Source organism: Benincasa hispida, chromosome 1, assembly GCF_009727055.1.
Source record: "Benincasa hispida cultivar B227 chromosome 1, ASM972705v1, whole genome shotgun sequence".
Classification (NCBI taxonomy): Eukaryota; Viridiplantae; Streptophyta; class Magnoliopsida; order Cucurbitales; family Cucurbitaceae; genus Benincasa; species Benincasa hispida.
In genome coordinates, this window is record NC_052349.1 from 26,967,728 (window position 1) to 27,039,816 (window position 72,089).

Genomic DNA, 72,089 nt, shown 5'->3' on the forward strand with positions numbered 1-72,089 from the left:
TTTTCTTGCCTCCCTTGCAGTCTTTAAATCAAAATTTAGCTTCTTTAGTGCCTACAGTGCTTTGTGCACCAATTCAAGCGGTAAGTGGCATGCCTTCCCAAACACCAGCACATACGGGGACATGCTTATAGGTGTTTTATAGGCAGTCCTGTATGCCCACAAGGCATCGTCCAGCTTCATGGCCTAATCTTTGCAGGAAGGATTCACCACCTTCTCTAGGATCAGTTTGATTTCCCTATTGGACACCTCGGCTTGGCCGTTTGTCTGTGGATAGTATGTGGTGGCGACCTTATGGTGAATATTGTACTTGAGTAGCAATTTGTCTATGACTTCATTGACAAGTGGGAGTCTTCATCACTTATTATGGCACGTGGGGTGCCAAAACAAGTGAAGATATTTTTTCGCAAGAATTTGGAGACTATTGTCGCATCGCTTATGACACATGATACCGCTTCTACCCATTTGGAGACATAATCGACAATCAACAGAATGTACTTGTGACCATTTAATGGTGGAAATGGTCCCATGAAATCTATGCCCCATACGTCGAATAGCTCCAATTCTAAAATAATATTCATTTGCATTGCATTCTTCCATGAAATGTTTCTCGTGCATTGGCATCTGTCGCATCTCATAGAATAATCTCTTGCATCCTTAAATAGAATCGGCCAAAAATACTCGCTTTGTAACACCTTTACTGCTATGCATTGACCTCCAAAATGTTCACCATACGGTGAGTCATGGCATTGGACTAGTATGCGCTGGTGAACAGTCTCTGGTACACATAGACGCAAGATCTGGCCTGACTCCCTCTTGTAAAGATTTGAAACGTCCCAATAATAGGATTTATATTCGTGTATGCGCCTCTTTTGGTGGGTTGTGTAATTCTCCAAAAATTGTTCACAAACCAGATAATTGACCACATCTGCGTACCATGGTAATTCTTCAATTTTTAATAGCTGCTCATCTGGGAAAGATGCGTTCACCTCCGATTGGTTGCGGTCGACTTTCGGATTTTCTAACCTCGACTTTCGGTTCTCCGTCCCCTTGCGATCAAAGATTTCCATGTTGAACTCTTGGAGGAGGAGAACCCATTGAATTAACCTCGACTTTGCATCTTTCTTGGTCATTAAATATTTGATTTTCGAGTGGTCGGTGTGAACAATCACTTTGGATCCCAGCAAGTAAGCTCTAAATTTTCCAGCACAAAGATCACCACAAGAAGTTCTTTTTCAGTGGTAGTGTAATTCGCTTGGGCAGGGTTCAAAATTCTACTCGCATATGCGATGGGTTGTAGCATTGTTTTTTTCTTTTGTGCTAGCACCGCCCCCATCGCATAACCGCTAACATTGCACATTAGCTCAAATGGCTTTGTCCAATCAGGTGCGATCAACCCAGGTGCGATCTTCAGTATCTTGAATGCATTAAGGCACTGTTCATCAAAGTCAAACGTTCTATTAGCCTCTAGCAATGCATTCAATGGTTGAGCAATCTTTGAAAAGTCCTTCACAAAACGACGGTAAAATCTTGCATGTCCTAGGAAACTCCTGACAGCCTTCACATTTGCTAGTGGTGGAAGCTTTTCAATGGCCTCAATCTTTGCCTTATCCACCTCTAGCCCTTCCTTGGAAACTTTATGCCCGAGCACAATACCTTCATTCACCATGAAGTGGCACTTCTCCCAATTCAGCATAATATTTGTCTCTTCACATCTCCTTAGTATCTTCTCCAAATTGTTCGAACAGACTTCATATGTTTGCCCGTAGACCGAGAAGTCGTCCATAAAAATTTCCACTAAATCTTCAAGATACTCAGAGAAGATGGCCATCATGCACATCTGGAACGTGCTCGACGCATTGCATAATCTGAACCGCATGCGGCGAAAAGCAAACGTTCCGTAGGGGCAAGTGAATGTGGTTTTCTCTTGGTCTTCAGGAGCAATCATTATTTGGTTGTAGCCCGCATACCCGTCCAGAAAATAGAAGTAATCATTTCCTGCTAGGCAATCTAGCATCAATAAAAGGCAAGGGGAAATGATCCTTCTTCGTCGCCGCATTGAGTTTGTAGTAGTCCATGCAGATCCGCCAGCCAGTGACGGTCCTCATTGATATTAATTCATTATTTGCATTTGGGACCACAATCATTCCTCCCTTCTTGGGCACACATTGCACGGGGCTGACCCACGTGCTATTGGCAATTGGATATATAATGCCTGCGTCCAACCATTTGATTATCTCCTTTTTCACAACCTCCTTCATCGTAGGGTTTAGTCTGCGTTGAGGTTCGATAGACCCTTTTTAGTTTTCTTCGAGACGTATCATGTGCATGCAATATGCGTGGCTGATTCTTCTTATGTCTTCTAGCGCCCACCCTATTGCTTTTATGTACTTCTTCAAGATGCTAAGCAGCACATTTTCTTGTTCTTCTTGTAGCACAAAGGAAATTATCACTGGCAGAGTTTCATTTTGCCTCAAGAAAACATACTTCAGATGGCTTGGGAGAGTTTTTAATTCCACGGTAGGTGGTTGTTCCAAGGATGGTTTTTGTGCTTTGCTCTCTTTATTCAACGCCAATTTTTCCTCTTTGTTTGTCGTTTCCATGATCGCATTGTAGGTTTCTACGGATGCGGTCGCATCCTCTCTTTCATCTTCTTCTTCGGACTTCTCTTCTTCATTACAACTGGGCTCATTGTCAGAATCGGATAAGTCTTCATCTTCCGGATACTTCATGGCTTTAATAATGTCAAACCTAAGCTTCTTTCCATTTACACTCAACGTGATCTCTCCCTTGTACACATCAATTTGAGCGCGACCAGTGGATAAAAATGATCGTCCCAATATGATGGATACATTCTTTTCCGCTTCGTACTTGAGAATGATGAAGTCTACCGGTAAAATGAATTTGTCAATTGAGACCAAGAAATCCTTCAATTTTCCCTCTGGGTGAACCAGGGACCTGTCCGCCAGCTAGAGAGTCACCGTCGTGGGCGCCAGCTGCCCATATTCAACTGTTTGAAAATTGAAAGGGCCATTAAGTTTATACTGGCCTCAAGATCGCAAAGCGCTTGACCTATATATATCCCGCCAATCGAGCAGGGTATCGTGAAACTTTCAGGATCGTGCATTTTTGGTGGAATTATGGTGTTTCACTTTTGCGTTAACGCCACCGTTGCGAACTTTCCTGTGCGCCTTTTCTTCGTCACCACGTCCTTAAAAAACTTAGCGTACTTTGGCATTTGTTCAATCACTTTAGTGAAAGGGATGTTGATGTGCAACTGTTTTAACATGTCCATGAAGCGGTGGTACTGCACTTCATCATTTTGCTTCTTCTTAAGTCTTTGCAGGAATGGTGGTAGTTGTACCTTCACAGTTCCCTATTCCATAGGTTTAAAAGTGGATGCAACTTATGGTTCCATCGTCTCATTTTCTTCTGGTTCATCCTGTGTCAACGGGGTATTGGATTCCATCGCAACTAGAGTAGTCCTACTTTGCTCTGTCTTTTCTTCCGCTATTGTCTTCCCACTTCACAAAGTCACAACTTGACATTGCTTCTTTCCTGTGTTCCCCAGGTTGCAACGGAGCTCAGTTGAACTCGACAACGCCCCTTGCGGTCTACTTTTCAATTCGCCCACAATCTGTCCTATTTGGATTTCGAGATTGCAGATTGAAGTCGCCTGATTCTGGAGCACTGTCTCGTTCTTTTCTATGCACTACTTTAATAAAATCTCCAGGAAGAAGATGGCGGCACTTGTGAGCTGCTAGCTTGATTTTGCGATTGACCGTTTGTTCACGGGAAAAATCCTGGCGTCTCTTCTTTTTTCGCTATGGGTTGATAACTCTGTTGATTATTTTTCCACACGAAATTGGGGTAGTTTCTCAACCCGGGGTTGTAAGTGTTAGAGAAAGGATTGTTCTTTACAAATTATACAGATTGCGGGTTCCTTGTACATTCTTCCATCGGATGAGAATCTCCACAAGAAGTATAACTTGTGCTCGTCTGATCAATTGCGTTGACCTTCCCTTTTTGCGTTCCCGGGCTATTGATTGTGATGCCCTATATCAGATTCATCATCGCAGTCATTTCATTTTGTAAGGATGTGATGGCCCCATTGTTTGTGTCACCTTCTCGAATTTTTAGTCGTTAATCGCTTTCACACCAATCTTCGTGATTCTTCGAAATGCGATCAAGGATATTTTTAGCCTCGTCATACATTTTGTCAAGCAGACCTCCAGCTGCTACTGCATTGGCAATCGTCTGCGATGCAGGGTTCAAATCGTGATAAAATATCTCCATCTGCAGACAGTTAAGTAAGCCATTGTGCGGACAATCTCGCACCAGTGTTTTAAACCTCGCCCAGGCATCACTCAGCGATTCGTCAGTTTCCTGTTCAAAATTTGTAATCAACTTCCTTCTTCTTGCGTTTTTACTAAGGGGGAAGTATTTCTTCATGAACTTCTCTAATACTTGTTTACAAAACGTTATCTCCCCAAGTTCGAGAGAATAGGCCCATTTCCTTGCTTGGTCGTATAGTGAAAATGGGAATAATGTTAGTCGAACTTCTTCAGCTGAGATGTTTGGGAATACAAAAGTATTGCAGATTTCGATCAAACTCCAGAGATAGGCGTGCAGATCCTCGCCACGCCTTCCACCAAACTGTCCTGCCATTTGAAACATCTGCAACATAATCGGCTTTATCTCAAACCTTGATTCGTCCACAGCTGGCCTCATGATTCCTGGGGAGAAATCATAGAGGTTGGGCGACGTATAGTCCTGGATAGATCTATTGTGGTCGTTCGCCAGGAGAATGGGGTTTGCCATTATATTGTTCGCATTTGTTGCTCTGTCTTCCGATTGTTCCGCCATATTGGGATTTCTCTCTTGTTGTTTTCGGTGGTTGTCTCGCTATCTTCTTCGTCACATTCTTTCAATCTTTGGGTCGTAGTTGGGCTCAGGAATCTGTCCTTCACTCATACGACACCCATTTCTTCCCTTACCAAAGGAATGGTAGTGCACATAGGTCAAAAGCTGCAAAGAAAATCAAAAAGTTACTATTTGCACAATATATACTGCCATAGTCCCCGGCAACGACGTAAAAAAATTGATGCGTTGTAAATGTGATGAAATAATGATGTATAATTGCAATGATGATTTATGCGTTGCACATGCAAGTTTTCCTAGTAAAACCCAAGTATAAATCTCACTAGGTTTCTTGGTAAGTCTATGGTCAAACATAGGACTACTGAGTTACTATGCGACAGTAAATTTTGATTCCTTTATGGTGGAAAAATCAAATAAGTTGGTTGGTATTTAGTTTAAGTATATGTCCTATGCAACGGATTTGAGTAAAGAGTTGATGAAATCGAAAGTTACAATGAGTATGCGATGAATGGGTTGAGAAGGGATTTAGCTAACACTTCCTAAGATTGCGTTCAGGTTATACGATCATGCTACACACATACAACAATATGTCATCTCTCAATGCAAATGCCATAGTTCCTATTTCTATGACGCATGCGATGTATGCGATAATTTCTATAGGACTTATGTCTAAGCCTCTATTCTTGTCTATGCGATGATGGATGATGCACACATACACAAGGTGACCGCATACTATCATATCCTATTTCTAGGGTACATGCGATGCGTAATAGCAAACAGAACTTATGTCTAAGTTTCTATCTCTTGCTTGCAGTTCTAATCTGACTCTCTCAAGCCTAGATTCTAACCTGACTCTCTAAAGTCTAGGTTCTTTCTTTAGACTACCCTCTCAAGTATCTCTAAAGGGTGAATGATGCATACATAAGACAAGATGATTGCATAAAGTGAAGAACTTAGGTCATGCTAGCTAAATACTTCTCAACCCATTCGAAAAATAAGCTACTCATGCAAAATGTGAAGAGATTGAACAGATGTTGAGATGAGAATTCCATTTTATAAATAAAGTCATAATACAAAACAACAATGGAAAGTAGGGATAAGAAGCCCAGTAGCAATGTCTTGCTTCCCATGGCTTTTACATGTCTTTTTACTCCAACTCTGCCCAGAAGAATATCCTTGCTTTCGCAAGTGTCGGCCCTCTCTCCGTTTATAGCACTTCCCGACAGTCTTTCGAGCTATCCAGGAATGATCTCTTGGCGTCTTCTTCTCTTCGCTCGCCTCCACCTTCTAAGTATAAGAATAACTACAGATTAACGGCTATCTATTTTGTGTATGATCTATCTTCTATATATGGCGAACTCCTCTAACGATGGTGGCCTTCGGTATTTATAGAGCTAGAGGTAAAGAAGCTTTTCTTTCTAATGATTGCAATGATGGGAGGTCATTAAATCTTCTGTCCGATGTGCCGATTAATGGTCACCGAAAGTTGAATGTACTTACTACAGTGTGTTGTTAACGGCTTGTCAACTAAATTCGGATTCGGCCGTTGTCAGTTTTCCGTCCCATCATGATTTGTTAAGCTTTCACCTTGATGCGCCTTCTTTATGCACCACCTTCTTAAGCAACTTCTCACGAGCCCATACAATCGCAAGACTTTGCGATCGCAATCTTGCAATGCGCACGGATGCCGAATTTCTTGGATCGCAATTTTACTTACGCCAACGCATTTTTCCTACACAAAATAAGTAAATTAGCTGCTTTTATGCGATGGCCGCATGCGATCACAATATTCTCCGTTTAACGCTTTTGGACATGATTTTGTATATTTTTACCGTCGCATTCCCTCATTGTTTTACTTATTTGTGCTGTAATAACGTGCATTTCTACTCGTTATCAATTTTTTATTAGAGTATCATGCCTCTTTAGATATTTTAAACATCTTAGTATTCAAAATAGCTTTAGCCTCAATTGGTTTAAACACGTATAAGTTGTTTTCTAGTTTTGTAGAACATATTTGAATACCTCTTGAACTAATGAACACTTCATTAATTTCAAAAAAAAAAAATTATGCATTTTTTTGACAAATAAGAGATAGATATTAAATTTATCCACATAGTTGGAACATAACATACATTTTCTAGTAATATGAATTTATCTCAAAAAACAATTTCATGTCTTCCACTGTTTTAGTTACGACAACATCTTCTGTTCCAACTTTGAAAGTTGTCTCGCCCTTTTCAAGTTGTCTCTAAGAACTAGTTTCCTGAGCGAAAGTGCAAATATGATTAGCAGCCCCTGAATCTAATATCCAGGTTAATTTATCATTTCCCACGAAACAATGTTTCAACAACAAGTAAATCATATTTACCTTGTTTCACTTTCTCAACTTTCTTATCTATGATAGCAATGTTTACTTCCTCCATCATATCCAAAACATGTTCTCTAACAGCGGTTACTTCCTTTATGTGGTGGTTGTAAACCTCTTTGAGAGTATCGTGCTTGACAGATGAGGACGGTTGTCCAAATATTGCTTGCAACGGATCCATGATCTTCTTAGTAGTGGCCATGCTCTCATGTTTCTTAGTCAAAGAACCTGATATACTTGCTAAGATATAGGCTCGGGCCCTTTTATTTTCCCTAAATCATCTATCATAAACATCTCGAACATTTCGATTTGCTAAAGAGCTGGGAGTCGGGGGACATTCCCTTTTTAAAACGATCATCGATTACTAGTATTGTGTTTATATTCGATTTTCATGTTGAATAATTAATACCGTTAAATTAATTGAAAACAAGTAGTTGTATAATAAATTCTATTTGTGAAAAGCTCCTAAATCCAATCCATTTTAGCAAAATTAATAATGTACCCATATTCGTTAGTAATTGCTACAATACTTCAGTGAGTTAGAATAACCGCTACCGAGGGGTAGTTAATTACTTCTTCACAAAACTAAGACATTCTTGACTAAATACTAATACCAAAATAACTCTTATTTCCTATAGCATTTAGTTATCGCTTTTTGGTCAAGAACTTACTAACACTTAGTAACTCTTGTAAGTATAACCCTCCATTTTCAGATCTCGGAGAAGGTATCAACAAGCTACCAAGGGGCAGACAATGTTGAAGACGGAAATAAGAATAATGAGTTATTGTAGTCTTTTACTTAGAATAAGGAGGATTGAAATGCATAATATGCATCAGTCTTACTAAGAATTCATGCTTGAAATAATTCTTACGCTAAAGTACGCTAAGACTGGCCGCTAACCGCATTTCATGAGTTTTATTACGCCAAAGTGTTTATTTTGCAGTTAATCGCAGGATCTATCACATGCACTGATCTTCCACCCGATGAACAAATAGTTGATCGCATGCCTTGGGATCTTTGAGCCACCTGTGCCAGCGAATCTTCTGTCAAATCCTCAGTGGGAGTCCCAAAATTGTCAGCACATGGCTCTATAAATAGAGCCTTGGCACCTATGAAAAAGACATAGCAGAAAGAATTAGAGTTTTTTATAAGAGCTTCCATACCCAAACTTCAACCCGATTTCTAATCAGAGCTTCACCGGAGTACGATTATGAGAGGGCCTTTTCCACTTCACACGATCATCTTATCACCAGTAGGCTTGACACTCATCTGTTGGAAGCAAGAAATTGCTGACAACTACCCTTATCCCTTCACTTCTCTACTTTATTGTATTACGTTTTGTTTTAAGATATTAATCATTTTGTAAACAACAACTCCATTTCTATCTATATATTACCATGTCTATTTCCATCATTTTCTTTATCTCTATTTACACTTTTTCTTTCATCATGAGTAGTTAATCTTCACAAGGTAAGGGGGAAGTTTAATGTTATGAACTAAGTTGAACCGTTAAGGGTTAAATTTGTTTGCTTAATGTATGAGTATTTAAATACTTGATCATTCATTATGTCAAGTAGCTATGACTAACTGCTCGAAAGGGTGAGTAGTTATGGATCTTATTAAGCAAAGTAAGAAGTGAGTCTAGAGATAGAAATAACCTTACACTCAAAACAACATCATTCATGCTTTATAGAAATATGATCAGTATGGCTCGCCACCGAGAGGTGTGCGATGAATGGATGTTGCGAGCCAGGATTAACCTTAAAAGTTGAGCTTAGGGATGCTACATTACCCCCCCCAAAACCCTGCCTTCTCCATACATTTTTTTACACGTCAAAGTTGTTGATTGTCTAAAGTTTCTCATAATCAATCTTGAAATATTCTCTGCTTGTTTATATTATTTTATCCTATAGTTTAACTAATTGCATGATATTTGACTCATTTCCAATTATTTTAGTCCTTGACCCATTCACACACTGTAAACATTTATAGTGAAAATCCTTAAGTTCGACCTCAAATCACTCTGAGAAACTTTCAATTTGTTATACTTGGTGAACTATAAGAAAACTTTTGATAAGCACATGATTAATTGCATCTAGACGAATAAATAGATTAACACATAGACACTTTAGTGTAGTTTATGTCCACCACATTTAGCAATCAAAAAGTTTTTGGTGACACTGTTGGGGATTTGACAACTAATTGTGTTTTTTTTTGTGTTTTTGCAGGCACCCTTTTGACTTTTGGAGTATTTCTTGCTTAAGCGACAAGCGGAAAATAGTATATGAGTACAGGTGGTGAAGCTAAATTCAATATTAACCTGAAATTGAAAGAACTTTTTGTCGCAGAGCAAGGAAAAACAGAAACCAAAGAAAACAGAATATGGCCAATAATAATAATCAGAATAACCAGGCTAGGGTAAATGGCATGTTTGAACAAGGTCAGCAAGACCCCATCTTTCTGATCGTAGACGCAACATTCCTATGAAAAACTATTCAACCTCGAATCTCTATGATTTCTCTCCTGGTATTATGCGGCTAACTCTCAAAGAGAATGCAAGGTTTGAGATTAAGCCAGTGATGCTACAAAAAATTCAAATCGCAGGGCGGTTTGGAGGAATGCAGTGTGAAGATTCTCATGCCCACTTGACAAGCTTTATGGAAATGTGCAATACATTCTCTATCCTAGTCGTCACACCGGTGGGAATCAGGCTTTCTCTCTTCCCTTATACTCTTCGTGACGAGGCCAAGAAATGGGCCTATTCCTTAGCGCCAAATGAAATTGTATCTTGGGACAAGTTAGTGGAACGGTTCATGAAAAAGTTCTTCCCCCAAGTTGTTAACGCAAGGAGACGATGGGAGATCATAAATTTTGATCAAGGAGACTCGAAAATGTCGAGTGCCACTTGGGTCTGGTTTAGGCGTCTTGTATGTAATTTCCTGCACATTGGCATCCTCTACTGCGTTTTGATGGAAACTTTTTACAATGGGTTGAATAGAACATCACAACTGATAGCTGACAATTCTACAGTAGGCGGTCTGATGGACAAGACTTATACTGAGGCCAAGGTGATCTTGGACTAGTTTTCCAGAAATACAGACGACTGAGTGGATGACAGTTATGCAAGTAAAATTGCAGACAGAAGAAAGATGGAAAGAGCAATAGTACAGGCAGATATGGTAAGCTCACTAATCAACCAAATGGCCGCTGTTACTTCTCTTCTAGAAACTATGGCAATTAATCAAGGTGCATTGAATAAGAATGTTGTTTAGTTGAACACCATGATGCAAGTTGCGACAGTAAGTTGTATACAATGTGGAGAGCCTCATTCAGTTGAAGTTTGTCTGCATGACCCTCGGATGGTTTTCTGTATCCACAATAACCTGTTTAGTAACACTTGCAATCCGAGTTGGAAGAATCACCTTAATTTCTCTTGGGGAGGAAGTCAGGAATAGTCGGGGCAGAAGAATGTACATCAACAGCAGTAAGCACATAGAGGGAACCCACTTGGATTCAATTAACACTCACACGGCCACTCACAAAACCAGAACTGACCACACTATAACCACAACCATGCATCTAGTTCGAATGCATCGTCATCATTGGAAATGCTTCTCAAAGAATAAATTCAAAAAAATGATGCGTTAATCTAGTCGAAGCTTCTTCAATACAGAATCTAGAGATATAGGTGAGGCAGATTGCCAATGATTTGAAAAACAGGCAATTAGGCTCTCTGTCTAGCAACATCCAAGCTCCAAAAGGAAACGGCAAAAAGCAGTGTCAAGCAGTAACACAGCAAAGTAGGAGAACAATGAGTAAGCTGCCTGCTGAGACTAAAGAAACCAAACCAATGAAGCCGATGAAACCACAGACTTTAAGTGATTAAGTAACTACAACTCCAATAACTACTCCAACTAAGTCTTATAACCCTAAACTTACAACAAACTTTCTTAGTGCAGCTTTTCAACCCTCCAATGAATATTTAAAACTTTGAACTCTGATAATATAGAAGCCACAAAAACAACAAGTCTAGAATTATCGTTGCAAGCTCTTAATGCGGCGAACGAGAAAAACAAAGCAAGAGAAATTTTGCAAGTGCCACCTTTTTTTCCCAATAACATGAAGAAGAGATGATAACCAGCAATTTAAGAGATTTTGGATGTGTTAAAACAGCTATATATCAACATTCCGCTAATTGAAGCTCTTGAACATATGTCAAGCTACATGAAGTTTCTAAAGGACATTTTGTCCAAAAACTGAAAGTTAGGCGAATTTGAAATTGTCGCGCTCACTCAATAGCGCATTATTAAAAAATAACATTCCCTTCAAGATGAAAGACCCATGAAGATTCACTTTATCGTGCTCTATTGGAGGGAAAGAAGTTCGTTATACGCTATGCGATCTAGGAGCCAGCATCAACCTGATGTTGTTATCCATTTTTAAAAAGCTAGCCATTGTTGAGGTGAGGCCTACTACCGTGACCTTGCAATTAACTGATCGGTCCATAACATACCCATAAGGGAAGATAGAAGATGTCTTGGTGCAAGTTGATAAATTCATCTTCCCCGTGGATTTTATTATTCGGGATTATGAAGTTGAGGTGGAAATATCAATCATCCTTGAGTGCCCATTTCTGTCAACAAGGCGAGCGTTGATCAATGTGCAAATAGGAGAATTGACCACTAGAGTAGATGATCGGCAAGTTAAGTTTAATATGTTTAACACATTGAAATTCCCTTATGAGTTAGAGACCTGTTTGCGCATCGACGATCTCGGTCTAACTGCTTGGAGTTGCATGAGAAAGAGTTATGAGAAAAGGAAAGTGAGTTGACTGTGGAAGAAGTCCATGCGGTGACTAGGATTGAACCTGTTTTTTAGTCTTTAAATTTAAGTGAAAGGGAGGCAGCAAAGATAAAATCATCATTATAAGAGCCTTCTGTCCTAGAGTTGAAGCTTTACTGGTGCATCTCAAATATGCATACCTGGGCGATAATGACACTCTGCTAGTCATTATCTCTACCGCATTGAGCACGGATGAAGTTTATTCAGACAAATGTTGTTGAATGAAAATGAATTGATAACTCTAAATCCAATAAACTATGAACCCTTGGCTATTTCCATGAATACTTGGACTTTATGTGGAGACATAAACTGGATCAAGTTCGAGTATAATAGCCTAAACAATCTATATTACTTGGATTAGGTTGGGTACCTATTTCTAGAGATAATATTGAATAGGCCCGCTTTATGATTGTTACAAATGTTGTAAAGTATCATAAAACGATGTGATCAGTTCATTCATGTAGAGACATGTAAGCAAGGGTGTTCTACACGATAAGATTGTGTAAGACTGACCATGAAATAATCACTGTTATGTATTAACACTGTTTACTGTTAACACTGATTAATTTCACTTCTTGATGACCTAGATAACTTGATATGAATCCTGAGTTGTCTATGAACTCCTGTTTATTTGGGCTTGTCCCTTGATCTGCATAGGTGAGGGTAAGCTCACCAGCATTGCTCAATATGCCTCCCAATTCAGGGATAAGACTAGATAGATAGCTAAAAACATAGAATTTGTAAGATGAAATTCACTCCTACCCATTTGAGGTATAATAGAAAGGTTGTTCCCTTAAGGGTTGATCCTTGTTCTTGAACAAAGGGCCACATCCTCTCGTTGATCTGAGAGGGAATGGATTTAGTGATTAAGATCCTAAATCAATTGTTCATTAGAGGGGCAGTGGTACTTAAGGAGAAAAGATGTAACTCAGGGGTGAAACGGTAATTGACCTAGCTGAGGTTACGAACAACCTATGAAGGATCAATTTATTAATGACGATTATATCAAATGGACACAAAATATATCTACAATGAGAGGAGTGCAACTACAGGCTATAGTGGGCAGTCTTGTTAGTTAACGAATGTTGATTAACTAGGCTAAAGAATTTGAAACCCATAATCTATAGGTCCATCGGGTCTTCTTGCTAGCTCACTACGGATAAAATTGGAGAACTAGGTGAAGTAGAATTTGAAATGCTCAAATTTGTTTTTTAGGAAAAATAGTATTTTATATGAGATATAATTTACAATTAAATAATTTATTAATTATTTTTGGAGAATATATTTTATATTAAATAAAATATTAGCATGAAAGTGTTTTAAAAATTGATTAATGTGATTAATCAAAGCTAGGTGTCAAAGATAATTTAATATGTGATATTAAATTTGTTTATTTTATTTAATTAAAATTGTTTTAATTAAATAATTTCTAAAATATGAAATTAGTATTTCATATTTTGTCAAAAATTTGTTTTATTATAAATTTATTTTAATAAAAAAATTAGTTAGTGGAAAAATCCAACGGTTGAACTTTTCCACTAACTAAATGGATTATGAAGTGTTTCATGCTAAGCTTGACACCTAATTTTAACATGCTAATGGAGTTTGAGGTGGAGGCCATGCAAGAAGAGTTTTTGCATGTGTTTTAGTTATAAATAGTTATTGATTTTCAGTTGCTAAAAATTTATGCTTCTTTGACTTCCACAAACTCTCTTTGACTCTCCAAATTAATTAGTGAAATTCCCCATCTTTCACTAAAGATTCGGTCCCACAGCCGTGTTTTTCAACCGGAGAATAGTGAGGTTTTACCGTTGGTGGTGTCGATTGCTCACGGAGACGAAGATACTTAATCCTTGCTTATTTAATGTAATTAGAGCATTAATGATCCATTGCTTCCATTGTGCATGCTTCTATTTTGAACCCTTCTGGTTGGACCATATAAATACTCTCTTTAAGATTACCATTTAGAAAGGCAGTCTTGACATTCATTTGCCAAATTTCATAATTATAAAAAAAGTGGCAATGGACAAGAGTATCCTTATTGATTTAATCATAGCAATAGGTGAGAAGTTTTCTTCATAGTCCACCTCCTCAGTCTGGATATAACCTTTTACTACTAACCAGGCTTTATAGGTTTGTACCTTTCCCGTATGGTCTCTTTTACGCTTGTAGATCCCCTTACAACCGATAATTCTTACCTTATCAGGTTTATCTACAAGTTCCCAGACTGAATTAAAGTACATAGACTCTATTTCAAGGTCCATGGCTTTGATCCATTTATCTCGATCAACATCATCCATTGCTTGTTTATATGTTGATAGATCCTCTAAGCCATCATCAAGTATGATGACTTTGGTTTCAATTAAACCCATATGCGGTCAGGTTGTCTCAAAGCCCTCCCACTACGTCGAGGCTCTCTCAAATCTTGAGTAGGATGTGATGAACCAAATGCCCTTTATCTATCAACTACTCTTGTTGATGAGTGAACCTGATCAACAATTTTTGTTGATCCGTTTGTAGCATCTTTCGAAATCTCTTCCAATACCAGTTTACAACGGGGTTTATGATCTCGTATGTGGTCTTCCTTTAGGAATGTGGAATTTATCGATACAATTACCTTATCATCTTGAGGATTATAAAACTAACCACCTCTCGTTCCTTTAGGGTAACCCACAAACAAGCACAATTTTGAACGATGTTAAAATTTCTTAGGATTTTGCACCAACACGTGTGTCGGGCAAACCTAGATCCGAAAATGATGTATACTAGCTTTACGCCCTGTCCATAATTCATAAGGTGTTTCTGAAACACTCTCAAAGAGAACGTTATTCAAAATGTAAGTTGCAGTCTCTACTGTATACCCCCAGAACGAGTTAGGCAACTGAGCATAACTCATCATGGATCGAACCATGTCTAATAAGGTTTTGTTTCTCCGTTCAGATACACCATTCTACTAAGGCATTCCCGAAGAGTTGTGACTGAATTTCGTGTTCTATCATATAGTCCTGGAATTTCAAGTCCAAATACTCCCCACCTCGATCTGATCGAAGTGTTTTAATAGATTTACCTAATTGGTTCTCAACCTCGATCTTAAATTCCTTGAACTTTTGAAGAGCTTCAGACTTATAATGAATTAGGTAAATGTAACCGTACCTTGAACAATCATCAATAAAGCTAATGAAATATTCATAACCTTCTTATGCTTTAACATTCATCGATCCACAAAGGTTCGAATGCACGAGCTCTAAGGTTTCTTTGGCTCGAAGACCTTTTTCAAAAAAAGATCTTTTTGTCATTTTTCCTTCAGGACATGACTCACACGGCAAAAAAGAGTTACTCTATTTGGCAATAAATAGTAAATCTAATTTACTCTGTTTTTCTTTTTCAACTTTCTGTGCAGTTGGAGCCTTTCCCTTCCCAATTTTCTCTTTTTCTTTTGAATACCTTTATTCTTGGAGAAAGAAGAGCCAGATTTACTCCTAGAAGACAATTCTTTCTGGGTTTCCTCTTTAAGGTGGAAGTAACATTTGCTTCTACCTCTGAAGCTTTATTTTTCAATAAAGATTCGTAAATCTAGAGTTCGTTGACAGATGTGGACGGTTTTCTAAATAGGCCCTGTAAAGAGTCCATGATCTTCTTTGCAGTAGCTAATTTCTCATGTTTCTAGACAGTATATCAGATATACTAGCTAAAATATAAACTTGATCCTTCTCGTTAGCTTTAACCCATCTATCATACGAATCCCGAACTGTTTGGTTTGCGTTAGGACTAGGGGATTGAGGACACTCCTCCATTAAAACGAATCGAAGATCATCTATTATTGGTATCGTGTTGATATTCAATTTCCAAGTTCCGTAATTATCACCATTAAGTTTTTCTGAAGCTAGCAATTGTATAATAGATGTTGTCATTACTGAAATGTAAACAAATTATTAGTGAGTTGATTAACTTTAATTTTTTTAAACCAATTTATTAAGCAAATAATAATGTACCCATACTCATTATTCTTTTGCTACGATACTTCAGTGAGTCAGAATAGCCCACTATAGCCTGTAATTGCACTCCCCTCATTGTAGATATATTTTGTGTCCATTTGATATAACTGTCATCAATAAGTTCATTCTTCACAGTTTCTTCATAACCTTAGTTAAGTCAATTGTCGTTTTACCCCTAAGTTACATCTGTTCTTCTTAAGTACCACTGTCCCTCTAATGAACAATCGATTTAGGATCTTAATCACTAAATCCATTCCCTCTCAGGCCAACGAGAGGATGGGGCCCCTTGTTCAAGACTCGGGATCAGCCTTTAAGGGAATAACCTTTCTACTATCCCTAAAATTGGTAGGAGTAGTTATGACTAACTGCATGAGAAGGTGAGTAGTTGATCTCATTAACCAAAGTAAGAAGTGATCTAGAGATAGAAATAACCTTACGCTCAAAACAACATCATTCGCGCGTCATAGAAATAAGATAAGTGTGGCTACCCATTGAGAGGTGTGTGATGAATGGATGTTGTAAGCTAGGATTAACCTTAAAAGTTGAGCTTAGGGATGCAGCATTAATACCCCCCAAACCCTGTCTTCTCCATACATTTCTTTACACGTCAAAGTTGTTGATTGTTTAAGTTTTTCATAGTCAATCTTGAAGTATTATTTGCATGTTTATATTCTTTTATCCTATAGTTTAACTAATCGCATGATATTTGACTCACTTCCAATTATTTTAGTCCTTGTCGCATTCATACACTGCAAATATTTATAGTGCAAATCCCTGAGTTTGACGTCGGATCACTCAGAGAAACTTATAGTTTGTTATAGTTGGCGAACCATAAGAAAACTTATGATAAGCACATGATCAACTGCATCTAGACGAACAAACAGATTAATGCATAGATGCTTTAGTGTAGTTTATGTCCATCGCATTTAGCAATCAATATTGTTTGTAATTCAGTTGGGTCAAAATTACCATTTTACCCCTGAAATCACATCTTGCTCCTTAAGTCTCCGTTGATCAACTTAGTTTGTGGTCCAACCATTAAACCTAGTCCCTCTTAGGCCAAAGAGAGGGTGGGGCCCCTTGTTTAAGACTAGGAGTCAAAACTTAAGAGAACAACCTATCTACTATCCCTAGAAGTGGATAGGAGTGAATTCCGTCTTACAGGACTATGTCTCCAGCTATCTACCTAGTCTTACCCCTAAAATGGGAGGCATATTGAGTCGGCGATGTTGAGTTACTCTCACCCATGCAGATTAAAGGATAATCTTGAATAAACAAGAGTCCATAGTTAGCTCAGGATTGAGATCAAGTTACTAGGTTATCGAATTGAAATAGTCAGTCTTACGGTGTTATAAAGTAAAAGTGACTATTCCATGGTTCGGTCTTATGGAAACATCTTTTGCATATGATTCCCTCACTCGCATGTCTTCACATAAACGATTCAGGATCACATCATTTGTAACACTTTACAGCTATTATAACAATTACAAAGCAGGTTGCATTCATAGTATCCCCAGGATAAGGTACCCAGCCTAATCACTTTACTATAGATCATTTTGGCTATTACTTGAACTTGATCTACTTTTATGTCTCCACATAAAGTTCAAGTATTCATGCCATAACCAAGGGTTCTTAGTTTATTGGATTTAAGTTAAAGGTGCAATTCACATACTCAATAACAATTTTATTGAAAACCCCCAATAACATCTTTATTGCAAAATAGAATATGTTTAATGTTTACAAACCATGAGTTTCAGGACATACAACCCAACACAAATTTTATACTAAATAGAGTTCCACATAAGAAAACTAGTAAGTCATCTTATGAAGTATGGAATGGAAAGTTACCCTCATATAAAATGTTGAAAGTATGGGCGTGTTTGGCAAAGGTACAAATTCCTTTACCAAAAAGGACCAAGCTTGGACCTAAGATAATTGATTGTGTCTTATTGACTATGCAATGCATAGTGCTGCTTATAGATTTATGGTAACTAATTCAGAGATTTTTTATATTAATAATAATACCATAATGAAATCTATTGAAGCTTAATTCTTTAGGGATATATTTCCTTTAAAGGAAGAAGGACATGAAATTATTGGTGCCAAGAGGCTAGCTCTTCAAAAAGTCAAGACGATCAGAATACTGAGTCTAGACTTAGAAGAAGCAAAAGAGCTAAGAAAGCTACTACTTTTGGACTTGATTTCATAACTTATATGATAGAAAGTGAGCCTCAGACTTTTCAAGAAGTAGTATCATCTTCTGATTCACCTTATTGGTAGCTAAAAAGCTTTCGCCAAAAAGAAGGGCTAGATTTTTTTATACCTATTTCCATGATGAGATTACATCTATAAGGATATTAATTACAACTGTAGCTTTACAAAATTTAGAAATACACCAAATGGATGTAAAAATTGAATTTTAAATGGAACGACATGAAGGGTAGGGGTGTTTAAATAACCCGACAACCCGAACAACCTAGACTACCCAACCCAAAATGTAAGGGTTGGGTTGGGTTAGTTTTGTTCTTGAGTTGAGTTAGGTTAAGCTTTTTCTATTTTTGTTGAGTTGGGTTGTTGGGTTGAGTCGTGGGTTGACTAAAAAAAATTGGGTTTGACCCAATGATTGTGTTGACATTCAACAAGCAGAAGCAATTAGAATCTTAAGCACTCTAACTACATTAATTTTAGATTACAAGCATTCAAGTTCACAAAAATTCCAGAATTTAGGGTTTCAATGTATACCTTTGTAGAACCTACAAACTGCTCATATTTTCGGCTGAAATCGCCTCTCCAACGAGTTTTAGACCACCAAAAGTGTCTTTCCTACTATCCTCTGGCCTTAGATTGGATTGTGGGATCCAAAATGAGGTTGAATTAAAGGGATTTTGAAGAGTTTTTCAGGTTTTTGTGTTTTGGAGGTGAAGAACTTTTTCTTCATTAAAATGTTCAATGGCATGATCAAATTTCTCATCCAAATTTTATCTTTTATTCAAGACCAATCATGCAAAAACTTTTACTATGAGATTGACACCAAAACACAATTATTTAGTGGAAAAATATGTGTTATTAATTGGATAAATCCACTAAAGGATTTATTCCAATTTTAAATGATTTTCTAAAAAGTCATTTTTCTTTTCAAAAAATAATCTGTTTTAAAAATTAATTCTTTTAATTAATTTAAATCAACTTCTTTAATATTTAGTTTTAAATATAATTAATTTTAAATTAAATTAAATTTAAATAATTAATTAATCAAATTAATTTAATATCAACTATTGAATTAATATAACACCTATTCCAAACATGAATCCCTATTCATATAATTAATATTTAAATCATATTTAAATATTTTCCAATTCTCCAAATTTATTTAATTTGATAATTAAACATAATTCGAATTTGAACGTTTCAAATTCTCTCATCACACTATTTTAAGGTTTAGTACGTTTATGAGCTAGCAAGAGGACTTAATAGATCTACAAATTATGAGCTTCAACGATTCGAGATTAATTGGCTAAACATTTTTAACCGAATTAATCAACTTTCGTTAACTACCAGGTTGCTCCACCAAAGGCCAGTAGTTGCACTCTCCTCCCTATAGATATATTTTTGTCCACTTGATTTAACCATGATCAGTAATTCAATCCTTCACAGGTTGTTCGTTGGTCAAAATTACCGTTTTACCCTTGTAATACATCTTGCTCTTTAAGTCTCTACTGATCCATTAATGAACAATTGGTTTATGGTCCTACCAATAAATTGAGTTTCTCTCAGTCATAGAGAGGGTGGGGCCCTTTATTCAAGACTGGGAGCAGTACTTAAAGGAACAACCTATCTACTATCCTTGAAAATTGGTAGGAGTGAATTCCATCTTGAAGAACTATGTCCCCAGCTATCTTATTCGATCTTATCCCTAAAGTTGGAGGCTTATTGAGCGGTGATGTTGAGCCGCTCTCACCCATGTAGATTAAAGGATAATTTTGAATAAACAGGAGTTCATAGTTAGCTCAGAATTGAGATCAAGTCACCTTAAGTCATCGAGTTGAAATAGTCAGTTTTTGTTAGGGTGTATGCCCTAAAGCCTCGTAATTTTATGTTAGTTGAAACAATGGTTGATTAATTTTATATTACTTGTGCAATAATCTATTAACCTAAGATCCAAGGTTATTTAATGTAACTTAAATATGTATATGGAGACATACAAGTGGATCATGTTTAAGTGATAACCTAAATGGTCTATAGTATATGGATAAGGTTGGGTGCCTTATCCTAGTAACACTACTGATACGACCCGCTTTGTAGTTGTTATGATTGTCGTAAAGTACTACAAATGATTTGATCTCGATCATTCTTGTAGAGATATGTGAGCGGGGGTATCTTATACAAAAGAGTTTGTATAAAGACTGAACCAAGAAATGTTAAGTCTCTCTTTATAATGTCATTGCTAGAAGAGACTTACATGTCACCAGGATGATCATAGGTAACTTGTCATTAATCCTGCGTGAGTTATGAACTCCTGCCTATGAGAGTAATCCTTTTATTTGTATGGGTGAGAGTGGCCAGATTCGCCGATTCAATAAGCCTACCATTTTGGGGATTCGTCTGATTGGGGAGCTGGGTACACGACTACACAAAAAGGTACTCATTCTTTCCCTATAGTTTGGGTGAAAAGATAAATTGTTCCCTTAAAAGCTAATTCCGGAGTTTGAACAATGAGGCACCTCACCTTGTCCTGACCATAGAGAGGTTTGGTCATAGTTGGACTATGACTAGTTATTCATTAGAGAGATCAGTGATACTTAAGGAATTAGATGTAGCTATAAGGGTAAAATGGTAATTTGACTTATCTTACTTACGAGTGATTTGTGAAGGGTCAATGTTGATTGGTTATATCCAATGGACAAGTGCGAAGATTTCAACTATCGGTCTTTAGTGGAGTGACCGACAGTTAATAAATGTTGATTAATTTGATATGAATATAATTCATATTAAATTTAAATATAATTTTATGAGATAAATAAATATTTGAATATGATATAAATATTAATTATATGAATATGATTCAAATATTAATTATATGAATATGATTCATATAAAAATTATATGTTATAATTTAATGTGAATATGATTCATATTAAATTTATATAGTTTTATGAGAGTGATAACATCGAAAATGTGCTATTTTTCTCTTCTTAATTCTAGGTCGTTACTATGTTTAATATATTTATTTGATGATTTTGTAGGTATTAAGCATCTTGGAGGTAGAATTAGTCGTTATGAGCTATTTGAGGTTAATTTGGAGTAATTAGGAGCTGATTTGAGCAATCGAGCTTCAAAGGGACGTAAACAGACGAAAACACCCCTAGACGGAGCATTGCAACGCTTAAACGAGCGTTGTGCAATGCTATAAGGCAGTAGCTACCTATTTTGGGCAAAACAGGGTAGCATTGCAATGCTACGAACATCATGACAGACGTGCGCGCAAGGCAGGGCAGTTAAGCATTGCGATGCTGTGACCAACTCCTATATATATGTCCCTTCGCTTTAAGTCGAAATGATTCGCCCACCTTCAGCCTTCAGCCGAGTTTCCATTCTCTCTTCCACTTTATTTTTTAGGTATTTCTTTATTAATTTATCGAGTAGATGCCAGATTGTAGCTTCTCGATCTCCATGGGAAGATAAGATTGTGGTTTCTTAGCCTAGGGATTCGGAGGAACTCAATGTAATTTTTTGAGATTTTGATTTGTTGATGTATACGAACTTGTCTATGGGTTTTAATCCGAATTTACATTTATGAATTACATTATTTTAATTTTTGATTGACGCCCAATGATTTTGTTGTGTAATTCAAATGCTTTGTGATTAACTTATAATATATGACACATAATTATAAGTTAATCTCAATGGAAGCAATAGGTTCGTTAGACAAAAAGGACATCTCCTATCAACCTAGAGAAAAATTATATTGATTGTTTAATTCGACGTTGGAAGTTAAACACTCATCTTAGCGTAATCCCTAGAACTTAATGCAATTTGTTAATTTGTATAGAGCGGATTCGTTTTTTGTGCAATTTGATTAATTAGATAATTAGGACCATTGGTTGGGATTCCAATCAATTAGGCTAAGCATAAACAAGAAGTTTAAGTCATAATTGGTTCAATGATCTAAATTACATTGGGTGAATCTATTTCTCTAAGCTAAGACATCTCGATTAATTTCGCTTCTATCTTTACTTTTCTTGCACTTTATTTTATGCAATTTCGTTTATCAATCCACACCAAACCCCCCACATTTATCTCTTTAACTGAACACAAGCTTTAATGAACTAATCTTTCGTGCTTCCCTTAGGTTCGACTTCGGACTTGCCATTTGTACTGCCAGTTAGTATAAGTAGTTCATTCGATGATTTATAAATATTATTTGTGTAGCGAGGGTTTACGGGCGACGATAAACTCGACCCTACCAAATTGGCACCATTGCTAGGGAAGCCAATTAGTTTTTCTTAGTTAGTTTTTAGTTAAAGTTTCTTTTGCTTTGATTTTTTTTTTTTTTTTTTTTGTGTCAGTGAAGCATGACAGGATTTCCAATCAATCTTGGACGTCCGAAGGTCAAGTTGCAAATTTTGATGACAAGGTAAGTGACCTTCGCCACGAGCTTGTCGAGTTAACTTCCTTGGTTGGCCACTTGGTGAAAAGGTGATCGCAGCAAGTAGAGGTGTGCGAGAGTTTCCTACTTAAGGGTCATCCCATGCAAGCATGCTCGAGGTTGCAATGGATGCCAGAACCATGTGGATTCACCATGGTTCTTAGGACTACGAGCCTCACTATTCTTGGTAGGGGAAGTCCTTTGACCATGGATACTCAGGATGGCAATAGAGCTTTGGCGACCAAGATTTCACAGCACCACACCAGTCAACTCATGCTCAGTCTTTAGAGGTTTTGGTTATGAAGTTTGCTGATAGAGCTTTTAAGTTTGAGCAAGACAACCTCCATAGGCAACAAGAGTTCAAGTGCATCCAACGGGAGAGTCTTTGCCCCGAGGCAGAGGTTAGAACTGACTTGCAAAGCCTGGGTGACCCTGTTACTCGACTTGCAACTTTAGTTGGGAGACCGGACGAGTCGTTGCCAGACCATTCCTTTGATTTTCCAGAGGCCCAAATGCATAAGGTAGTTCATGTCGACACAGTGGAGAAGCAGGAACCACTTCCTAAAGATTCGTGTCCAAGTATGACTATGGAGTTTTCAATTTATGAACTTGCTAATAGGACTCTTCAGTCTCAGCAAGATCTTCAAGCTCAGCAGCAAGGATTGATCACCCATGTTGCCCAGCTAACTGAGGCCATGTGGAGACTGAAGAGCGCACCAGAGCAGTCCATCATCTGTACCTCGGAGGTCGAGTTCCTTGCGGAGTGCTACTACTCTAGTGATGATGAGGACGTCACTCCATGCTTGCTAGTTTGTGAGGTTAAGAAGAATGTTGAGCCGAAATCTGACGACATCCAGGTGATAGAGTTAGAGGTCGAAAGACTTCGCTCTATTCTGACTCCTGGTATTTCGTATATATTCGAGTTTTGTTCCCCTAGTCCTCACGAGTCTGTTAAGTCTTTTATTTATTTCGACTCTTTTGGGTCATTTGAGTCATTTGATTCTTTTTTTTTTTTTTTACTTTTTTTGCCATATTCTAAAAAACCCAAATTCGACTTGTCTGGTTCTTATAGCCTTATCGGGCTATATTGACTCATCCAAGAAAGAACAAAAGAAATACGAGAATTTCTATGTACCTTGACAAGGGACGGGTCACGTCGAGCGATCAACGTTAAAAATTTATCCTTCCTAGAGGGAGTCAGGTGATAAAATTTACTACTTTCTAGTTTAACTTCTTGTTTTTCTTTTGTAGGATCTTTCCCTCTGCCCTAAAGAAAAAGAAGATCAATTTAACGCAACCCTCTTACCACTATCCAGTGTGCGGAAACGTCATCAAGGGAGGTTTTCTGTTCCCTTGACTATTTTATTTTATTGGGCTTAGATTAGAGATACATTGAGGACAATGTATTTTCTTAAGTTGGGGGTGGAGTATGTTGTGATTGTTAGGGTCCTTGAGCGTTGTGCTCGGACGATGTTTGTGTGCTAAATTTTCTTGCTTGCTCTCTTTCTTTGTTTGTTATGATGAGTAGTTGATGATGCACCCTTTTTGTGATTAGGTTTTCATGAAACTATGTTTAAAGAATATGATCATGATTTTTAGCCCGTTTTAGGAAAAAAAATCTTATCTCTCATGCATCTTTAAGTCCCTTGTCCAACAAAATTAGGACTTGCATGCTTAGAGTTGTATTATTGGGTTTATATTTTTGTTTCACCCCAAAAGGCTTAGGTGATATATGTTAAGTGACTAAAAGCTCAACCTAGTAATGCATACCTAAGTTTTTTCCAAACTCTTGTTTTTTATTGTAAAAGCCAAGTGTAGAGTATGTGCAAAGTAAGTTTGTAAAAAGCAGAGTGTATTGTAAAGTAAAAGCAAGGTTGTATGATATTTTTGAAGGGGATTACTCCTCTTTCTTAGGGTTATGATTAACCTGGGACGGCTATAACACCCGTAGTTTCCCTCTGAGCTAAAGTACCCCGAGGAATGAGTAAGCTTCGACACTTTGTTAAGAGACATTGTTCGTAGTTGGATGACTTGCATGATACTCGTATGGGCAAGCCAAAATGAAGGTGATGTGTCTAGATAAGGTTTCCTTTTTTGTATAAGAAAAATAAATAAATATTAAATAAACAAAATAAAATAAAATAAAAGTTTGGTTTCCTTAAGTGAGTTATTACAAATTTGAGTCTAGGAAGCTTGGCTCTTGAACTTTCGAGCCAGTGTAGGGGAAAAACGAATTGAGGGCCTTATAAAATTGTTCTAGGTTTTGCGAGCTTAATTAGTAGGGCTTTTGACTCACTCATGCATGAATAGTTTAGAATCATTTTTAAAATGTGCTTCATTGATAGATTGTAATGGGATTTCATTTTTTATTGCAAATCTCATCATTATAGAATATTGAGACTAGAGTAACGACCTTTATGATGGAGCAAGCATAATTTTCTGTGTGAATGTGTGATTCTACCTTGCTCGAGGACAATCAAGAATTAAGTTGGAGGTATTTGATAGCACTGAAAATGTCATTTTCCTCTTCTTAATTCTATTACTATGTTTAATGTGTTTATTTGATGATTTTGTAGGTATTGAGCATCTTGGAGGCAGAATCGGTCGATAAGAGCTATTCGAGGTTAATTTGGAGCAATTAGGAGCTAATTTGAGCAATCGGGCTTCACAAAGGGATGTAAACGAATGAAAACACCCCTGGACAAAGCATTGCTATTGGTTGGAAAAGAGGAGAGGAAAAATGCACGTCTTATGCTATGCGTTAATCTCCATGCATCGATTGATCATGCGTTGGACTGGAAAATATGCAATATACGTTAAGCTCGTATGACCATGCATTCCTATCACAAGTTTTCTTGATTTCTCGCCAAGTATAAAAAGAACGCAAGTTTCTTGGGATGATCCGAGGTTAAACACAGGGACTTGTAACTCAATAATGTTTGTGAAGCAATGCGTTTGAGGCAATGAATAAAAATAAAAAGACAGAAGTTAATGGATTATGCGCTACTCCTACTCCTAACTAAACAGATTGAGCAATAGAAGTTTAACTGAGAGAATTGGAAACGCATAATAATGTTCATTATATTAGGTCGCTTAAGTAATCCCAGCTCGCCACACTAACGCATCGCACATCTTTCGATGGCCAAGTGCATGCCTATATCTCTATAATGCATGGTTGCATCGAGCATAAGATCGTGCCTATCTCTAGGAACAAAGCTTACTTTGCTTTAGTGTGTTTCAATACTTACCCTCTCAGGTAGTTAGTTACCGCTAATCAACTCATAGACAAGCATTACGACAGCTCATAGACAAGCGTTGCTACAGCCTCACACCAAGCCAAGAGGATTAACTCACTATACTACGTACACCTCTCGGTGGACTGCTACATGTGTCATATCTCTAAGCTGCACAACTGAGTATGCAACTGTTTTCGATACTTAATTAAATGATGAATGTAGATGATGAAGATAGTGTTGAAGGAACTAAGATATGCATTGATTACAAACTGTATTAATGTCTTAAGCCAAAATGTAATACAATACACAGATAAAAGGAGAGGTGGAAGGCTAGATGAAAACAATCTCTTGCTTTTCATCCGAAATGCATCAAGGTTGCTAGGGGCACCATGGATGGATGGTGGAGAAATCTCTCTCGAGATCTATCTCCGACGAAACTCTGGTTGTCACTCGGAGTGGGCTGCAAAGGTGAAGAATCCTCAAAAAGTGTCTTACTCATGCACATCTGTGATCATAAGAATCTACCTTAAGGCAGAAGCTCGGATGATTTGAAGTGAAGATCCATGGTGCTATTTATACAGCTCAAACGCCAACAGCATTGATGATTGCATTCTGACTCACTACTACCTTTGTCGTGGTATGGGCAATGTCAACATCACCTTATCTTATTGATACTCCCAAGGTATGCGTTCAAGCTTGTTTCTCCTAAAGTGTCAACACATTCCACCCACTTGGCAATCAATCTTCCATTACAATTATCACTCTGTGGAACCAACATTCCATGCAGCGAACTAGTCTTTATGAACCTTTGCATGTGGCTACACTTGCGGCGGTCTGAGATCGACGCATGCGGTCAATTCCTGCAATATTTGCGAAAATAGACACTTTGATATGGAATAACGCATGATATAGGGTTAGTGAGGATTTTTTTGAGCTGGTCGACGCAAACTCACTTTTCCATATGAATTCTTGATATTATTGACACATATTCTCCTTATTAGCTCTCATAATTCTAAGTAAAAGGCTACAATAGTTTGTATTTCTACAAACTATTAGTTGTGCAATGCTATAAGGCAGTAGCTATCTGTTTTAGACAAAACAGGGTAGCATTGCAATGCTATGAACATCATGACGAACGTATGCGCAAGGCAGGGCAGTGTTGCAACGTTGCTTGCAGCATTGCGACACTGTGACCAACTCCTATATATATGTCTTTTCGCTTTAGGTCAGAATGATTCGCCTACCTTCGGCCTCCAGCCGAGTTTCCCCTCTCTTCTCTCATCCACTTTATATTTTTGGTGTTTCTTTAGTTATTTGAGAGAACAATAAACTATTGTTTATGTTATATGTGATATAATATTAACTATAGGTTTTATGTTATATGTAATATAACATATATTTTAAATATATATTAAAGTGGTTAATATATATATTAAATTTAAATTTAGAATTTGAATGTAATTATTTCAAATTTAATAAAGGGGAGGACTCCCTCACCCCTTAATCTCTCCTTCTCTCACGTAACAAATGTGGAGAGAGAAAGTTCTCTCCCTCTCACTCTCTCTTTGGTTCTTCTCCTTCCCTCTGTTTTGTTTACAGAGAAAAAATTTTCTCTTAATTCTTTTCTCCTTCCTTCCTGCCAAACTTATGTGCAAGCCCATAACTCTACACGGTTCCCGTCCCTGAGAATAATAGGGAAGACCCCGTGGTGTTGTCTGGTTGCGGTGTTCGTGGGATTGGGAGAAGACGCAAATTGGAAAGGAACACAAAGTATTGGTCTTCAATGGGTAAATGATTTCTTAATCCCTTCCTTTCTAATTTACACTATAGAAAGCATGTTTAGGTTTATATTTTTCCATGGTTTCCGTCACTCTGAATTTTTTGCATTTCGTAAAACAAAATTTAGAGATTAATGCGTCCAATTGCTTCCATTGAGGGGAATTCCAATCCCTTCAGTTTTAACAATGAACGACGTCATAAAGAAAAGTGACTATTTCATGGACCAGTCTTATGCAAACATCTTTTGCATAGGATGCCCCACTTGCATGTCTCAACATGAACGATTTCGGGATCACATCGTTTATATCAAATATAAAGTGGGTCGCATTCACAGTGTTCCCAGGATAAGGTACCCAACCTTGTCCTTATACTTATAGACTATTTTGGTTATATACTCATTGATCCTCTTTTATGTCTCTACATAAAGTTTAAGTATTCATGCTATAGCCAGGAGTTCGTTATTTTATTGGATTTAGGCTTTACAAGTGTAAGTTACATATGCAGTAAAAACTTTATTGAATAAACCTCAATAACAACTTTATTGCAATTGGAATATGTTTAAAGATTACAAACTGCGAGTTTGAGAATATATAACCCAATACCCACCCAACTCAAATTTTATAATATATATATATATTTCTCTTTTTTTAAGTTTGATTACTTTGTATTGATTAATTTGTGAATTTTTAATATTTTTCTTTTAAAATTGTTACGATATTTGTATTTATCAAAAGTTTGCAATAAATATCATAGATATTTGGTATTTAGCATTTGAATTTTATGATATTTTAGTTATTAATCATGTGTTGTATATAAATTTATATATTTTCAATTAATTCAGGTTGGTTGGATTGGCAACTCAAAGGACCCAAATAAAGTCTCACTCGACAACCTAACCCAACCGGTTGGGTTAGGTTGGGTTAGAGACTTTATTTGGGTCCTTTGAGTTGCCAATCCAACCAACCTGAATTTTCGGGTTGGTTCAAAAAATACCCTCAATCCAATCTAAACTAGCCCATGTACACCCCTAATGAAGGATTTGTTGTTAAAGGAATTGAAGATAAAGTTTGTAGATTTGTCAAGTCTCTGTATAGGTTGAAACAAGCACCCAAACAATGGAATGAAAATTTTGATCACACTATGTTATCAAATGGATTTAAGATAAATGAGTATGAAATGTGCCTATGTTAAAACAATAGATCTAGAGTATATCATTGTTTGCTTGTATGTGGATTATATGTTGATAATACACACAAACAGAAGTGTCATTGATTCCACTAAAAGGATGTTGAAATCCTACTTTTATATGAAAGACCTTAGTCTTGTCGATGTTATCCTTAGAATTCAAATAATAATAAATCCAAGTGGATACATACTTTCTCAATCTCATTATATAGAGAAAGTGTTGAGAAAATTTGATCATTTAGAGTAAGTCAGTTGTTACTCCATTTGACGCAAATTGTAAGTTGAAGAAAAACAATGATGAAGGTGTGTCTTCTCTAGAATATTCTAGAGTTATTGGTAGCTTAATGTAAATAATGAATTGTACAAGACTTGATATTACCTATTTAGTAGGAAGGTTATCAAGATACACCAGCAATCCTGGGCATGATCATCAAAATTCGTTGGTCAGTTCTAAGGTACTTGAAGTACATTCTAGACTATGGATTGCATTATACGAAGTATCCACATGTACTAGAATGATTTAGTGATGCTAATTAGATCTCTATTAGCATAGAGACTAAATCAACCAATGGGTATATTTTTATCTTAGGTGGAGCAGTTGTATCATGAAAATCTTCAAAACAAATGTATATAGTACGTTCTACTATGGATCAGAGTTTATAGTGCTTGATAAAGCAGGAGAAGAAGTTGAATGGCTTCAAAGTTTTCTTGAAGATATTCCATTATAGCCAAAGTCTATAAGTGCAATATGTATTTATTGTGACAATTTAGCGGCATCTATGAGAGCCAAGAATAAGGTCTACAATGGCAAGTCACGACATATTAGACGCATGGATATTTCAATAAGGCAGATGCTCTCTAAATAATTTTCATTGATTACGTGAAATCAAAAGAGAATATTGTAGATCTTTTGACGAAAATATTATCAAGAGAGCAAGTCACATATACTTCGAGGGAAATGGGGCTAAAGCCTGTGAAATGAGTTATCTAGTGGTAACCTACCTTAGTTAACTGGAGATCCCAAGATCTAGGTTAAAAAGGCAAACTAGCTGGATAATTCATAGTTGACACACTAAGAAACTTATAGTTTCTTACCATTTCTATGATGTTCTAGAGTGTGTGATCTATTGATATTAAGGTTATATTGATATCTTATTTTACTAGAGGGGTAATGACAGAATACTCTTAATCAATATTACCTATGTGAGATTAGAAATTGGGTTACTTCTATGAGAACTTTTCAAATGACTTATGTTCCCTAAAGCTCTCATAAATTCAGGATTTTGTCCAAGATCAAAATGGAAACAAACATATAGAACTCAAAGATACAAGATAGGTTGCATGTGATATCTATTGTCTCAATTTTCCAGTGAGAATGATAGTTTCAGTCTGGTCTCACTATTTCTTCAATAAATTCGATGGATCTTCACTAAGGAAGGTTCAAGTCCAAAAGACACCTCTCTTGATGCATAGCTAGTTTGTTTGCTCTCAACAGTTTTGTTTAATTTTTCTCACATTCTTTTATGTGGAGGATTGTTGGATTTTTATAGTGAAAGAAAGTGATACATTTAAATATTGAAACATAAACAAATGGAGTTAATTATGTAGATTAAATTCAAAGTTAGAAATTTTCAAATTGGATTGAAACACCAAATTAAGATGAAGTTCCATGTACAAATTTAACATGTATGAAAGTTAAATTTGTAGTTTCTTCAATTTGGATGAGTTATGTTTAATTTTTGTCAAGTAACAACTCAATTGAGTTAAATTTGATAAATGTTTCAATTATTATATTTATTTGATTTATTTTGTATTTTGGAGAGTTACTAAGTTACTAGCCTATAAATAGCAACTTGTTTCTTCATTTATAGCATCTTACTCCAAATTGATGAGTTTTCTCCTTTCTTTCTTTCTTTGATCTTCAGTTGAGTTGAAAACAAGTATCCAAGTGTTCTGCCAAATCTGAGAAGTTCAAGGTTGTAGTTCTACCGGAGTTAATTGTAGTATTCTGCTGAAAGGATCGTTGTAGTCTGCTTGCAGCCTGTGCAGAGTGAATAATTGTTTTCAAGACAGCACTTATCAAAAGCGTGTCTTGACTATGTTTTGAGTCTCCAAAGGTTTTGAGGTTCTTTCAAATCTTTGATTATTTACTTAAGCCTTGTTACACTATCTGGTTTATCGTTTGAGTTTGAATCTTATACATTGAGTATACTATTTCTAATTGAGATGTAATTAGTTTGTTAGTGTATTTAGTTCTTATATACCATTTTTTCCCAATATACATTTCACGTGCAGACACGTTATGAACTGTCATACAAAGATAGTTGTTTCAATCTTCTTCTATGTGTAATTATTTGAACTAAAAATGTCATAATGTATCGATTTCCGGATAATTGAATTATATGAAAAGGGAAAATAACTTTCAAAATTAGTTCAAATTCTATGATAATTATCTATTTAAAATATCAAATTCTTACCAAATTTTTAAGAATCATATATTTCAAAAGTCATCCATATGGACCTCTTTTAACTCATTGAATATCCTAGTTATGTAAGTTGAACAACTCAATGATGTTCTTGGTTTATTATTATTGAAGTAATTAAAATTGAGACAACTTCAAACCAAAATGATATTTTAAATCCGTAGTAGAACTCTATTTCTTATTATTATAAGCGATTCTCTTATTTTTCATATTTTTGTTTTTACTTGACTAATAATAATAATAATAAATAATATTTTGTTTGTGTTAATGTCAAATAATGGCAAGTATAGAAAATTTTTAGGTTCAAATAGAAAATTTTTAGCCTTAACCATTTTGATCCCTGTACTTTAAAATTGGTTTAATTTTAATCTTTGTAGTTTGAATAAATCTTAAATTTTGTCCTTCAAAATTAATTTTTATCGAAATTGGTTAAATAATAATAAGGGAGATTTTCAAAAAAAAAAATCAAGAAAACTATCTACATAAAATAGTAAAATTTTAATCTTCTTTGATAGAAGCTAATAGAAGTCTGTCAGTATCTATTAGTGATAGAAACTCATAGATTCTATCAACGTTTATTAATGTTTTTTCTTTTTGCTATTTCTATGAATAGTTTGGCATTTTTTCTATTTGTGAAAATTCCCCTAATAATAATAATTTTCATGCAAAGAAATATAATATGTTTTCAAAAATCATAGTAAAAATGTTGATAGATAGTAATTATTTTTTAAAAAAAATTAATCATAAACTAACATTAGCGACTAAATTGAGATTTATTGAAAGTTCATGGACTAAAATTAGATAATTGAAAATATAGAAACTAAAATTAGACAAATATCAAAGTATAGAGACCAAAGTGATATTTTAACCAAATTTTAGGATGGGGACATTTGGATCCTTACAATTTGGTTTAGTGGGGGAATACTTGGTAATTATTTTGTTCTATGGACATTATAAATAATTCCCTATATTTTACCGGAGTAGATATGTAAGAAAGAAAAGGTAGAAGAAGGAGGAGAGGAAAAAAAGATACTGCAGGGGTGTTCAAAAAATTCGATAACCCGAAAAAATCGGGTTGGGTTGGGTTGGGTTATCGACTCATTTGGATTGACTTGGGTTCAAATAAATGAAAAATTTATGGATTGAGTTAGTTCATGAGTTCACCTAATATAACCCAAACTAATCCAAATTTATTATTAACTTTAAAATATATATTTTTTATTAATTATAACACAATTATTTATACATATATTGATTTAAAGTAGTTCCTTTTTATTTTAGAAAGAAATTTTCATTATATAAATTGAAATTGAGTTGCTAATTTTAATTCAATATATGAAAATAAGTAATTAGATTTTTACATATTTATATTTTGCTTCTTTTTTTAACAAAATTTTAAATAAATAATCCGGTCAATCCGAACCAATCCAATCTAAATATTTCATGGATGGATTAGGTTGGATTCACTTTTTAATAAGAATTATTTGAGTTGAAAAATTTTACAATCCAAACAATTAGGTCAGAATCAAGTTTTTTCCATCAAACCTATCAACACCCCCTATGCTGTACTGTACCCAATAATCTGGACCTTGGGCCGACCCGATTCAAGCCCTTCCGTTTTGGCACCGCTCAGCACCGCCGCACACAGCGACTGAAACTAAGCCCATTGTTCGAAAAGCGCTGAATTGAAAACCAAACCAAATAGATGTTTTTGTTTACCAATCAAAGTTGACGATGGAGTGAGGAAATCTCGATTCTAAGAGATCTCAAGCTTGAAAGACCCGAAGAAATCGCCTGGAACAAACAAGAAATCACTCTTTACGCTATGTTGCTGCAAATTCTTTCAATATACAGGAACTTGATTCTTCATGTTGGTTTGTCTCTCTCGCTTTCTTTTTTCATCATCTTCTTCAAAATCCCATCACTTTTCCTTCATGGCATATTCACCTACATCCACCCTGATAACACTAACAGCGGCGTCCGAGCCGCGATTAATAGACCTGACGGCTCTACCTCCGTTTCTGGACTAGAGGGGTACCGAAACTTGTCCTCAACTGGTGCCGCTGAGATCAGGAAAAGAACAAAGTCGAAGGACAAGGTTGAGTTTGATGAAAGCAAGGCGCAGATCTTCAGGTTAAAGCTGGATGAGAATCATTTGCAAACGCGGATCTATTACAAAGAATACAGAGATGGTTTCACTTTTACATTTGTGGGTATTTCTTGTTTACTGCTGCAAATTTTCTTGGGTGCATCTAAAAATTCTGGGGTTTGGGGAAATGGGATTTTTGTTCCTCTTCTGTTTGCAATCTTTGCTGGATGTAAGCTATTTGTATCTCTCGCTAAGGTTGCTTTGGAGAAATCTGCGTCCAGAACGTTGGATAGGCAATTGAGTTTACTCTTTGGAGTTTTTGGGTTTCTTTTTGGACTTCTAACTTGTTCTGCTTTTAGCCCTCTTATATTGGATTTTGATCTTGGTGAAATTGGTGGTTTGGGGGCATGTATCGTTGCTATCTTAATGGGATGTTTTGGTGGGTTTTTGTTTATACCTGCAACCAAAATCGCTCGATCATTTTGGCTTGGAACTGATCAAATTAGATGCAATTTAGATATGGTTTATTGTGGATGGTTTTCTCGGATGGTTTTGTATTCAAGTCAGGTAGCCATGGCTCTCACTACCTTGCTTTGGGTTAACCCATTAGCTGAAATTTTCATTAACAAGAACATCGGCGAAGGTACAATTGAACATATGTCTAGTGAAATCCGAAATGCGGACAGATTGGTTGGAAGTATAGGATTCTCAAGGGCTGATTTTGCCAAGCTTAAGCTCTGGTGTTTGTCACTGTCTGGTTTCTTGCAAATCATCGCAGTAAGACAGAACTTGCAAATGTATCTGAACGAAGCTCTGTTATCTTGGTATCAAAGATTGCATGCTGGGAAAGTTCCTGACTTGGATTTCAGTAGAGCGAAGGTTTTTCTGCACAATCACTACTTATGTGTGTCTGCTTTGCAGTTTTTTGCTCCACCAGCCTTAGTTTTGCTTTTTGTTGGGTTATCTCAAATTGGTATCAACTCTTTGAAAAATACCAATTTGGTAAGTTTTCTTCTTCCCTGTTCTTCCTTTGTCCAACAAGTGGCTCTGTTAATGGCTTGGTGGATTGTCTCTGTAATGACTATTTATACATCAGCCACCATTGTGCTATATCGTCGTGGCATATTGTATGTTTCTTGACAATGTGAAATATGCTATCTTCTTCTTCTTCTTCTTCCTTTTTTTTTTTTTTTTTTTGGTTCACTCTCTCTCTCTCTAATTTTTTTCCGGAATTTTGTTCATTGAGTTTAGACTGCTGTAAGATTTTGAGCGAAATGAGAACGGCAACTTGGTTGTAGCCATGAAAATATCCATTTTGTGCTCCTGAACTTCATGAATTATATTGTATGAACGAATGCTGATCCACAGATAAAATTTTAGTTGGTTTTTATTGTCATTGTACCTAATTTGCATTTTGACCTCTCACTGGCGTCTTCTTCAAAATCTTTGCCAGTTCAGGTATGTTTTCTTTCGAATGAAGCAGCATATTCCTGTCATATGATTCTTATCGGTTTATGTTCCGTCTAAATATTTCATTATTAGTTTTTCTACTAATAAGAATGCTTATGAAATATAGTGGTAGATTGTTGAGGTGTTGGATGAAAGAATGTCTTAGAGATGGATATCTTAGGCTAGGGGGCCTCCTTTCCAACTTCCTTATTGCCTTGTTGGGTGATGTCTGAAATTGTTTTTGAATGGATTTTGAGTAGAATTTGTTGATGATACAAACAATTCTTTCTCCAAGGATGAACATGAGATGTTTGATAACTTCTGTAGCGTGGTTCTGAGATGGCCTTAAGAGTGAAAGTGAATCTGGAGAAAGCTGTTGCTTGTGGAAATTTGGAATTACTATCAATATGGAAAAAGTAGTTGCAGGGCTTGGGAGTGTTTTGAGAAAATTGAAGAAATGGAAAATTTTCAACATTGCAAAGGGTTGGCTGTCAACATTGGGTAATGAAATACTTTCTAACCTTCCAATTTATTATATGTTTTACCTTTCCTATTCCAATAAAGAAAATTGAGAAAAATCTCAGTCATGCAGTTGATTAGGAAATTGTTACTTTACCTTTAGAAAAAGTTGACACTGGTGTTGGGAATTTGAAGAAAAGGATGTGATTTTGCTTACAAAATGGCTTTTTAGGTTTCCTCTTCTGAAAGGAAAGTTTGACATGTTATAATTATCAAGAGAATTCTAGTTGTTTCACCAAAAGGAAGAGACACAGGGAGGACCTCTAACCACATTTTGATTAACCCCCAAAATGTTTGTATATTATCTAAGGGAAGATAAAAGATGGGTAGTGCTTACCGTCATCGAATACATTTTCGGTCAAAAGAAACTAACGACTGTGAGACGTTTCACAAAAATTCTGGCATTGATTGAGGGAGGGAAGTTAAGAACTTGTCATGGAGGCTTAAACACAGTAGTAGAAAGTATTCAAAAGAGGTGTTCTGATATATGTCTTTGGGTGGCCAAGTCGGTCGGCGTCGTTAAAAGGGAATAGGGAAGGCGAAAGATTTGTATCTTCATTGATCATTTTATTGGAAATTTTGGTTTTGGACATCAATTTCAAGTGTCATAGTCTATGATGAAGAGGGTAAAGATGATGTAGTAGTTTGTTGCTAAAGATTCCAGAAAAAGGGCATATTTTGTGGGTCAATGTAATAGAGGCTTTTGACTTTGAATATGGATTGAGAGAAATTGAGGAACGTAATTGAGAAATGTTCGATATGGACAAGTATGTTGCAATTTTTTCTCTTTGGTAGTCCTTTTCTCTCTCTTTCTTTCTTTCTTATTTTAAAATTATATTCCTTTTATCATTTATTTTAAATTTCTTATTGGTGGATTCTTTCTCGATTTTAATTTTTGTTAGATTTTGGTCGTCTTTTGAAATGGGACTGGATTTTACCATATTTATACTTTTCCTTCACGTTTACTTTATTTCATTTCACAATTTCTATAAAGACACCTTGAATTCTTCATTCTTTATAAATTAAAAAGAAATGGAGGAAATTTTGGCACGATGAGTAATCAAATGGATCACTTCAATTATGTATTCATTCATTTGAAATTTGGATTATTCTACCTTTTAGAGTTGGAACAATTGCCCTTTCGATTTGAACTATTCCTCCAAAACATATTATTTTATGAAATTGCTTGGAAGTCATTTGGATATTCTACTTTTTAGGGTAATGTTTGAAAGTGATTTTGAAATTATTTTCATACCATCATGTTTAAAAATACTTCGAAATACGATTTTAATCACTCAAACTCAATTTAATGTTTGATTTTACTTTTTTAAATATAATTTTCATACTATCAAAATTGATTTGAAACTACTAAAAACTTGTTTAGCAGTGATTTTCTTGTAATTAATTTTCATACAATTGTATTGATGTTTAGTTTAAAATTCTCAAAAATGATTTTTATATATTTAAGAGTGACCTTATTATGTTTGATTCCAAAAGTGATTTTAGAATTATAAAATTATTAAAAATATATTCTTTATTTGAAAAATTATTTAACTAAATAATTATGATAAATATTTATTTATGATTGATGTAAATGGAAAAAGAAATTGTTTGATGGATAGTTAGTCAACAATATTTTAATAAAATTGATCTATTTAGTTATCTTTGGAACTGATTTTGGGTTAATCACTTCAACAAAAGTCATCAAACAACTAATTCTTCTAAAATGATTTTAGACTTTCTTTAGATCAATTTTATTTCACATAGAGGGAAAACCATAGTGATAAATTTTATCGACATTGTCGATATTTTCATTATATCGTAAAAAAAGCTACAAAACATAAAAAATAAGTAATAAAATATAATATAAATAATAGATATATTAACTTATTTAAAATTCATAGTTCATTTATTGATTTAAATTTATTTTTAGAATTTCTTTTATTTTATAATTTTTTTTAGAAATATCTATCAAAATTGACATTTCATCAATATTTTTATTGAAATTTCTGAAAAATTAATACCTTGTTATTTTCTTTGACCACATCGACATTTTAAAAACTGGGAAAAATATGACTTAATAATTTTAAAATCACATCAAAACGTGTATAACTTTTGAGATTTCTTTTTTTAAAAGGATAAAATAATAAAGAATAATGAAATAATCTATGTGGCTGCGTACGTGGAATGATTTGGATTTGGGAGTACATTATAGACTGGGGTGTGGGTGACAGCTTAAGATAATAACAATTAGGAAAAAGAAGAAAGAAGAAAGAAGAAAGAAAAATAAAGGAAAAGAGACTAGAATTTGGGAAATGGCCGATTTTGATCTAAAACATTTTTTTCAATTTAAAAGTAACGTCATTTTTAAAAATACTCTTTTTAACCTCTTTTTCATATTTTCAGTCTTAAGTAAAGCGACCATCACGGGAAAATATCATTTTATTCTTCAATAAATGATTATTCAATTATCTTCAATATGAAGTCTAATTTACCTAACTCACGTTTCTTAAATTAGAAACTTCAATCTTCAGTTTCACATTTTATTTTCAAGATAAAAATGTTTTAAGTGAGGGTCTCAACTTCAGAGGAATAATCCTTTTCAGAGGGTCCCAAGTTCAGACAAACAAGTTCTTTCCTTTTTTAGAGTTCCAAAAAAGACGGGTATATTGAAAAGTAATTTTTTGTTTTTTTATATTGAAAAGTAGTCGTTTGTCTCATAAAGTTGAGTTCGTAAGTCTTGAAAGCTCTTTATCGTTTGTCTCATTAAGTTACTTCACGAGACAAAAGATGGAAAAATAATTTCACAAAACAAACTTATAACTTTATAAGACAAATGACAGATTATCTTGTTTTGTCTTGTAATATTGTAAGTTTGTCTTGTGAAATTAATTCACAAGACAAAAGACTAACTTATGAATTCAACTTTATGAGATAAACGACTACTTTTTAACATAAAAAAATTAAAAAAAAAAAAATCTTTTCAATATATTTGCCTCTTTTGAAACTCTAAAAAATTGAAAGAAATTGTGCCTCTCAACTTAAAACTCTCTAAAAAAAAAATTATTCCTCTGAAGTTGGGACTCTCACGTAAAGCATAATGACTATTTATTGAGGAGTAAAATGGTATTTTTACACGGTGGACCCCTTCATTTAAATATTGAAATTATGAAAAAGATGTTAAAAAAAATAAATTTTAAAAATGAGATTACTCGGAGAGAACTTCTTAGGTCAAAATTGTAATTTCCCTTAGACTTTCGAGGAAGTTTCTCAAATCGCAGCACCTTCTCATCACTCTGAAGCAAAAAAAATCTTCTCTTCCTCCTCTTCCACGAACTTTCTAGAATTGAAATACCAGTGCCGTACCTGGAAAATTCTCACAACTAAATCTTCTAAAATTCTCATATCGAAGCTTTCTTTAGGGTTTAGGTGCTGCGTCTGATCATTTCGGGATCTGATTTGGTTGTATCTTGTGGCTCCTCTCATGGAGGAGCCCAGGGCCAAGCCAACACCTACTGCAGGCGATTCACAGAGATCTGTGCCCACTCCTTTCTTGACGAAAACGTATCAGCTCGTTGACGACGAGACAATCGACCATGTCATTTCATGGAACGACGACGGATCTACCTTCATCGTCTGGAACACCATGGCTTTCGCCAGAGATTTGCTCCCCAAGTATTTCAAGCACAATAACTTCACCAGCTTTCTCCGTCAGCTCAATACTTATGTAATTAATCCTCTACTGGATTTCTATTTCGTTGCTGTTTTCTTCCCAGGGATGGTGGATTTTGTGTTTGATTTCGGTTTTTTTTTTTTTTGGTATGTGTTCTGTTTTAGGGATTTAGAAAGGTTGTATCGGACCGTTGGGAGTTCGCGAACGAGTGCTTTCGCAAGGGCAAGAAACAGCTTCTTTGTGAGATTCAGCGTCGGAAATTGGCCGCTCCGGTACCGTCCACTGCTTCTAACGCGGTTGTGGTGACGACCGTTGCGGCGATTCCGTCTGCGCAACTACTAACATTGACGGGGAATTCTTCCGGTGAAGAACAAGTGACTTCGTCTGATGAGACACCGACGAGAGCTCTTGCAGAGTTGATCGATGAGAACGATCGGCTGAAAAAAGAGAAAGTTCAGCTCACGGAACAACTGGTTGAGGTGAAATCTCTGTGCAACAACATCTTCTTGTTGATGTCGAGCTTCGTTGAAACTCAATTTAAGAGCAGTTTCAAAGGGAGAGAGAGCGTTTTAACATCGGCAAAATCGCTTGATCTTTTCCCCGTGAAGCGGTCTTCCGACGAAGTCGAAGCGGCGGAGGCCAAGGAGGAGGAGACGAATCAGATCGGCCCGAAGCGACCAAGGGAATGTAAGGAACGGGCGACGGAGACGGCGGAGGATGATACTACTTTGCGGCTTCAACCACCGGATAGATCGGAAGTCAAATCAGAGCGGATAAATTGTCAAAATAAAGTTGATGATGAGAAAACGTGGCACAATCAGGTCCACTGAGTGAATAATAAAATGGATCTGTATTTAACGGCTAGGATAACGTATCGATTTTTCAGAATCTTGTTCAAGTAATCAGCGACGCATGGAATCACTTCCTCAAATTGGGGAAATATGGCACGTGTGACGTGTGCTACCATTTGAGGGGGCAAATTAAGGAAGTTTCCATATTCCCTTTTCTGCATTTTCTTTAAAAAAAAGGAAAAAGAAAATCTAAATGGAACTGAAAAAACAATTAAATTGCATACATATCAGCAAAGCAAGCAGTAACAAAATTTACTTCTTAATTAGCTGAGTTATATTCAAGTTTGCAATGGTATAAAATGAAAACGTAGTTTTTCCGCAACTGATATGGATTAAATTTCTAGTCAAAAGTCAAAAATCAACCCAATCAATCAAACTAAAGTTATTTTGTAATCATTTATAAGGTCAACAAAATTAATTTACCTACCTAATGTCAGATGAATATGGTTATATCGTATTGTAAATGATTTAAAATAACTTTGATTTAATTGATTCAATTGGTTTTTTTAATTTTGACTAGAATTTTGATACATATCAGGGAAAAACTACATTAGTAGCAAGTACAAAGATTTTCATTTTCTTACCTTCTATGCATTTGGAAATTTGAACATGACTCAACAATTCATAAAATGGTTAATGCTAATTGCCAGAGGAATAGAAAGGAAGATTGGATTACATTAGTTGATATAAAATGGATTACAACTGAAGGATTTTGAGCATATACTCCTAAATACTTCTTTACAGTGTTATTCTCAACTCAAAGTACAATCTTTTGCTATCCTTCCAAGTTCCAATTCTATGAAACTCTGGAATTTACTCATCTTTGATCCGTTTAAGAAACTTCAATACCTGAAGCATCGAAGGTCTATTAGCAGGATTTTCTGATAAACAAACACAAGCAATCTGAAGAGTTTGAAGCATCATATGCTTGGAATCAGCATTCAGAACTGTGGCATCTAGAACATCTGCAGCCTGACCCTTGTTGATCTTCTGAATCACCCAACCGACCAGATTTCCACCCTCAATCTCTTTAAAGTCGGGTCCAGTTGGTTCCTTCCCAGTCACCAATTCCAGTAGAATCACACCAAAGCTATAGACGTCGCCTTTTGTAGTCGACCGCCCACTCTGCCCGTACTCCGGTGGGATGTAACCAAAGGTTCCAGCAATCTCAGTCGTAACATGAGTCTCACAAGCACTGATCAATCTTGCCAATCCAAAGTCGGCAACTTTTGGTTCAAAGTCTTGGTTGAGGAGTATATTGCTTGCTTTAACATCTCTATGAATGATGTGGGGTATGAATCCATGGTGAAGAAATGCCAATCCACGAGCTGCGCCTGAAGCGACTTTGAAGCGAGTCTCCCAGTTAAGGACTTCAAGAGTACCGGTTCGGTTTCTCAGCCAAAGATCCAAGCTACCATTCACCATATACTCATACACAAGGAGTTTCTCCTCCCCAAGAGAACAGTAGCCAAGCAGTGGAACAAGATTATGGTGCTTTACTTTGCCTATAGTTTCCATTTCGGCAATAAATTCTCTATGCCCCTGTGTTTTCGCTTCGCTTAGCTTCTTCACAGCAACAACTTTTCCATTAGGCAATGTCGCCTTGTATACGGTCCCAAAACCTCCATCTCCAATAATGTTTGTTTTACAGAAGTTATTGGTTGCTTCCAATATATCAACCAACGTTAATTTCAGAAGGGGCTGCTCGAACATGGCCACATTGATGCTTAAAGGCTCTTTTGATCTGCTGCTGCTTAAGAAATAGAGATTGGGGTCTATGAAACTGTTTAATTTGCTTTCCTCCATTTCCTCTGGATCATTATCTCTCTGGCTTCTAATAATCCGTCTTCGCATCGCGAATGCCACAGTTAGAACTATAAGAACGCTAACAATGATAATCCCAGCAATGCTCCAAGCATTCAAGACTGCAGATCTCTCTAAGCTTTCGATACGGCAATTGAAACCAAGGATTCTCCCACAGAGGTCCTTGTTACCAACAAGTGAACTTTTGGATAGATTCTGGCAAATGCCACTTCTCGGAATTGGACCTTCAAGACTGTTTTCTGCCAAATTCAGGTAAAACATATTGATGAGGCTGCATATTTTCTCTGGAATCTCCCCAGATAGCCTGTTGTTCGAAACATCTAAGTATTCAAGTTGCATAAGATCCCCAAGATCTGAAGGGATTGCCCCTGTGAACTTATTTCCATGAAGATCCAATGTCGTCAAGTATGAAAGGTTGCCCAATGTTCGCGGAAGTACACCCTCAAAATAGTTATTACTCAAATTCAATGTTTCAATCTTCCATGTCATGGAACTTGGGAAAAGTTCAACAACCTGACCAGAAAGCCTGTTCTCCTGTACATAAAGCCCCACAAGATTCAACATGCTGGACAGAGAATAAGGAAGATCACCATCCAACTCATTATAACTTAAATCCAAATGAGTTAATGCCTTCAGACCACCAAAAGTTTTTGGAACCGAACCAGATAATTTATTACCAGTTAAGTTCAACTTCACCAAGCTACTCAAATGACTGAAGCTCTCAGGGATCATTCCCATGAGGTGATTATTCCCAAGATACAGGCCTTGGAGCTTGAGAGCATTGCCAATCTCTGCAGGAATTGGACCAGTAAGCATATTGGCAGATAAATCCAAGGTTGTGAGGTTTGTTAACTGAGAGAGAGATCTAGGAATTGCTCCAGAAAGTAGATTGTTGTTGAGTAAGAGATCCACCACTACAACACAGTTTCCCAGTTCATCAGGTATAGTACCAGACAATCTATTATGAGACAGATCGAAAACACCATGATGCTGAACAAAGCTCAAATCAGGAATGGTCAACTGTCGAAAATAAGCAGACGGATTGGAAGGTATTGCTCCAGATAAATTGTTGTATGAAAGAACTAGGCACTGTAATTCAGTAAGGTCTGCAAGTCTGTCTGGAATCGACCCATGTAGACTGTTGTTTCCGAGGTCCAATGTGGTAAGTTCACTGCAATCTCCGAGCGTGGCAGGTATAGTTCCTTCAAGCAGATTTGAATTCAAATTTAGAACAGAAAGGGCTGTGAGATTACCAATCTCATCCGGTATTATGCCTGTCAACCTGTTGTTGCTGAGAACAAGCCTCTCAAGGGAAGCTGCATAACCAATTTCCGGAGGGAGATGACCCTCTAACTGGTTATTTGCAGCAGAAAATTCCATCAAATCCATCGAGTTCCATATACTTCTTGGTAATGAACCTGTAAAATTGTTGGAGTCAAGGTTGATTACCAGTAGGGGAAGATCTGAGAAGTATTCTGGTATTGCACCAACAATCTGATTGTCTACCAAAACCAACTGTGTAAGGTTTTTACACAGCAAAAATGTGTCATCAATCGTACCCGAAAGGAAATTACTGTCAAGATCAATCTCTGTCAAGGATGCAGCATTACAAATTTCTTTGGGTATTGGACCTGTCAACAAGTTATTGCTCAAACTAAGGTGATTAAGCATCGAGCAATTTCCAATCTCAGGTGGGATTTCGCTGGTAAACCGATTACTCGAGAGTAAAATAGAATCGACATGATCCCATTTGCCAAGCCAGGAAGGTAATGGCCCAGAAAGCTGATTCCTCTCAGCAGAAAATGTTAACATGGAAAGCTCGGAAAGCTCTTGTGGCAACACTCCAGATAGAAAATTGAATGAAAGCATCAATGTTTTCAAATTTCTGCACCTCCCAAGCTCGGCAGGAATAGAACCATTGAGCTCAGTGTAAACAAGATTCAATATAGTCAAGTTCTGCAATTCACCAATCGTTTTTGGGATAGAACACCCAAGTGGGTTGTATGAAAGATCCAGTTTGCTCAATGATTTCAACTTGGATAGTTCGTCAGGCAATGGACCAGTTAAAGAACAAGACGGCGAAAAAAAGTTCTCCAGCAATACAAGGTTACCAACTTCAGGAGGCAACTCACCGGAAAAGTGGTTAATGCCGATATAAAGGCCAGTCAAATGCTTTAGATTACCAATTTCAGGTGGGATTGAACCCGAAAACGAGTTGTTTGAAATGTCCAGAGAAGTTAAAGATGTAAGCTCAGTAAAGATGGTCAATGGGAGTGAACCTGATAAAAGATTGTTGCCGAGGTCCAAGGATAAAATCCTTGTCAAGTTTCCGATGTGAGGTGGAACATTTCCGACGAAGGCATTGCCGGAGAGGTCAAGGGTCCGTAACTGCTTCAAATTTCCAAGCTCCGGCGGGATTTTACCAGTGAATAAATTAGTCCCCAACTTGAGATTCTCCAACTGAGTCAACTCAGTTAGTTCGATAGGGAAGTCGCCGGAAAACTGATTTTCGCCGAGAGCGAGCACTTTCAAGCTTCGAAGATTGGATATCTGAGGTGGGATTGAACCATAGAGGAAGTTGTTTGAAAGGTCCAGAACAGAGAGGCTCAAAATGTTGAAAAGGGACCGAGAGAGCTGGCCTTTGAGTGAAAGAGATGAAAGAGAGAGCTCTGTAACTCGACCGAGTCGGCAAGAAACTCCGACCCAAAAGCAGTGAGGGACCGATGAGTTCCATGGCAGAATTTCAGAGGTCTCTAACGAAGCTTTGAAAGAAATCAAGCTTTCTCTCTCGATAATAATCTCATTCTGGACTGTAGCGCCATTGGAGCTCAAAATGCAGAGCTCGAAGCAAACAATGAAAATGAAAAAGCGTTTCAACTCCATACCCATATGAAAAACCATGATATCTCAATGTTCTAAACCCGGGCTACAAAAACACGAAGATGGGCAACCTTAACTTCCATGGCTATTGCAGAAAGAGAAATTAAACAAAGAGAAGAAGGAGGAGGAGGAGGAGGTTAAGCGCCATTCGCCATAGCTATAATGCAATGGAAGGACTATGGCAAAAGAAGGCTTGTCAGAAAGGAGGCGCAGCTCACGTGACTTGAAGGATGGTATGATAACGGCAATTCTGTTTTTTTCTTCAACTTTAGATCCTTCAAATTTCTTCATATTACTTTTGGGTATTTATTTTCAAGTCCTCCAAGTCCTAAAGAAAATTAAAAAAGAGTCATATTAAGTCATAAATTTTCAAACTTTTGGGGAAAGCAAATCAAAGCTCTCTTTAGGGGGGGTGTTTAAAAAACTAGTCTTTTTGTCACTTCTAGTTCCTTTTTCTTTATTCTTTATTCATATTATGATCAAGTGTTTGTTTTTGTTTTATGGACTAGGGAATAAAAATGAAAACTTTTTGGTTTGTGGGTTTTGCAAATCTTCCCACCATTGTTGGCTGTGATTTCAAGGCCTAATACCTTATTCCTATATGGGTCTATACTTTTTCCCTATTTTGCATTTATTCTAATCTTTTTTGGTAAATTATTGTGGAAAAGAATCCATATTGGTCAAAAGGGAACTGAGAGAGAGAGAGACAATTATTTTGTCACCTATAAACTTGTGTTTGTGGGTTTTAGGGTTCTTAGTCCTCCCCTTTTATTAGGGTTTGGATTTTTTTTTTTTTTCACTTATTCTTTTGTTAATTTTAGGCTCAATTATAACAAATGCCCCTGAATTTTCTTTTGCTTAAAAATATCTCTATACTTTTAAAAGTTGCAATATTATCCCTCAACTTTCATAAATGTTTCAAAACTACACTTAGAGTATAAATTCTTTAAAATTTCGAATAGAAATCAAGACTTGAAACTGTGTGAGGATGACCTAAAACGATATGGTGATTCAAATTTTCAGTCTATGTCACCTATTACACCATTTCACATCTCAATTTTCATCCAAATTCTAACAAATTTCTACTCCAAGAGTATTTTTGAAATGTTTATGAAAGTTCAAGGGTAATATTGCAACTTTTGAAAGTATAAGAGTATTTTTTTAAACATATGAAAAAGTGTAAGGGTATCTTGATTTTACATATGTTAGGGCACAAATACAATATGTGAAATTTATGGTATGTACATTCATATTGATTTTAATCGTCAAAACGAGTTTAGCTCAACCGTAATTGGTATGACCTTCTTTCTAGAGGTTGGAGGCTTGATCCTTTACCCTCTAGTTGTTGTACAAAAAAAATCGATTTTAATCCAGCATAAAAATATATGGCAAAAAAATTTATTTGATTATATACTTTTTCTATGTTAAAAATAAATAAATAGAAAAATTGGTTAAATTTAATTGGGTTGTGTTGCTTTTTTGTGGGATGGAGCATACCAAAGAGAGGCTTCAATTGTATGCATATCAGCATGTATAATGCATGGGACAGATAGAAAATGTAAAATAATAGGCAGATATTTACTCTTTGGATTGTCCTTTTTTCCTTGGGTACAAAACATCCAAAAAACATTTCAACTATGAAAATAAAGACAATTGAAGCTTCTTGGTGACTTGGTGTTTCTTTTTTTTCTTTTTTTTTTCCCCCCCTTCTCCCAAATAAGGCAATTGCTTGACTTTTTATCCACAACCCCTTTTCCCTTCCAATTTTTTCTCAACCAAACTTGTTAGGGCATGAGGCATGATCTACCAAGTTTATCCTTTTGTGAAGACACCATTTGGTTTTTTTTTTTTTTTTTTTTTTTTTTTTTTTTTGAATCTACCTTTTGATTCACCCTTTTCCCCTTTGTACTTGGTGGAACACCTATTTTGAATCAACTTCAATAATTAGTGGGTGACATTTCAAAGCAATTTGGGCCCCTCTTGAACTATAAAAACTTCCCCATGTATACCAATTTGATATAAATTCAAGTTTGTATAAAAGCTTTGTTTTTATTCATCTATATTGTCTCCAACAATAACATATCCACCACTTCTCAACTTAAACATATATGTATCATACTCTATTCAGACCATATTTCCTAACCTTGTTCTCCACTTTACCGTTCTCATTTGTCCAAATAATTTACAAATGAACTTTGCCTTGTCTAATCATAACATTTGTCTCCTCAAAACTTATTCTTTTCTTTTTTTTATTAAATCACAAACCATATCTCTAGACTTGATCACTATGAGTCAGCAATAGAATGGAAAATTCACAAAGTTTTTTTTGGGAACAAATCAAATAAATAATTAAATATTGGAATAATCTAAATCGGTTGGACTCAAAAAACAGCCCAGTAGAAATTCATTTATAATTTTTATAATTTAAATAATAATTTTTTTATCAAAACAATTAGTGAAATTTTCTAATGTTTTGTGCGGATGAATATGAAATTGCTTTTTCTTTTTCTAGGGTATTAAAAAAATAAGAAATCTTTTGTTTACTCAATTAAAAAATAGAAAATGGTATCTTTTTTGTTCAAAGAATACAAATAAATACACAGGTTGACCTTTCTATTTCATATCTTTGTTTTATGATGGGGAAAATACAAATATTTGTTTCAAAAATATCTTTATTCTTTCAAAAAGTTGTAATATTGTCCTTGGAGTAGAATTAGAATACGTGATAAAAACTGAGACCTGAAATAGGTATGGAAGTGAATTGAAAAGCTGCGAAATTATTAAGGACCTAATTTTTGCTTCAACCATATCTATACTATTTTAGATCCTAAATTTCATCCAAAATTTCTACTTAAAATGTAATTTTGACAAGTTTATAAAAGGTGAGGGATAATATTATCATTTCTGTAGGAATGAAAGTATTTTCTAAATAAAGTTGCAAAGTTTAGGTGTGATTGTAATAAAAAAATAAATAAATAGCATGTTTTAGACATTTGAAGCTCACTTCTAATTACTTGCTTTGCTCCTTTGGTCTTCTAACTATTTAAGTTTGTTCACTAGATTTTTTTTTTTTCATTTTACTTGAAATAGTTTACTAAAGGATCCAATTAAGGGTCGTTGAGCAGAAGCAGATCGTCCCAATTTTTTAAAATTTTATAGAATGTAGAATTTTTCCAGTAGACATACATTATGCATCTAAAATTTACAGCATGCATAGATTTAATAAAAGAGAAGAAAATAGAAGGGTTCATAACCCTTACCTTTGAAGAATAGTCTTCAATGGATTCTCTCGAATGGAAGAACATCACCACGAAATTTCCTTTGTATTCTCAGGCTGAAAACCCATGAGTTGTAGGCTCTAACTATTTTGGATTTTTTTAGAGAGAAGGGATCGAGAGAGGAGATAGGAGAGGAAGAGGAAGATTTTCTTTTTACAGAACCTTTCTATATATATATAGATATAGATATAGATATATATCGTATATTTTCTGTTTCAGAAACAAGAGGAAGAAGATGAAAATCATAATCCCCATTTGTTACTAACTTGATGGAGAGAAAATAGTGGAGGGGGAGTTACAAAATAATTTTTAAAAAAATAAACTAATTAATATATATATATATATATATATATATATATATATATATATATATATATAAATAAACACGTTATCATATAATATATATACTAAACTATATGTTATATCAAATATAACATATAACCTATAGTTTATATATTGTACCGAATAAAATATAACTTATAGTTTTCTTTCTCTCTCCAATGACTTTTAATATAAATCATATTTATTGAATAATTAATATTTGAATCATATTCAAATATTTATTTCCTCTCATAAATACTTTATATTATAATATATCAAATACATTATAGTAATTATATCATATATAATTAGAGTAAATTATATCACATATAATTAACTAATTTTCTCATTAATTTTGACAATTCAAATTAATCCAAAAACTGATTCTCATTAATTCTCGTTGAGCTACCGAGGGGATCTCATGGACCTATAGCTTCAAGCTCCAACGGTATGAGATAATTAATTAAACTTTTTAAAAAAATTATTCACTATTCGTTAACTGACGGGCACTTCACTAAAGACTGTCAATTGCACTCCTCGTACTACAGATATATTTTTATATCTATTGGATATAACCAATTAACAGTACGATGACCCTTCACAAATTGCTCGTAAGTACAATAGGGTTAAAAATTATTATTTTGCCACTGTAGATACATTTAACTCCTTAAGTATCACTGATCCCTCTAATGAATAATAAATCATAGTCCATTTACAAAGATCCATGAGGTCCCCTTGGTAGCTCAATAGGATTAAATAAGAATCAGTATTTTGATTAATTTGAATTGTTCAAATTAATTGAGGGAAATGATTATATATAATATAATTAAGTTAAATGTGATATAATTATTACAATATATTTGATACATTATATTATTTATGAGATGAAGCAAATATTTGAATATGATTCAAATGTTGGTTATATGAATTGGATTCATAATTGTTAAATTTCAAATAAACGTGGTTTATATTAAATGTCATATGTGAGATAAAAGAAACTATAGGTTATATTGTATATGATATAATATTAAAACTATTGGTTATATGTTATATTTGATATAACATATAATTTAATATATATATTATATGATAAGTTAGTTATCATTAAATATTATTTTAAATAAAATGAGGGAGGGAGTTATTTTTCTCTCCACCTATTTTAGTGAGTGGTTTTTGGATTTTGATAATCTCCTGTGAGAGAAAAAAGACAAGGAAAACGTTGTTTTTTCTACAAAGAAAAGTTCTCTGAATTCGTCTCTTTTCTCTTTATCAAAACTCTCATTCTCCTCCCTTCCCTCAATCTAAAGCCCACCACTCTTGGGTTCTTTACCTGAGAATACCAAGGTCTCTAATTGGTGGTGTCCCATTTGGCCTTTTTGGCTTTGTTTGTGATTTGCAGATCGAGGGATTTCTTAATTTTCTTGAAGAAGGTTTTCAAAGGTAAAGTTTCATGAACCCCAACTTTTTGTTATTGATCATGTTGAAGTTAATTTTTATAATTGCATAATCTATTTGTTTATTTCTGTAAAATTTCTTTCTTTGTAAAAATGGGATTTGGGACGTTCCCGCTTCTGCTCAAGGGCATTTCAATATGGGATCCTTCAATTGGGTCGCTAGTTAATTCTTAACTTCAGTCATCATTCCCAATAAGTAGGATATCATCTACATATAATACTAGGAAAGCTACTAAACTGTTGATAATCCTCTTTTATATACAAGGCTCATCAACATTATAATCAAAGCCATAAGATTTGATCGCAATATCAAACCTTATATTCCAAGATTGAGAAACTTGCTTCAGTCCATAAATGGACTGATTAAGCCTGTAAACCTTTTGCTTTTGACCTTAGGCGATGAATCCCTCGAGTTGCTCCATATAAATGGTCTCTTCAAGATTTTCATTTAGAAAAGCAGTCTTGACGTCCATTTTCCAAATCTCATAGTCATAATATAAGGCAATGGACAGTTGAGAAAGTCTCCTAATAGTCGACTCCCTCAACTTGGGTATGACCCTTTGCCACTAGTCTAGCCTTTGAGGTTTGCACCTTCTCATTAGCACCCCGCTTTCTCTTGTAGATACATTTGCAACCTATAGGTTTAACCCCATCAGGTAGATCTTACAAGCCCAAACCGAATTAAAGTACATAGATTCTATTTCGAGATCCATAGCTTTGATCCACTCATCTTTGTCAACATCCTCCATTGCCTTCTTGTAAAACAATGGATCCTCAATATCTCCATCAACTACCATAGCTAGGATTTCTGTTAAACCCATATAATGAACAGTTGGGTTCGCAACCTTCCCACTGCGGTGAGGTTCCCTCAACACTTGAGATAGATTTGACCTACTAGATGATCAAACTTCAACAACTCTTGTTGAGATGTTGGGTTCTACAACAACTCTTGTTGAAAGTTCATTAGATTCCTTGGAAAGTTCATTCAACACAACCTTACTGCGGGGCTTGTGCTCCCTGTTCTTCTTCCAAAAAAGTATCGTTTGTCGATATAAAGACTTTATTTTCCTTAGGGTCGAAGAAGTAACCACTTTTCGTTCCTTTTGGGTAGCCTACAAATAGGCACAATTTTGAACGAGATTCTAGTTTCTTAGGATTTACCTCAAGCTGTGCTGGGTAACCCCAAATTCTGAAATGATGTAAACTAGCTTTATGATCTTTCCATAATTCCAAAGATGTTCTGGTAACACTCTTGGATGGAACACAATTCAAAATGTACGTTGCAGTCTGTACTGGAAAACCCCAAAATGAATCAGGTAAAGAAACGTAACTCATCATAGACCGAACTATGTCTAACAGGGTTCGATTTCTTCTTCCTGATACACCATTCTGTTGAGGTGTACCAGATGCCGAGAGGTTGGATACAATTTCATGCTCTATCAAATAATTATGGAATGTTAGATCCAAATACTCCCCACCTCGATCAGATCGAAATGTCTTAATTGTTCTATTTAACGCATTTTCAACTTCATCCTTGAATTCTTTGAACTTTTCAAAAGATTCAGACTTATGTTGCATTAAATAAACATACCCATATCTTGAATAATCATCAGTTAAGATGATGAAATATTCAAAACCTACCATTGCTTTGACATTCATCGGACCACAGAGGTCTGAATGTATCAGCCCTTAAGGTTCTTTAGCCCTGTGACCTTTTCTAGTAAAAAGTTTTTTAGTCATTTTGCCTTCAAGGCATAACTCACACACAGGTAAAGAATTTTTTTCTAACTCGCTTAGAAGTTCATTCTTCACCAATCTCTCAATTATATTGAGATTGATGTGGCCTAATCTCAGGTGCCAAAGTTGGGCATTTTCTTTAGGAGAAATTTTAAGACTTTTATGTTGAGCTACCACAGTTTTAAACATTTGAGTGTTATAGAGGGCTTTAGTTGCTAACGGTATTAGTACATATAAGTTATTTTTCAGTTCAGCTGAACAAATATTGACACCATTATTAGAAATAAACACTTTATTTACAAAAATGTTTATACAATATGATTGTTCAAGTAAACACTTTACAGAAATTAAGTTCCTCTTCAAACCAGGAAGTACATATACATTTTCTAACAAAATATATCTATTATGTAATGTTAACTGAAGACCTCTCACTACCACAACTGAGACGATGTACCCAGTTCCAACCGGCATCGTCATCTCCCCAGCTTCAAGTTGCCACCAGGAACTAATTCCCTAAAATGAAGAACAAATGTGGTTAGTGGCGTCCGAATCAGTTATCCAAGTTGAATCATCGTTCTCCACTAAATAGGTTTTCAAAACAAACAAATCATATTTACCTTACTTGACCTTCTTCTTTTCCGCCAAGTATTTGGGATAGTTTCTTTTCCAATGTCCCTCCTAGTTGCAATGGAAACAGATTCCCTTTACAACCTTAGCTTTCTTATCCTTTTGGGCAATAGTGTGGGTTAACTTTCCCCTTTCCACCTTTCTTCTTCTTCACTTTTTGATGTCAGAAGAAGAAGACACACACCTTCTCTTGGCCTGAGAGGTGTTCACACATAGTTGGACTATGTTGTATTGTTCATTAGAGGAATCAGTGGTACTTGAGAAGTGAGATGTAACTACAGGGGCAAAACGGTAATTTGACTCAATTGTACTTATGAGCATCTGTAAAGGGTCATCGTACTCATGATTGGTTATATTCGATGGACACAGAAATACATCTGTGGTGAGAAGAGTTCAGTTATTGGTCTTTAATGGAATGCCTGACAGTTAACGGATAGTGGATCTCGTGGCTAAAGAGCTTAGTCAGCTATTCATATATCGTTGGAGCTTCGAGCCACAAGTCCATTAGGTTTCCTAGGTAGCTTAGATAAAGTCGAGAAGCAGTATTTGGGTTAATTTGAAATGTTCAAATTGACAAGAGGAAGTTCGATTATATATGATATAATTGGACTAGTTAATTATATATTATATAATTGGCTAAATGTATGAGATGCATTATTTTGGAGGAAATTAGATGATTTATATCAAGTAGAGGAGAAAATACTATTGTAGATATGTGATATCAAACTATAGGATACAAATATAATATGATTATATTTGTTAATTAATTAGTTGATTAATTATATGATAATTAATTAGTTGATTAATTATATGATAATTAATCCAAAAAACATCACATTTGGACATGGGTTAGTGGGACAGTGTTGGTTATTGTAACCGATGAAATAAAAATGAAATCTTTTCATTTTGAATGGTCGTCCCAGAGAAAAGATAGAAGGCGCACGTTAGAGAATTGTAAACGATCGCTTACGTAAAACGAGAGCCTGTACGATAGTCCTCTCCATCTAAACAATCATCTACCTTGCGCCTAAACGATCGCACAGTCGCCTACACGATCAAATAGCTTCTCTAAACAATCGTATAGTGTGCCAATTTAGCTAAACGATCATGTACCTTTTCCTAAACGATCGTTGAGTAAATCCTACATGATCGTGTAGCTCCTCCTAAACGATAAGCATTTCTGCTATGCAATAACATCTTTTTCCCTCCCACTTGCTTATGGCCTATACGATTCATGTTTCCTCCTTCCTCTACCAAATTCACCAAAGACCACCCTTTGGGTTTTCACTCCGAAAATACCCGGGGCTCTTTAGTGGTAGTGTCGTCCTCGCGGCGTTCGTGCTCGTGCGTTGTTCATGTTGCTGTTGTCGACACTGCTGCTGGGTTTGGGTAGATCGCGTGGAAGGTATCCGCTGCATTGGAGTTCCAAAGTGTGAAGAACGTCTTCAACTGGTATGGAACTCTTTCCCTTGTTATTTTCTTGTTCAAAGCATGTCGTTAATTAAGTTTTGTTTGCATAACTGTATGTTGAATGTATATTGTTGTATTTTGGTCACTGTGAGATCGAAACGAACTGAACGCTCTCACGGGACTCTTCGATATGAGATCCTTCAGAAGCAACATTTGCTTCACTCTTTTGTTCCTTGGTTTTCATCAAGGACTGGAAAGTCTGTAGCTCGCTAAGCAAGGTGGTCAGGTTGTAGTCAATCTTGTTCATAACAATATTGCTACAAAATTGTAGGAAACTTTCAGGTAAAGATTCCAGAATGAAGCTAGCTTGACTGGCTTCATCAATGACGGACCCATTCATCTCCACCTCATTGAAGTGGACCATCATGTTAGGAACATGTTCTCGAACAAATGCCCTTTCTTGCATACGAGCATTAAAGATGTGTTTGAGAGCGTCATGCCTGAGTTGTGCAGGCAGTTGTTCGAACATTCCCTACAGGGACTCCATAATCTCACAAGTTTTGAGTATGAGCACATGCTTCCTAGTCAAGACTTTAGAAAAGCTTGCCAAAATGTATGCTCGGGCCTTCTTGTTTTTCCGTTTCCATTGCTCGTATGCTTCTTAAACATTTCAAACAGCATTGAGAGCTAGAATGGAAGGATAGTCCCCCATTAGGAAAAAACGAAGGTTATCGATGACAAAGATTGTGTTGATCATATCTTTCCACGAAGTGAAATTTTTGCCCGTTCGTTTATCAGCGGCGAGTAAATTTAGGGTAGCAAAAGTCATATTGAAAAGATTATTGAAACCATACAAATTGTTTATAATTGCATTGAACTATCAAGACAACCAATCAATTTTTTACAAAATAATCTAATGTACCCTAAGTGTCATCTATTTTGCAATGATGCTTCAGTGAGACAGGAAAAAAGTCACGTAGGGTGATCAGGTACCCCTTCATTAAAATGAAACAATCTCAACTAATAGACAAAACAACTCATTGTTACTGTCACTATTAGTCACCATTGTATGGTCTAGAATTTGTTAAACTCGCTTAACGATTCTTGTAAGTATAACCCCTCATTTTAGGTCCTAGAGTTTCGCCCCAATGAGCCAACCGTAGAGGAAAATCAGTTGGGACATGAAACTAAAGTAACTTTATCCATTGCTGGAGTTTGAATAAAGCATTATGCAAATATGTCATCCTATAGGGGGACCAGTCAAGATGCCACGAAGCCAAGCATGAAATTTTACTTCAAACTAATGAGAAAGACCGAGGGATGTGTTGTCACACATCTCGTTCCCATTACTGTAAACACACTCTCTCTATTCACCTTGATATTGATTTATACAAATGCCACCCGTAGAGGGACACTCAAGGTGCCTCGAAGTCGAGTATAGATCTCACTGTGTGAATTTTAAAGGAGAAACATGAAGAAAAAATGAAGTATCATATACCTCATTTTCCTTCGACGTTAAGACGTTGGCGCTCATTTGTATTTGTTTCTAACTCTATTTTCATCAAGTGTATTTCACTTTCTTAATCTCTTCATTCACAAATCATGTATTAGACGGTGAATAGAAAAGTTGAATGTCTCGATCGATTTCATATCCCCTTCTCTATGTATTTTCGTTCCTCCGTTTATCGCTTAAAGTCTTCTTAATCCTTTGGTAATTAATATAAATTAAACAAGTAACTTACTCTGTGCTAAAGAAATAAGAACGTTTAGCTAAAGCATGCTAGACGGCATCTTCATCTGTGAGAGCAGAAGTGAAGATGCCATTCTGATCTATCGAGAGAAGGTTAGAAGAATGCGTTAACTAAAGCAAGAAGTACTTCCAGAGATGGAAGCTACCTTGCGTTCATTACGTTTGTCCCTGTTTCACCATAGAGATGTGGGAACGTGGTCGATCACCGAGAGGTGTACGTCACGGGAAAAGCGGATCCGTATTTATGGCTTTAACGTAACTAAGGAACTTGCAATGTTTGTATTAATTATCTTTTCTGTTTCTGCTTCATACATAAGTCTTGTCACCGCATTACACGATCTTTTCATAACCTTTACAGCCAGCCTTGACCTCAGTATCTTGTATCATGAAGCCTGTATCTTGTATCATCTTAACTTAGATTTACCTTAACGCAATTTATTTTATTATCGCATCTTTACCGCTTTACTTTACTTTATCGCATGTTTATATTCTTGTACACAACAACTTTTATTAATTGAAAACCCCTGGTTGTATGTATCACAAGCATAACGCAATAACCTCAAACAGTCCCTGTGTTCGACCTCAGATCATACTGATAAACTTGTGGTAAAATTATACTTGGTTTCAACGTAAGGAAATTATGACAATGCACAGCATACTACAAGAATATTGTTAATTAACGCATTTCTATAAGTAGTATCACATGAATTTGAACCTTGCATCATATGCATCCATGCGTTGTGTGACATAAGATCAATTTTTGAGTAACAATGATGCTCTATGCGCTTAAGTTTCTTTGCAATAAAGATATTGTTACGATATTATGTTTTAAATGTATGCGTTGATGATGATATGCTTCGTAGTATGCAATGATGTAGTACGTGTCACAAGTTTTCTTTCGCTGGTACCAAGTATAATTCTAACGCAAGTTTCTTAGAATGACCTGAGGTCGAACACAGGGATTGTTATTGTTTAGATGCGATACTAATGTGGTAGATGCGACCGGTTTAACATAAAGAATAAAGAATTTGGTTTGACAAAAAATGTAAATTGCGATGAAAAGTGAAATGCGTTAAATTAACCTACGGTGATAAAATAAATGTCTAAACTATTAATGATACAGGGTGAGGACTGGCTGTGAAGTTGTGCAAGATAATCTAGTGAATGCGGTGGCAAGTCTTGTGATTGAATGGGTTTGAGAGAAAGGACATCGTAAGTTTGTCAATTCCTGTTGAGAACGCAACTAAGGTTCTGCTTTCCCTTGGTTTACACCTTTCAGTGATCGGCCACGTTCCCATATGTCTATGGTGAAACAGGGATGAATATGATGAACGCAAGGTTGTTTCCATCTTTGGAAATACTTCTCACTTTAGTTAACGCATTCTTCCAACCTTCTCTCGATAGGCAGAATAACATCTTCACTTCTGCTCTCACAGGTGAAGATGACAACCGACATTAAAGATAGTATTATTAAAGCCCTTTAATGTCGGTTGTCTTTAATGTCGGTTTTAAACCGACATTAAAGGGCTTTAATAACACTATCTTTAATGTCGGTTGCAACCGACATTAAAGCCCTTTAATGAAATTTGCAACCAACATTAAAGCCCTTTATTGTCGATTCCGACCAACATTAAAGCCCAGAATCTGTCCGTTTTATCAATTAGCATAATGTACATGTTCTCAAGTCAATCAATCGTTTAGTTCCTGCATCTATTGCTTAGCTCCAGCGGCCCATTGTGTAGCTCAATCGTTTAGTAAACAACTTCGCACATAGGCTATCTTTTAGCTACCGTGCCCATTGTTTACCTCCATCATTTAGCGTTGACGCCTTATCGTCTAACGCATTCGTCTATCGCTTAACATCATCGCTTAGCATTCCGCCTATCGTGTAACGTGTCTGCTCATCGTCTAGCACTCATGCCCATCACGTAGCGCCATCGTGTAGTCTGTCATCCAGTGCCCGCGCATCTGCTACATGATCGTCCAGCACCCACACATTTGCTATACGATCGTCTAGCGCTTGCCTACATGATCGACGATCGTCCAGCACCCGCCTACACAATTGATGATCGTCCAGCGCCCGCCTACACGATCGTCCAACACTCGCGCATATCTATACGATCGTCTAGCGTATCGCTTAACTTTGCGCATCTGCTATACGATCGTCTACCTCATCGTTTGCTCCCCGCATTGCTACACGATCGTCTACCTAGCGCCTTGCGCTCAACATTTCGCTTTCACTGCTCTTGCTCAAGCATACCCAATTTAGGAGCAACTCTTGGCAACGCCTCTTGCTAATACTTCAACAAATGTATCATATACAACAAAACCATTAATCAAATCGAATTTCAAAAGTCATAGACACATAAAAAGTAGGCCCAAATCTAGGAGCAGAGAGACATATTGAAGTGAAACTGCAGTTGGCTTTCATTGAGAATTTACACAAACAGTTGAGAGGCGTAACATAAGAACAAAAATTGTTATGAGTTTAAAAAAGGAAAGAGAAGAAGAGCATACTGATATGGACGAACGATGAACGACGAACTTCAGATCTTTAGATCTAGACTTCAGATCGAACGACGAACGGCGGCACACGGAACAACACGTTTGCTCATCGTCTAGTGCTCATGCCCATTGCTTAGTGCCTTCATGTAGTCTATCGATAAACGTCTGCGCTATACGATCATCTAGCGCCCGCTTACACGATCAATGATCATCCAGCGCCCACCTACACGATCGTCTAGCGCTGAGAGAAAAGTTGAGAGGCGTAACATTGAGACATTTACACAAACAGTTGAGAGGCGTAACATAAGAACAAAAAATGCTGTGAGTTTAAGAGAGGAAAGAAAAGAATAGCATACTGATCTGGACGAACGACGAACTTCAAATCGAACGACGAACGGCGGCGCGGGAAAATTGAACGACAAACGGTGGAACACACCATATGGGCTGTCTCTTATACACATCTAGATGTGTATAAGAGACAGACTAGGTGCAGTGGCGCGGGTTGCACGACGAACAGACCTGCACGGAAGCCAGATCTACACCACGACAAACCTGCACGGGTTGCACGGCGGCGCGGGTTACGCTACCCATTGGCAAGGGTTTGGAAGAGAGAAGTGAGAAAGAAGAGGGTCTAAAGAGGGAAGTGTGAGAATGAGAGGAAAAAGAAAATAGGGGGAGAGTGAAGAGGGAAAAATTAAGAGGGTCTTTAATGTCAGTTTAAAACCGACATTAAAGATACCCCTACAATGTCGGTTTAAAACCGATATTAAAGATTCGCTTTTAAAAAAAAAAAACAAACAAACAAAACCGACATTATACATCCGATTTCACTTTTTTCAACCGACATTAAAGCCCAAAATTCTTGTAGTGCTTCAATGGTACGTGAATAATTAATTAAACTTTTTAATAAAATTATTCACTATCGGTTAACTAATGGGCACTCCACTAAAGACCGTCAGTTGCACTCCTCGTACTACATATATTTTTCTGTGTTCATTTGATATAACCAATCAACAGTACGATGACCCTTCACAAATGCTCATAAGTACAATTAGGCCAAAAATTATTGTTTTGTCCCTATATTTACATCTAATTTCTTAAGTACCATTGATCTCTCTAATGAATAATAAATCATAGTCCAACTATGGTCAAACCCCTCTCGGACCAGGAGAGGGTGTGGTACCACATTGTTCAAGTCCTGAAATCAGCCCTTAAGGGAGCAATTTATCTACTTACCCCGACGTTGGAGTAGGAGTGAATTCCTTCTTATGTAGTTGTTCCCAACCCCTCAATCAGACGAATCCCTGAAATGGTAGGTTTATTGAGTCGATGTCTAGCCACTCTCACCCATACAAATCAAAAGACCATCTTCATAGACAAAAATTCACAACTCACTCAGGATTTAGGTCATGTTACCTATGGTCATCCTGGTGAAATGTAAGTTTCTATTATGAACGACATTATATAATAAGACTATACATTTCATGGTCCAGTCTTGTACAAACTCATTTGTATAAAATATCCCCGCTCACATATCTCCACATGAATAATCATGATCAGATTATTTGTAGCACTTTACAACAATTGTAACATCTACAAGGCGGATCATACTCGTAGTGTTATTAGGATAAGGTATCCAACCTTATTCATCTACTATAGACCATTTAGGTTATCACTTAAACACGATCCACCCATATGTCTCTACATACATATATAAGCTACAAGGTAACCTTGGATATTAGTTTATCGATTTGTGGTTAACGCCACTCAAAAATTGAAATAAAACATCATATATTTCATTCCATGGATAAAATATTTGTACATAATAATTTAAAACTATAGGTCCCTACGAAATTTAGGGCATCAAACCCAACATTTACTAGATTAAATTAAGTGCATACCATACACAAATGTATCCCTTTTAGCATATTTACTCAAAATAAAAATAAAAAGGTTCAGATTTCTTTTACCATAATAAAAATAGATACATTGAAATTCATACCGTAGATTAATAAAATCCTTACATAAATCAGGCGGTTCAAAGGGATCCTCCTTCCCTTTTTCTTTGCTTTTTTTAATTGGAGTAGAATTAAAATTAAATTTAGGTTTAGTTTTTATTTGGTTCCTAAATTTTAAAGTATTACACATTTAGTTTTCAAATTTTGAGTTTGATTTCAATTTAGTCCATAATTTTCAAAATATTACAATTTGATCATTCAGATTTAAGGTTTTTTCAATTTGGTTTCTAGGTTTCAAGATTTACACATTTAATCTCGATTTTTCATTAAATAATCACTTTTCGTCTATAGAATTAATGTCTATTAATTAATTTAAGAGAATTATAATGGATTAAGTTTCATAATTTTTCATCACTATTAAAATTAAATTTAAATTTTCACTTTTATAATTATTATAAATTAACACTAATGCTAACGACTAAAGTGAATATTTAATGAAAAATTGAAGTTAAAAGTATAAATCTTGAAACCCAGAGACCAAATTGAAACATACTTAAATTCCAATGATATATTTGTGACATTTTGAAACATAGGCTACATTGAAACCAAACTCAAAATTTTAGGGGATGTTTGAGGCAAAGATTATGGTAAGACTATAATAACCACCTCTTGTTACAGTAAATACTATTTCAAAACCCCCAATTAACTATAGCAAAAACTATTTCAAAACTCTCATTGCTACCGTATTTACTATTTATTATGGTTTTTATTATTTTATATTCATTATTTATTTTTTTTTTGGCTACAATGTTTACTATTTCCCTCCCAAACTAAAATAGTTTACACCTCATACACATATTATTATAACCCAAATTAAAATAATTTACACCTCAAACACAAACTACTATAACCCAATTATAATAACCTAGACCATAATAACCAATTTCTTGTCCTAGACGTCCTTTAAAAACTAAATATATAATATTTTGAAATATAAAAGACTAAATGCTACACCTAAAACCTATAGAGTATAAAAAGGTATTCAAAAGTGGAAAAAAAAAAAGAAAAAAGAAAAAAGAAAAAAACACATTCAATTCTCATAAAATGTGTACTAGTTGAGTTCTTAGTGTTTCACTTATTGAGGGAGATGTTTCTATGCTTAGGCAATGGGCTCTATGTAGCTCTTGTCGTTATTTATTAGGCCTACTTCATTTTTTAAATCACTACCTACTTTAGTTTAATTCCATTTAACTCCCAACTCCACCTACGAAATGGAGGTTGGCTGAAAATATATAATTTATTTCACTTTTTTCAGGAATATAACCATTTCAACTCATCTGAGAGGACTTAAACCTCCATGAATATTAAGAAAAGTGTAATGGTTTCGACCCTAATGGAATAGGTTTGTAATATTGTGTAATTCAAAATTTATGTTTCGATTAAGCATATTAAGTTCGATTTGTAATACTAAATACATTATGTTCTCATAGATTTTTACCTAACTCTCTTTTCTATTGTTTTTACGCTTCACGATTCCATTTTCATCTTGTCTTCGATTCCTTGCACATTCTAATATTCTTAGATTTTCAGTAAACTGATTACATTTCAGTTCCCCAAAGAGTTCCTGAATGTCTATTGTAAATCTCTTTTTTCCCCCTTTTTTCATTAGTAATGAGGGACAAAATTATTCTACAAACGTAAATTTGGACTAAATTTTATTGTCGTATTTACCTTTTTTTTTTCTCCTTTGAATTCAAATGAAGCAACGTCTATAAACTGTTTATAATGTCATTTTTTTTAGTTCAGTAAATATAAGGATGATGTATAATGCAATGCAACTATATACACAAAATGGCCATTCTCAAACATAAACCGAAGGAAAATAAATGGCAGAAGTAATCTGAAATTAGTGGTGAAAAGTTTTTAATAATGTATTATTAACTTGTCTTTAAAAAATTAAACACACTTTTCGTTTAGGTTGTATAATTGTACATGAGGTTTTGGTTTTTAACTCAACAATTTATCCCGTTTGTTTTTTTAGCATATTTCGTTTTTCAATAATCTATATATATTTATTTATTTTTTGAAAATTAAAAAAACTATTTATATAAAATAACTAAATTTTAAATTTCTTTGATAGAGGTGGATAGAAGTCTATCAATTTCTATTAGTGATAGAAATTGATATAAATCTATATTAATTACGTAAATAGTTTGACATATTTAAGAATTTTTTTCTATTTTAATCATTAAATTAAAAAATATATATTTTAATATGTATTAATGTATAATTTTTTTTGTTTGTTTTTTTCTCCATTTTCATTATTTCTCTCTCCCTTCCTCTCACGGCTGTCAACCCCTCACTAGCTACCGTCCGCCGACATATTTTTTTTTCCCTTCCTTTTCCTTCTCCTTTTATATTTAGAATTCCCAAAAAAAAAATAAGTGTCATGTAAACTTTCTCATAAAAAAATTTAAGATAATAAATAAAAGTAAATTTAATATTAATACCATATCATCTAACATTCTTTCTCACTTGTAGAATGAATAATATCGTAGAGATTTAAATACAGTATTTTTTTAATTAATCTATTCTAATATCATTTTAAATAATTATCGATTGATTCAAAAGTTTAAATTCTTAAAAGTAAATTTAATATTAATACCATATCATCTAACATTCTTTCTCACTTGTAGAATGAATAATATCGTAGAGATTTAAATACAGTATTTTTTTAATTAATCTATTCTAATATCATTTTAAATCAACGGTTAAAAGTTATAATATCTTATCAAACCAGAATTAACATGAAACCCATTGAAAGATGCAGTGTACTACTAAAGACAAACCTAAATGCAATGTAAACTAAACATAAGAGCCCAAAAGTGGATTTTTCCGTTGAAAATGGTGACATTAAATTGTTTTTTTGTATCATTTGTATCATGTATTAATTAGGTCATTATTATATTGGTGGAGGATGATCTAAAATTTTGACACGTGGATAAGCCAGTGGAATTGGGTTTTATTCTGATTCAAAGGAAGGTACAATTTCGGTCAATAAATAATAAAAAAAGGCTACAAAACCTCAAAAGAACAGTCAAGTTTCAAGTGGAAGGGTTTTTAAATTTTGGAAAAATGGGTCCCCTTCTATTCTTCTATTTTTCAAAAAAGGTATATTTGGTTTTGAACTGACAAATAAACTCCTCTGTTTTGCAGATTTGGCGGTCCCTCAAAGAGTGAAAGATCTCAAAATTTAATGAATGCGACGTGAACCTTGGGTTAAAAAGACAAATTTATCACTAAAATAATTAAAAATTTTAATATTATGTCAGTTTTATATATATATATAGTATAAAGTTAAAAGTGAGTTTGAACCCCTCTTGGACTTATATTAAATCCGCCTCTGTTTTTAAAGGACTATTTTTTTCATTCTCATCTTTTAAACTTTGTATGTCTACTCGTTCTTCGAGCATTAATAGGATACTAATTACCATTTTAAAAGTTTATAGCTTGATCTACCTCTTTTTAAGATGAGTTTGATTTAACTTTTTAAGTGTGTAATTTTATAAATAAGACATTTTGGAAAAAAAAAATTGTAAGTTTGACAACCACTCAAAATAATGTTTGAAACACTTTCAACGTTTTTATTAAACTATTTTTATCAAAGGAGTTTAAATAAAAATATTTTTTTCTTTAATTAGTCCAAATATGCCCTTAATCATCAAGTTTTCTTTTCTTCCTTCCATTTAGAGCTTGGATTGATTTTGATTAAATTACAAATTTGATCTCTAAATTTGAAAAAAATTATACATGTATATTTTTTTTTTGGAGGGAGAAGAGGAGAGTTTAAAAGTTGAAATTTTATTTTATATGATTTAAAAAAATCTTCATAAATGTTGTCTTGAATGTTTGGACTATTTATAAAGATTTTATCAAATAATAAAGATTAGATTCTAACTTTAAATCATTGAGAATAAATAAACTTTTTTCAATTGTAAGAACTAAATTTACCATTCAATCAATTGACTTTGTTTTAAAGGTATTGTCAAATGAAAAAAATGTTTTTAAGCATTTATAAAGTTAATACAAACAAACTCTTAATGTAGTTGATTGGTTTTCCACTCCTACGAGTCAGTCAATCTACTATTTTTCTAAAGGTAAATTAGTGAATTAGAGAGTTTCTTCCATGGCAATAACGTGGCCACAGAGAATTTCTCTTGCCACTTAAATAAAATATATATACTTTAAATTTGTAGGGAAAAATAATTTATGCTCTTCAATATTTGATCTCTAGAATTCTAGAAGTAATAATTTTATTCTTATGATTTGATAGTCAAGTTCATATAATTAATAAATGGACTATTATTATTAATTATGTTAATCTTTATTTTTTCGATACTAAAATGTTACAGGACTAGGTGGGTTGTCTCGTAAGATTAGTCGAGGTGCATATAAACTAACCTGAACACCCACATATAAAAAAAACAATTAGTATTATTATGCTAATCTTGGTATGGAAAATATGTAATGCTTACTCACAACTTTCCTCTAGAACTAGCTATTGTTGAAGTTCCATCTATCGACGGATAAAACACTTTTGTCTTGGTATATATGAGTTCTTGAAATTAAAGTAAGAACCAATTTCTTCTTTCTCAACAAGATTCATATTTTACTAAGAAATTTTACATAATATTTTTTTTTTTTTCGAATGGAATTTCCTTACGTAGGTTAAAAAATGACTTGGTCGTTCTCTAGAACTTTGTTGATTGGTCGATTAATATAGGATAATCTATTTGAAAGGAACTAATTTCAATAATATGGTAGTTTGTTTAAAAAAGGACAAATATGGAACAGTGGCATTTAAAAAAAATAATGTCGTTTAGAAAACAAATTTCAGAAATATATTGAAGTGGAAACTATTGATAAACATAGGGTAGGAAAGAAATCATTGACCCCGTCCACGATTTTGATGGCATTAAGTGGCATCCGATTTGGCGTGATCATAGCAAGAAGACTAAAATTGTGTATCCCATACATAATTTAGTCCAAAATTGTGGAGTGGATACACGATTTTTATCCACGATTTACTTGGAATTAGCCGATAATAAATGTACAAATAAATCGATAATAAATGTCTAAATAAAATATCAACCAGATAAAATGGAGAGATAATAAATGTATCTTTTTTAGAGGGATAATAAATGTAGTTGAGAACAATCTACTTACCATATTTTCTATATAGATATTTTCCCAATGTATTCCACCATAATTTAATTATTCAACAACAGGTCTATCTCATGAATCATGCTATCCTTCCTCCACGCTTATTATTCTTCTTAATCCTTCATTTCCATGGTTGAATTTTGTTCCTATCAGATTTCAAGAGAAATTTGTTTTGTGGAATTTGAACTTTGTAGTACAATCTCTAATACATAATATTTTAATGCTTTCAAAATAAACTATAATCTTTAAGTTGGTTGATCTTGTCGAACGATCGGCCTTTGGGGCTTGTTGATCTTCTTAGGTGATCGGCCTTTGGGCTTGTTGATCTTTTTGGAGGAGTAGTGCTCACACGAGGCTTCCGGAGAAACTTTTTTCGTTGAAGTAGAAGTCTTGGAAGAGTCTTCGTATATTCAAGGGTATTCTGCCTTATAAGAGTGCAACCTCAAGAGTCTTCCAATGAATTCTCTTTGGGCTCTAAAAAATGCTGCCCCTACAAATGAAAGAGAACTCTATACGGGCTTCGTGGGCTTGGACTTGGTTGGTCCATGGGCCTCACCCTTAGGCTAATTAGTTGGTTTTGGGTCTAATTTTAAATTCAAATAATAATATCAAATTAGGCCAATTTAATCTCATATGATTCGACCATGTGGCGTCATCGAAATTTGTCTTCAATTCAATTCGGAACATATGTCAACTTCTAATTGCAACTTGTGATTTTCAAGATTTATGCACGTCTATACGGTGAGATAATTCGAAATCAAAGTGGGATTTTAACTCCTTTATTTTGATGCATCATTTTGATCAAGATATGTGATTTTAGCTCAAAATTTGGATTTGAAATTTGTCTACTCGACGTACTTAGGGAACTTTAATTCTTGACACGCACTTAGGCCAAGTAAACAAAAGATGAACTTTAATATTTTACCCTTAATTTAATTTGATTTGAAGATCAAGAAACAACTTTCAAACTAAAAAACATTGAGCCGCCTGCCTCTCTATCGAGATCTGAGATGTTTGGATCGGGCCGAAGACCGGGGGAAGTTTAGGAGAGATAGGGAAACCTGCAGAGAGCCGGATGAGGGAAGACCTTCACATCATCCAGTTCGTATTTGAGTTAAGCAGCAGGCCTTTCCCTGCATTATATACCACGTTTCATGAAATTCTCTCCCATTTTAACCGAGTTTAGCTAAATTTGGAGCACATATTTGGTATTCAAAATTAGGTGGGATACTATGGAATTTGGCTAGAGACATACAAAATTAGATTATAACTCAAATACTTTGACTAATTTTGAAACTAACCTATTTTTTTTCATTTTTTTTTTAAATCTTGGTTTCAAATCTCCTCTTTCTCCAAATAAGTTAGGTAGTTTTTTTTCCAAATCACAATTTTCTTGACTTGCTCAATAAGGAATTTTCATCTATAAATTGAGACAAGATAATCAAAGGTGCTTCAGTCTTTTTTATTTGATAATCAAAGGAGTTTCACTACGTCTTTTTTATTTTCTTTTACCTTTCTTTATGGAAGCCAAGCTTAATCGTCACCATTTTTTAATCCTCATCTTCAACTTCTTCTTCATCTCCTTTTTTTTCACGAACTTTTCTATTTATAAGGTTCTCAGGCGGGCTTCGTGGACTTGGGCTTGGTTGGTCTATGGGCCTGGCCCTTGGGCCCAATTAGTTGGTTTTTGGTTTGATTTTAAATTTGAGTGAATTTTTTTTGTAGTTTGAACTTTAAACCCAAATAATAATATCAAATTGGGCCAATTTAATCTCGTGGCGTCATCGAAATTTGTCTTCAATTCAATTTGGGACATATGTCAACTTCTAAACAGACCCAAATTAAATGGTTTAGAAATTTGTAATCGACGTGTCAACTTGTGATTGGTTCAAAATTTCCCATTCAACAAATTTAATTAGCAGCAACTTCAAAATCAAAATCAACCTAATTATGACTCACCTACCTCCCACCCTTAACAAGTCACTCTCCCTCCTCTTCCTCACTGGCATCTCCTTCATCAGAACCGTCGTCGCCCCGACTCTTACATGATCCATGAGAGAGAAATTGTGAATGGTAGATTATGAGTGAATAAGTTCGAAAAATATCTATGCAAAAATATGGCAAGTAATTATAATTATTTTATTTTCAAAAAGTACGTTCAACTACATTTATGGAAAATATCTACACCAAAAAATATGGCAAGTATACAAAATAAAAAAAACGTTTTAATTATATTTATGGAAAATATAAAATCTAGACTCTGAATTTAATTGAAATTATTTTGTTTCCAAATTATCCCTCCCTTTCATTTTGTTACTTTTGAAACATCCACGATTTTTGTGACATTATGTGGCAGATGGTAGTCTATGTGAACTAAAATCTTTTGTATTCCGTCAACGATTTAGCCCAAATCGTATATCCTTCCACGTATCCCGTCCACAATTTAGGAAGTCTATTTTTGTCAATTTTTTTCTAATCACTCGAAAAAATTTGAGAAATAAATGTAACTTTTCAAAATAATTAGTGAAATATTGTAGTTTTGAAAATAATTAGAGAAATATTGTAGTTTTGAATATTTGACTTGTGTGGTATTATATATTTTAATCGATCGAGTGTTCAACAATCGATCAAGATATCTCTTTTCTTTTCAACAACGATCGAGTGTTAATCACTTAACCTAACTTTTTTTTAATACTCTTCATTTTTACCTTTCCTTATACAACCTACTCTATATAAAGTTACAGTTCTATTTCTTAACAATAAGAAAATTTTAACCTTGTATTTCTTAATAATAAAAAAAATTTACCATTGTTTCATCCTTAACTATTCTAACTTTAGACTATCATAGAAAACAACAAATTCCCAATTTTTTCTCTTCTATATTACAACTATTGTTCATAATGCAATATTTTAATGTTTTTCATTCATTTAAAAATAATAATAAAAAAAATCAACATGTCCCATAAGGCAGACGTTGTCGATTTCGAGTTGGTTGTCGTTGTCAACTTTAACTCTAGGTTGCTCTAGTTGCTTTTGATCCTCTGATGGCTTTGATGCCTCTGTACATGCTTCATAGTATACATATTTGTTATGCTCTCCACGGCCGCACCTATGTCCATACATGTATAAAAACGATGGATCGGCCACTGAATCATAATATCTTGAACTGAAGGTCGATATCATCATCATCAGACTAGTATAACCAATATGAATCTGCATCTTCCACATTCTGGTCAAATTCGTCGAACTTACCTTCTTCTACTCGAGCACGTTCCCTATGCCTAGGAACTGATGGAGGTGTAATAGGTATATCGCACATATAATGTATCTCCTTCATGCAACTCTCATTATTACTACATACAGACCTAGTTTAGATCATCTGCAACATCACAAAGGTTATTGTTGCTTGATCACAGTGAACTATAAAACAATTAGAAAAATATTTAAAATAAATTTAAATTAAAAATAATTAGATAATATTTAATTGGTTAATACGGGGAAAAGGAGACAAGATTTGTGAGGAAGAGAAGAGAGTAATCGGTGGGTTAGAAAGAGGAGGTGGGATTTGGAAGAGGAGAAAAGTGAAAATAGACGAGACGCCAATGTGACAAGACGAGCGACGTGTCAAATGGTAGGCTTTGGGCAGGTTGTAGTCTACAGATGGGGCAGATGGTCGAGGGTTTAAGTCTTGACCTAGTTTGGTCGAATTCTCTAAACTCTAGAACTAATTTCGTAGATTTATTTTTTTTTCTAATTAATTAATTGAGAGTTAAAGACTCGACCTTCTGAAAACAGTTGCCACACTACCACAATTTCTAAATATTTTCGAAATTGCTACTTTTTCTAATTATTTTGTTAAACTCCAATAGAGATGTCCACAGGGCAAGGTGGGGCCGAGGATGAGGCCAATTAATTTAAAGTGAGCAAATTTTAATTAAATAATTAACTTTATCACTAAAAATTTGAATTTAAAGATAAATTACTCAAATTTTGGCCTAAAAAAGCTAATTAATTTTGTTAGTAGAAAGAAATAAATATAAATCAAATTATTTACATATATAATCTAAATTTAAACATTCAATTTTAAACATATTCATTATATTTCCCAATAAAGAATCAAATTTGAAATTTAAATGTAATATTTATATAATAATAATAATAATAACATAACATTAGATAACTATACTAAATATATATGTAAAGTTTAATCGTCCCGTCCCCATTTAGTTCATGGGTAATTTTTTCCCCACTCCCTCCCCGCATAATCGGGAAATTCCCGTCCAAAAAATTGGACATCTCTAAACTAGAATATTAAAATAAAAGGTCCTATTTTTGTCATTAGTAAGTAAAATAACTCTCATTTTAAAAAAAAAAATCAATTTGAAACAATGAGATTTGTGTAACGGCTTTGAAAAAATATTTCTATAAACGGCTTTGAAAGTTTTCTTTAGAGTTGTAATTAAATAAAAGAATCAAAAGTCTGATCACTATTAAATACACAATGTATAATATAACAAAAAATTATTTAAACAAATATATATATATATTATATATATATATATATATATATATATATATATATATTAAAAAGTAACTCTTTTTAAATGTTAGAAGTACATAAATAAATGTTAAAACTTATATATGAAAATGTAATAAACGTACCTTATAAAAATGGTAAACTCTCTGCGCAATTTTCTAACGTGAAATCCTCGACAAGACTTTGAACATATATTTTCAAAATGGGAAACTAAAAAGAAGATGGATGAGATTCGTTTCACTTTTTTCCTTCACCGACCAAACATTATAATTATGAACAGTACTAAGGGAGCTGTATTTTCCCAAGAAAATCACATAAAAATCTTCAGCAATCGCTGAACACTTGATGATTTTGAGAGAACCCATGCATGTTATTAATACTGATCAAACCCAGCCAAAACAAAAAGAAACAGAGAGAAACAGAGACCGTCTCATTGCTCATAACACATTACAGAATTTCCAGGAAATTTTTTCAGAGGATGAAGGGAAAAAGAAAAAGAAAAAGAAAAAGTTTTTGTTTTATAAGTGGGCAACTGCTATGCCAGGCCCTGCGGTAGCAATTATAGATGAATACAGGAATCATGTACAGAAACTGCAGTGATCTCAGAGGAAGAGATTTCTTAACAGAGCAAAAACAGAGCATTGATTTTTGGAAGGGTGTGGGCTAGAAAAAGGCAAAATTTTAAGTTAAGGTAGAAAAAGGGTAATTAAGTATTAAGATATTGAAGAGATATAATTGTGATTGTGAAAGGAGGTTGCGTAAATGAAGCAAAAGTTGGAGATTTGTTGTTGTTCTGCGGTGTTTTCAGTATTTTAATGGCTGCCAATGCCATCACCTAAACACAGAAGACAGGTATCTGTATTGCTAAGTATGGTTGTGATTTGGACATGTGAAAAGTTTGATGGGTGACTGAAAAAGTGGTAGTAGTTGGGATTGGGAACTTGTGTTTTTCTCAATAAATAAATAAGATATTATTAGGTAATTAAAAAAATTTGGACAAATTACAAAAGTCGTCTATAGTATTATGGTAATTGCAATTATATGTCCCAACTTTCAATGAAAAAAATGGAATTTTCAAACTTATAAAAATGTTAAAATTGGACCCTTAGATTAACATATTTGTAGAAATTGTAACAAGTCTTAAATTTGAAAGCTCAATTTTTATTATTTTGGAGTCCAGTTTCTATAATTAGTTTAAATTTGAGAATCTAATTTTAACATTAGTAAAAGTTTAAAGCCTCCATCTTTATAATTAAAGGATGTAATTATAACAATGGATGATTTTTGTAATTTATATATATATATATATAGAACGTTTAGAAAGTCACTTTTTCATTCTCTTATGGCAACTTTGTAAATGACTCTTTCTTGGGCAATCTGTTGGTTTTATTGAGTGGCTATTTGTACGTGGTTGGTTGAATGTAATTTTAGCAAAACAATGAAGTGTAAAAACTTGTTTTTATGGGTTGGATTTGTAGCTTGTTATAGTATTGCTAGTTGGTATTATATTAGCTTGAGTATAATTCAACGAATAAGATATATATTATTTATATTATATCAACCTCAATCAATATAATTTAATGGTTAGTAAGAGTGTGGGTGCAGTTTACATTGAAATGGTTGTCGAAATTTTGGTCATAAAAAATGTGGACAATCTCGAAGAGTATTTAGGTATGTCGTCGCAATCTAGGAGGAATAAGCACAGGATGTTTCGGAAAATAGAGAGCGCACATGGAAGACGTTGCAGGAGTGGGAGGAAAATTTATTTTCAATGGGGGTTAAAAAGTTCTTATTAAATCTATCTCCCAGGCTATTCCACCTACACTATGAGTTGTTTCAGACTTCCTTTAAAAACTTGCAATGAGACCAGTAAGATGTATACTTGTTTCTGGTAGGTTCGTTTGAGGAGAAATGAAAGTGCATCTAGAGAAGCTAGAAGAAAATGTGCAATAACAAGGATATGGGCGGGCTTAGGTTTCGTGATATTAGCTTTTTCAATCAAGACGTGCATGCTAAATTAAGTTGGCGTATCTTGAAGCACCTTGAAAACCTCCTCACTACAATCCTCCGCGCTCCTTATTTTAAAGATCTCTTTAAGAGAGGATATAGGTGGAAATTGGGTAATGGTCGTCGTATCTAGCTCGATCGTGACCCATGAATTAACAAAATGGAAGTTATACCCCTTCTCTTACAATGGCCAGTTGGTTGGAAAGTTAGTTTATAGCCTTTTGAGAGAAGATGGGCATTGAAATGTGGGCCTCATTAGAAGTAGCTTCCATTCCCTTGATGCATAAGCCATTCTTAACACGAGGCTTAGGACTGCATCTTCTCAGGGATGAGATCATTTGAAATTGAGATCCCAAAGGTCGTTTCACTGTGAAAAGCGCTTACCACTTGGAAGTTTCCCTTTCGACTTCTAAGATGGTTTCCTCATTTGTGAACTTTGGAAAGTTTATGGAACTCCCTTTGGAAGGCTAAAGCCCTCCCCAGTGTTAAACATTGTGTTTGGTAAATCATCAATATTATTATTTCCATGAATGTCATTATTTCCAAAAAAAAAGGAGTGTTTGCTAACCCTCTGTGTTTGTTTTGCA

The 72,089-nt window shown here is 35.0% G+C and overlaps 3 protein-coding genes across 3 annotated transcripts; 2 read left to right on the forward strand and 1 right to left on the reverse strand.

Annotated features, from left to right (window-relative positions):
* Positions 1-33,001: 33,001 nt before the first annotated feature.
* On the forward strand, positions 33,002-34,878 carry LOC120073826 (transmembrane protein 161B). Its single transcript, XM_039026731.1, has one exon. It carries the CDS (start codon positions 33,236-33,238, stop codon positions 34,637-34,639), a length of 1,404 nt encoding a protein of 467 aa, XP_038882659.1. The 5' UTR covers positions 33,002-33,235; the 3' UTR covers positions 34,640-34,878.
* Positions 34,879-38,730: 3,852 nt separating this feature from the next.
* LOC120081317 (heat stress transcription factor B-2b-like) lies at positions 38,731-40,254 on the forward strand. Its single transcript, XM_039036075.1, has 2 exons — positions 38,731-39,194; positions 39,305-40,254. Exons 1-2 carry the CDS (start codon positions 38,952-38,954, stop codon positions 39,968-39,970), a joined length of 909 nt encoding a protein of 302 aa, XP_038892003.1. The 5' UTR covers positions 38,731-38,951; the 3' UTR covers positions 39,971-40,254.
* A 392-nt stretch (positions 40,255-40,646) lies between these two features.
* On the reverse strand, positions 40,647-46,051 carry LOC120081306 (leucine-rich repeat receptor protein kinase EMS1). Its single transcript, XM_039036066.1, has one exon. It carries the CDS (start codon positions 44,714-44,716, stop codon positions 40,805-40,807), a length of 3,912 nt encoding a protein of 1,303 aa, XP_038891994.1. The 5' UTR covers positions 44,717-46,051; the 3' UTR covers positions 40,647-40,804.
* Between the last annotated feature and the right edge of the window lie 26,038 nt (positions 46,052-72,089).

Coding starts and splice junctions, on each gene's coding strand:
- LOC120073826 (XM_039026731.1), top strand. CDS start 33,236: ATGTTGCTGCAAATTCTTTCAATATACAGGAACTTGATTCTTCATGTT.
- LOC120081317 (XM_039036075.1), top strand. CDS start 38,952: ATGGAGGAGCCCAGGGCCAAGCCAACACCTACTGCAGGCGATTCACAG. Junction 39,195..39,304: donor TCCGTCAGCTCAATACTTAT/GTAATTAATCCT, acceptor GTTCTGTTTTAG/GGATTTAGAAAGGTTGTATC.
- LOC120081306 (XM_039036066.1), bottom strand. CDS start 44,716: ATGGTTTTTCATATGGGTATGGAGTTGAAACGCTTTTTCATTTTCATT.